Raw genomic sequence first — 69,357 nt, 5'->3', positions numbered from 1 at the left:
TTATGTTCCTTCCTCACAGTAGGTGCTCTAACCCCCACCTCCAGAAGAATTCCTCCAACTTTCTGCCTGCTCGGTATTTCCTTTCTGATATCCCAAAGGACCTCAGGCTTATCAGGGTGGAAATGCAGACTCTGCAGATTTTCCTCCCAAACCTGTTTTTCTCACACAAACTCCGTCTTGGTTAACAACACCATCTGCCAGTTGATCAAGTCCAACTATCTGGGTGTCGCACCTGCCTCATCCCTTTCTTTGTCACCTGCATTTCGTCTCTGGGAGAGACCTGCCCAGTCGGATTCTATTTCTCCATCTCCTTTGCCCCACTGAGACCCAAGCCACCTCTCAGCCACAGGCCTGCGATAATAATCGCCCGGCCCTTATAGTCCATCCCCCGCACCACAGCCAGTGGGATCTGCCTTTTGTTTTTTTCTTTCTTTAATATTATTTGGAGGGGGTGGTAATTAGGTTTATTTATTTATGTTTAGGGGAGGTACTGGGGGTTGAACCCAGGACCTTGTGCATGCTAAGCACATGCTCTACCACTGAGCTATACCCTCCCCCACTGTTTTTTTCTTAACTAGATTTTAATTTATTTATTTTAAAAGCTTTTTATTGTTACCTTCTAGCTCCTGAAAAAAGTCCTGCCCATACTTCCAGGACAGCTCAGATGGTATCCTCCGCTTGGATAACTTTATTATAAAGCATCACGTTCCATTTCCATTCATAGCATCTCTCCCTAGATCAGAGTTTCTCAAAATACAAAATCAGAGAGCCTCTATCCATATGCCCTGGGCTGCTTTGTTAAGAAAGTAGACTCCTAGACTCCATCCCGGATCTGCGAAATGCGACTCTCTGGGGCGGGCCTTGAGGGTATGTGCGTTTTTAAGTAGCTCTTTCAAGTGATTAGTCCCTGAATCAGAGTTCAGGAAACGGTAAGGAAAGAAACTGGAGAGAAGAAACTTCCAGAAGGAAACCAACTTCCTGGAGGGAAGAAATTGCATGACTCATCTTTGTAAACCAAATTCTGATTAGACTATTTTTCAGAACAGTTTTAGATTTACAGAAAAACGGGGACAGTAGACAGAATTTGGGACTGTGGTACACGCAGCCAGTTTCCCCGTTACTAACATCTGACGCTAGTTTGGTGTAACTGTTACAATGAATGCACCAGTATTGATACATTATTAACTCAAGTCCACGCTCTATTCAGGTTTCCTAAGGTTTTCCCTAATACCCTTCTTCCGCTCCAGGACTCCATCCATGTCACTGCGTGACATTTAGCCGTCATGTCTCCTCAGACTCCTCTTGGTTGTGGTGGTTTCTGGCTTTCCTTGTTTTTCGTGACCTTCTCAATATTGAGGACTGGGCAGGCATCTTGTAGAATGTTCCTTGGGATTTGTCTGACGTTCTTCTCTTGAGCAGACTGGGGTTGTGGGTTTAGGGGGCGGGGTAAGACCACAGAGACAAGGTGGTGTTGTGGTTACATTATGTCAAAGGTACAAACTATCAGTGTGACTTAGCACCGCGATGCTGACCTCGATCACCTGCTGAAGCGGTGGTTCCAGTTTGGTTCAAGTTCCTCAGGCGTCTCCACTGGGAAGTTACTCTTTCCCCTCCTTCCATACTGCGCTCTCTGGAAGGACACCTCTCTGCGTAGCCCACACCTGAGAAGCCATGGAGGTCATTAAAACTGTGAATTTAGTCCTCTGGTTCAGATCCTGCAATGACCTCTCCTGCCCTTGCGATAAAGCTGGACTTCCTCATCTGGGGTGGCCTGGCCCTGCTCCCCTCCCCCTCCCACACTCACCCCGCCAGCCACACAGGCCTCTGTCTTTCCCTCCAGCATGCCCTCTTTGTCACTCACCAACCCCCTGCCCTTCCCTCCCCTCCCCCTCCTCTCCTGGCCAGTCCCTCGTTCAGGTCTCTCTCAGCTCAAATGTCACCTCCCCTGGGGGGATCGAGGACAAATCCTGGGGGAAACCCCGAACCCCAGAAGAGTTCACTGCAGTCTTTTTCATCCCAAGGGCACTTGTGAGTCCACGCGCTCCGACTGCAGTGTGGTGGCCTCGCAGAGAGTAGCGAGGATGAACCAGCATGAAGCGTGCCACGCGGCAGCCGGATGTACGGACTCCTGAGGGTGGGTCGTGTCTTCCAAATGCCACGTTTGTGACTTCACACTGGCAGCTTGAAACCAGCCACGGCGGGAGTATTCAGACCACGGGAAGCAGCAAGTGCTACACATCAGGGCTCTTTTCTCCCTGATGGTGGACGGCTAGACATTGACCGAGGCAGCACCGGGGGACATGATCGACCGCCACCCCACGGGATGGTCTGTCTCGATGATGAGCGAGCCAGAGAAAGAAAAAGGGACAGACAGAGAAAATAATTCCTGAGAAGTCGCTGCCGCAGACGGGCCTGCCCACGGCCACACCTGCGTGCACAGGGAACGGAAGCTGGGAGCTCGATCTGAAGTGGCCTCTGCTGGTGGTGCCCGAAGGGCCTGGCAGAAGTAACACAGATCTTCAGAGGATGGCTCATTCCTTCTGGGCCTCTGAGAATCCCTGCAAATACTTTTCCCAGGGCGATGACCAACATGCAGTTGAAGAAAACTTAGCCCACAAGGAAACAGGGCACCGTGAGCAAGAACCAGCAGAAAGAGGAGGCAGCAGAAACAGACCTGCATAGACCTCAGATACTGGAATTACCCCACACGGATTCTAAAACAGCTATGCTTATCCCAAACTTGCAAATGTTATGAACCTATGAAAGGAATAATATGTCGACTGAAAAAAATGCACAACCTAAAAGTTAAGAGTTATATTTTATTCTGCAGACTTACTGAGGACTTCAAGCCAGGGAAGACAGCCTCTCAGCTCACTCTGAGGGACGGCTCCAAAGAGGAAGGGGGGTGGAGTCAGGATATATAGGAGTTTTTGCAACAAAGACTAGGTCATCGGTACCTCAAAAGATTACTATTAATTAAATAAAAAATAGACATCTCAAGTTAAGGAGTTTAGCGCTTTTCTAGGTATGGGAAGACACAAAGGTCTGGGATCATTGAAAGCATCCCTGTGATCTGCACCTTGGCTCACCAGGGCCAGTGTCCTGTGCTTTCCCATCCAGTCCCCTCAGGGGGCACCACTGGGGGGATGGGTGGCTGCAGAGGCTGAGGACTTGTCAGCCTGCTGGTCTCCAGCCTGAGTTCCCTCTGGCTCACCCTTCGGGGCAGCAGTAGTGGCTGAAGGCTGATGGCTGCAACGCCCTTTGCTGATTTGGCCGATCGTATCCTTCATGCACAAATAGAGAGCTATGAAAAGCTTTCTTGCTGGTTTGATAAAGAACACAACAGAACTGGTAGGAATGAAAATAATAATAACTCTGTTGTGTTCTACAGAAAATTGCAGAGCAGAATTAGTGAGCTATCAGGAGAAATGATCCAGAATTGCAATACAGAGAGGCAAAAAAGACAGAAAAAATACTAAAGAGAGCAAAGGAGAATGTGAGGGTGCCAGCAGAACTTTTGTCATGCTTTTCTGGAGTTTCAGACCGAGAGGCAGGAGAGGATTTAGTAGAAAAACTACTTTAAGAGAGAATGGCTGCGAATTAGCCAGCACTGAAGCATTGATAAAAAGATATCAGCTTCACAGACTTGAAGAGGCCAAATATTTGCTGAATGAGGGAACGAGTGAATGAAAGATTCCTTGATAAGTGTGTCCCCCAACCCCGGGCCCCCTCCCTCCCCGTGGCTGGAAGCCCCCCCGCGATCTCCCGGGCTCCGCTCGCAGCGGGAGCCCGGGCCCGTAACTGAAATCCCTCCAGCCTGCTGCCAGCCCTCGGTGCCAGATGTCCTTCACCCACGGTTCAGTCTTTGTTGTCTTGCCTCGCCTCGCTAGTTATCTGTCTGGTTTAAAATAGACAGGCAGGGAGAGGAATGCTGCCCGGCTACCGAGCTGTGACAAGCCCAGCGTGCAACCCCAGAGAGAGCCTCCAAAACTCTCCCCTCGGGCAGGAGGACTATCTAAACCTGTTTAGCAGTTTCTCTCTCCTGGAACACATGGGAATAGTTCGAACCCAGGAAAACCATCCAAGGGCCCTTCCAGCTGAGAGGGAAGGAGGAAATAGGGTTACAAAGGCGTGGTGTGGTTTTTATTACGTCTGCCCAGCCCCTACCAGGCGTCAGGGGAACCGCACGGCACCCAGGCCTTGTCAAGGAGGTGTGACCTGCCCCATGTGGGCTTCTCTACAGATGTGAGGCCTTGTTTTTGTCGTGAAGGAGCAGAGACAGGAATTTAACCCCATTTTCCAGATGGGAAAAGTGAGTCCCAAGATGCAAAGTTGTTTGCTCCTCCTTGAAACTGCCAGAAACCCAGGTTCTCTGGGTACCTAGTTGCCCAGACTGGGCTGCTCTTCTCACTGAACCTGCACCTCATCACCCACCATGAGGAATCGAGTCCCTGTCGTGTACAGTGTGCTCCGGAGGGGACGGTCGCCCTGCTTTCGTGATTCTGGGAATGTAGAGTTCGTTGGCAAGGACAGATCAAACCCGGGTGGAAAAGGTTTCAGATGGCTTACAAAGGAGAATGCAAACGGGTGCAGGTCGATAGAGCACAAACGGAAGGCGTGGATTGCAGGATGAAGTGCTAACAACACGCTCCGGTGTGGAGGAAACGTGAAAACATTACGCAAAGTGAAACAAAGTCAGATGCAAAAGCGCAAGCACTGTATGCTACCACTTAGATAAAGTATGTGGGATAAATTCACAGAGACAGAAAACGGAAGAGAGGTCACCAGGGGCGGCGGGAAGGGGGAAACAGGGAGTTGCTATTTAACGGGCACCGAGTTTCTGTTCGTGGTGATGAAAATGTTCTGGAGATGGATGGTGGTGCTGGCTGCCCGACAGTGTGAATGTACTTGATGTCACTGAACTGCAGGTTTAAAAGGGATTAAAATGGTAAATTTTATGTTATGTGTATTTCACTACGATATACAAATATTTTTTAAAAGTGGCAGCTGAACTAGTCCTATATGTATTAATAGAGAGGGAGCTCCAAACAGAGAAAGATGCATGTTGCATAATATGATGCCATTGGGTTTTTTTTAAGTTAAAAAATCCTATCAGCAACAATACTCAACAAATATGCTATATGATTATAGGTACATATGTCAAAGAACCAAAACGGTCTGGGAAAAGACAGCCCCAGTGGAGTTAACAGTGGTCTCTTCTGGGAGACAGGCTGGAGCACAGAGCTAGGTGGTCCCAGGAGAGCTTAGGTTTACCTATGTTTAAAGGAGGAAGGTGTGGCAGGCAGAAGAGTAACCCTCCGAGTAAACCCACACCCTAATCCTCAGCACCTGTCATGTTGTCCTCCAGCATCAGAGGGGCTTGGCAGGTGTGATTCAGTTAAGGCTCTTGCGATGGGTCACCCAGGTGAGCCCGATGTCATCACAGGGTCCTCACAAGAGGGAGGAGGAGGGTCAGAGTCAGGGAAGAAATGGGAGAGCAGCAGGGCTCCGAGTCACATGCTTTGAAAGCAGAAGGAGGTCCCCAGCCAAGGACTGCGTGCAGGCGGCCTCTAGAAGCCACAAGAAAGGCAAGGAAGCAGATTCTCCCCTCCCAGCTTCCAGAAGGGACCAGTTCCCCAACGCCTTCACCTTAGGACTTCCTGACTTCAGACCCCTGCCATGCAGGGCGGTAAGTGGCAGAAATGTGTGTGAAGCTGGTGGTGGTTTGTGAAACAGCCAGAGGAGACGAACACAGAGGGATGCACAGACAACTTGTGCAATTAAACACTACGAAAATCACATCCAAAAAAGACAAGAGGCTGGAGAAGTGGGAGCAGATTTTGGGTGGATCAGCTCAGGCAGCCCCTCTTGAAAGAAGAGAGGGAACGAGGTGGGCTTCTGGAAGCATCAAAGCCAGGAACACGAGTTGGGAGGCGGGGGAGGTGACTGAAGTGTGAGGTGACGTAAGGCGATGAGCTTGTGCAGAGCCGCCTCGGGAGCCCTGAGGTGTAAGGAATCAGCGTTCAGCTTCACACGTTTTCTGCCAAAGATGAGACATGCAAAACTTGACAGGGATTAGAATGTTCCAGATTTAGTGCCCGAGTTAACACCTTTTGCCAAGAAGAATATTTACTTAAAAAAAAAAAAAAAGCATGGAATTAAAAGAAAAAAACCCACTCAAACTATTCTCGGTGCTAACAGAGGAAATGTAAACGGAGGCAGTGCCTGCTGAGCGAGCTTCAAGGACTTCCGGAACCATCCATGGGTCAGATAATGTTATTAAAGAGTCACAGTGATTTATCTTCTTTAGCAACATGATTTCAAAATGGCAGATTCCATGTACATCGAATACAATCCCTCTTGCATTAAAAAAAAAACAGGAGTGGGTGGGAGGGTGGATCTGAACATAGTTGCTTGAATATTTCCTGAAAAAAATTCCAAGAAGGAAACACAAGAAGCTGTTAGCAATGGTTTTGGTTTGACCTCCTTCTTGACTGAATTTGATTTTTATATCATTTTATAACTTTAAAAATGAAAGTGAGGGCAGTATAACTCCTTAGGTTTGGGCTGTGCCTTGTGACCTCTTTGCAAAGAGGATGATGTAGAAAGGGGGCAAATGGAAGTAACTTCACAGGGAGACGCCTGGCAGACACCAGCTCTGTAGGTGGCTAAGGTTAGCAACAGTGATGTCACATCTGATTGTCTGTACTCTTGATACGATGTGATGACAATGGAACTTGGCTTCCGTGGCCTTCCTCCTCAAAACTTTTTCTTGAGGGTGGGGGTAGATAATAAGGTTTATTTAATTATTTTAACACAAGTACTGCAGATTGAACCCAGGACCTTGTGCATGCTAAGCATGCGCTCTACCGATGAGCTGTACCCTCCCCCAAACCTCTAACCCCAGTCTAGTCGTGAGAAAAATACTAGACAAGTTCCAATAGAGGACAACCTAAAATATATCTTTACTCCTCAAATCCATCGAGGTCACCAAAAAGCAAAGAAAGTCTGAGAAATTGCCACAGCCGAGAGGGGCCTACAGAGATGTGATGATATAATCTAACGTGGTGTCCTGGATGAGATCCTGGGACAGAAAAAGGACATTAGGTAAAAATGAAGGACATCTTGGGGGAGGGCATAGCTGAAGTGGTAGAGTGCATGCTTAGTAGGGCACGTGAAGTCCTGGGTTCAATTCCCAGTACTTCCTCTAAGAATAAATAATTAAATAAACCTAATTACCGACACCTACCAAAAAAAGATTAAAAAAAATATATATGTATATAAATAACGGGAAACTGGATGAGGGAAAATATGGGAACTTTTTGAACTATCTTTGTGGGGTTTTTTTTTCCCCTGTAAATCTGAAACTGTTCTTTAAAAAAATCTATTAAAAAATTAAAAAGTGGTTGAATCCAATTTACAGGAAATTCTCCTACATATAAAACTCCCAGAAGTATGCAAAGATATGTATACAAGAGTGTTCATTGCATCATACTATACAGACTCCTAGAAACCTAACAGCCCACACAGGCACTCTGGAATACTATACAGCCACTAAAAAGAATTCGGTATAGCTAAAAGATTGAACTGCCAGTTGCAAGCTACATAGTAAGATCCTACTTCTGCTAAATGAAATGATACATGTGTGCATGTTTATCTATATTTAGGAAAATTCTAGAAAGAAAAAACCCAACACTGTTCATTATGGTCACTGTAACGATACAAGATCAACTGGATTTCTTTTTTACCATTACACTCTACATCTTTACTGTTTGGAAGTTTTCACAGTAAGCAAATACTTTTATGGATCTGAATGTTAATTTGCAGATTTTGTTAGGAAGTATTCCAGATTTGCCAAAAGAGACAGAGAATAATAAACTCATCAAGACATTAAGTTAATACCCAGTTAAGAAATTAAATATGCAAATTTCTTTTTGTTTGGTTTCTTTTCTTTTTTTTTTTTTTTTTTTTTGAGTGGGAGGTAATTAGGTTTATTTATTTATTTTTTTAATGGAGGTACTGGGGCTTGAACCCATGCAATCTACCACTGACCTATACCCTCCCCCCTGCAAATTACTTTTATAAGTTAAAAAAAAAAAACCCCAAACATGCACCCTATGAAAGTTATTTTTAAAATACCACCTTCAGACAGTTTCAGTTTCTCCCTAGAGGGTTTGCAAGCACATTGCCTGGAAATCATATCTCTCTAGCTTCACCTACATGTAAATCAACTTAAATGTCATAACCACAGCTCATATGTTAGGTTTTTAACCTTGTCAGGACTGGAAGTGAAATTTAGAGTTAAATTAATTTCTTGGTGAAATTAATGAACTTAATATTCTTGAAGCTGTCAGGCTTATTGCAATGTATATACACAGAATGGACTGTTCTGCTCACTGCCTCTGTGGTTTATCTGCAGTGTCAAGGAAAAACAGGCCAAAAGATTGAAGGAATACTTTCTTAAGGCCATTTTGGTGAGGAAAACAAAGTTCCGGGATTTGAAAACATTTAGGGTCCTCTCCAGGGACAATCTGTGAAACTATTCTTCAGGGAAGCAAAAGTTAAGTCATCTTACAGATGCTCCTCCCAGTGACATGGGACTGGATGACCAGAAGGGGAAGGTTGAATACAAGAGTAAATAGCTTTATTATCTCTCATTTTTATTTGACATAATTGTGCAAAACAGAGTTGTTTTTGGTGAGAGATACAAAAAGCAAAGCCAACATTTTTTTTAAAAAACACTCTTCTTTTAAATAATCAGTGAGAAGAGTAATGTTTTAGCAACACTAAAGCAGAGTTTGAAGGAAATCAGGCTGTGAAAACTCATACTGCTCTGTTTCACAGCATAGGAGCCAACACATTTGTGCTTCTTATGGGGTTTGTTCAGCATGTAAATTTTGGGGCTTGAGGAATTTACTATAAATTTTGTTGGTGATTAGTTTGGTCTTTGCACTGATGTTCAATAAAATCTTTTCTGAGGTTGTCAGCAGCCACTAAAATGAATCTACAACAGTTTTCTTCCTCTAGTTTTAGTTAAAAACAAAAAAACTACAAGCAAGTTGTCATCTTAACATAACTTACATACAAGAAAAAAATTTAATCTACTGCCTGTCCACCAACAATTTTTTTTAATTTTTTAAATTTATTTTTTCAGTTTTATTAGGTAGAATTGTTTACAATTTGATTACACATATACAATATGTTGCAATGTAAATACATATACATGATATACTGCATATATTTTTTAAAACTTACATATATGTACTGTTCCACCAACAATTTTAAAAGACTCGCCAGTCTTTGTTGATACACAGACATGACTTGTTCATGTTATAATCACAGTATGTGTACACATTTATATTTTTCCTTCGTACCTTAAGATTAACTCCTATTGGTTTGTCCATGTTGTTTCATAGTTATGCTTCTTATTCGAATGACAAATATACCATCGGTCAGATTTACCACCCAGACTTATCCATTCTCTTAGTGTTGGTCATTTAAGTTATCACAATGATGGTCCCTTTTTCATTCTTCCCTCTCACGGCCCCTCTATAGGTGCTGCATTAGTTATCTGTTATAACTTAGCAGTTTAACAACAAACATTTATTATCTCATGCTGTTTCTGTGGGTCAGGGATCTGGGAGCAGCGTAGGGGGGTGGTTCTGGCTCTGGTCCTCTGGAGAGACTGTTATCAAGCTGCTGGCCAGAGCTGCAGTCAACTGAGGCTCGACTGGGGATGGCTGTTGGTAGGACTTAGCTCATCATGTGCCCTTCCTCACTGGCATCGTGAGTGTCCTCAGGGTATGACAGCTGGCTTCCCCCAGAGCTAGCCCTGTGAGAAAGGACGAGAGCAAGTTAGAAACCTACTCTTGAAAGTGATGTGTGGTCACTTCCACCATCGTGCACTGATCACACAGACCAGCCCTGGCACCAGGCAACAGAGGGCTCCTCGGGGGTGTGCGCAGCAGGGGGCTGGCTACCGCAGGTGCCTTCCTGCTCCAACAGCCCTCCGGTTCCCATTCCTTTCATTGTTTTCAAATTCTGGGTCTTAAAATGAGCCACATCCTTTACATACAGGGACACTCATTTCTCCTCCAGGACTCTCTCTACACCTTACTCCCTGGATTGTAGGGATATAGACAAGTTATCTTGATGATCACTGGTTTCTGAAACTTTTCAGACATCCTGAATGTGACCTGCACAGACTGGGAAATGAGGTGATGCACAGATTTCAAAGCTCACTTTTTTTTTGGCAGAAGGAAACCTAATTTTTAAAAAGGGGGGAAAAAACTCCAACAAAAAAGTCTGGGATGGCTGTTATACATTTTTTTTTAAAACAAAACTCCAGAAAACAAGTTTGATATGGATGCAGAGAAACTGGAAGCCTTGTGCATGGCTGGTGGGAATGTAAAATGGTGCAATCACCGTGTGGATCAGTACGGGGGTTCCTCAAAAAGTTAAAAACACCATATAATCCAGCAATTCTGCTTCTGGGTATAAACCCAAAAGGACTGGAGGCAGGGACTCAAACAGATATCGTAGACCAATGTTCATGGCAGCATTATTCACAAGAGAAAAGGTGGACACAGCCCAAATGGCCATTGACAGATGAACAAAATGTGGTCCGTACATACAATGGAGTATGACTTGGCTTTTAAAAGGAACAAAATTCTGTTGCAAGCTACAGCACGGATGAACCTTGAAGACATTATTTTAAGGGGAGTAAGTGAGTCACAGAAGGACAAATATTGTATGATTCCACTTATTTGAGGTACCTGGAATAGGCAAATTCATAGAGACAGAAAGTAGAATGATGGTTCCTGGAGGCTGGAGAAAGAGGAAACAGGCGTTATTGCTTAATGGTTCCAGAATTTCAGCCCCAGAGATGCATGGTGGTGATAGCGGCACACCAGTGTGAATGTCCTTAATGCCACCGAACTGTGCACTTAAAAATAGTTAAAATGGTAAATTTTATGTATTTTTGGTCACAATAAAACAAACCAAAAAACCCTACTGGTATAACTATTTTGGAAAGCAACGTCGCAATATCCAGGAGACGTGAATACCCTATGACCCTCAACAACAGAGGAAAGGATGTTTAAAAATGGCCTTACAAGTCTACAACACCACACTACTCAGCCGTGAAAAAACGATGTTTCAAACTATGTGAATCAGCAAGGATACATCTCAGAAACTTAATGTTGACCAAAAAAGGCAATTTGCAGAAAGATATGTAGATATATAATATTTTTATTAAGGTTATGGATATATACGTACAAGATAAAATAATTACATAGGGTAGTAGATCTGGAGATGGAAAAAGGATACCAGGGGCTTCAATTTTGCTTGTCATGTTTAGTCCTTAACCTGGTGAGTTACACTGAGTGTTTGTTTTATTTTCTCTCTCCTTCTTTTCTTTTCTTTTTCTTTTTTTCTTTTTTTGTATGATGGAAATGGTTGATTAAGTAAACCCTCACATGGAAGCAAAAAATAAAAGCAAAAAATCCAAAAAGCAAAAAAAGGGCAAACCTCAAATCAAAATAACCAAACTTTCCCCATCTTCCACCTTTATAGCACACCAAAATAACATCAACCATGAATACAATTTTTAAAACGCTGCTCTATATTTGTGTATCTTCCTTCACTCTCCCAAGTAGGGACCAACCATGTCTAAAATGATTTTTTTTCCCTCTTGGTGACTAGTGCTTAGGTCATGCTGGGCATTTAGGTATTAGCAGATGACAATGACAATGGTGGTGACATCAGGCTGAGCATCCTGAGAGGGGCCCGGCTGTTCCACCTGCCGCCTTGGGGAATAATTCTTCTCCTGCCAAAGCATATATTACAGACACATTGTCATCAGGCCAACACCTTTTCTCCCAGCTCCTCAAACTGGAAAACATTTATGAATAATTCTAATAACTTCCAACAGAGAGAAAGAACTCCAGTCTCAAGGCTCGAAGATCTTGAGTTAACTATGTGAAGGTTATTCTTTTTTTTTTTTTTTTTTTGTAGTATGCTTTCCAAACAATCCCCCATGTTGTGTAACAGGAGATTCATTTCTCAGACGGTAACAATGCTCCCATTGAGACAGAAGCCCTGGCACATACATACATCGCTCTTCATTTGCCAGAGAAAAATCTTAGTTAACCCACAAATACTACAGGCAGATGTAGGTGCTCAGATAAACCTCAACATCAGTTAACAGAGAAGGGGAAAAATGTACAAGTCCACCCACGCATTAAAATCGACACGTCTGACACAAGTGCAAGGATTTTCTGATGTTTCTTCTCTCAACCACTTTTAAGAGCGACGAGACATTTTTAGAGCAGCAGAAAACAAGAGATTTCTGTGGTTTGCCCTGTTTGACAAAGGAAGTGGTGTGTGACTCGAATGGGTCGGTGGCAGAAAGTAGTTTTGAGAAGGGTTATAAAAGCCCTGGGCAAGGCTGAGCTGTGAATCTTGTTTCAGCTGAGGGTTCCCGCGGCCACTGTGCACAGGTGGGCCAGAATCCAGCTTGTTCCTGGTGTGTCTTTGGATGAGTCATTTCACCCCTCTATATTCTGGAATGCTCTGACCCCTAACCATATTTTTACCTTCTGCGAGGGCTGTGAGAAATATCTGGACAACACCTTAAGCCTCATAGGTGAGGATTTCCTGGAAATATCGCTGCTATTTTAAACTTGGCAGGTCTGTTCTTTTCCTGGAGGAAAAAAAAAAATAACAAAAAAACTGAGCAAGTACCCTGGCTGTAAACTTGACTTTCTACATCCCCTTCCTCTTTATTGTGGCCTCTCTTCCTCAAAGCCACCTTTTTGGACCAAGTTTAACAAGCTCAAAGGAAGAAAATTATTGAGTGCCCTTTTTTGAACTCAATAAAACCTTTTATTTACACATAAAACAAAATATTTCCTTTAACTTTCCTCATTTTCTGTAAAAGTGTACTCTTAGTCACATAGCCCAGGAGGAGAGAGAGAATGGGTCGGTGGAGCCCAGCCTAACGTACGGGCAGACAACTCAGACCTTATGTTCTACAGATGGGGGAGCAGCAACGTAATCTCCATGCACAAAGCTCATCAGTCAGCCAATAAGCGTTTCCTGAATGCCTCAGCTGTGTTCAGTGCTGAGTTATGTGACGAGGTCAGTGTGGTAGGATGCCAGCATGGCGGTTGCCAGACTGGGAGCCTGCAGACCTGCCAATTACTTGATTTCGGAAAAAAACAAAAACTTCCTCTTCTTAGGGCCTCAGTTTCTTTGTGTGTAAAATTAGGAGGCTGTAGTGGTTAACCTCAGATTTTGATTTCTTTCAACTAGAGTTGTGGCAGATTCCAAAGCAGGATAATGAGTTTCCAGACTCCTGGATCTTGAGAAGCTTCGAGATGGATGGGGAGATGGAGCTGTGGCACCCTAAATTGTGTCATTTCTGAACCTGCACAGCTTGGTCCACCTAGATATCTAGGCACCGTCCTCTGAGTGGGTGCAAAGGGGCCATTCTCGTGGGTCCTTGCTCATGATGCTCCACCCATACTGGTTTTTCTGCCATTCCCTGAATGAACCAAATGACCACACGACTCAGGGACTTCGCAAATGCTGATCTTGCTGCCTTGGGTTTTCTACAGGAATGCTGGCTGGTTCCGCCATTCTCATTCTTTTTTGGGGGGCGGTAATTAGGTTCATTTATTTTTATTTTTTAATGGAGATACTGGGGATTGAACCCAGGACCCTGTGCACGCTAAGCATGCGCTCCACCACTATATCCTCCCCACCCTTTTAATTCTTCAGATCTCCTTAAATGTCATCTTCTCTGAGAGGGCCACTTTACTACTCTCTCTAAAGGTCTTCCCTGTTATTCTCTTACTTCAGCATTCACATCCTTCTTTGCACGCTCCCAGTTTGTAACAATTTTTAATTGTTTATTTGCTTCCCCTATTAGCCCGTTAGCTCCATGTAAGTCGGCGTCCTTTTTATTTTATTCAGAACTGTATACCCAATTCCTAGTCTGCATAGTAGGTCTCAACAAATAAATGTCAAATGAATGACTTGGCAGCTCCACAATTCCAAGGAACCAAAGGCATCTAAACTTGCTTCCCCGTGAAGTCACCTTCGTCAGGCTGGGCTTAGGCTGCAGGAACTTCCTTCCCACTGCCTGCTTTCTCTGGATCTCGGGATTTCTTTTTCTTGAAGAAAAAGGCTTTTATGGCATCATGACGCACTCTTCTGTGCCGCAGTGACATCATCACCGCCGCTCGCTGCGTCACAAGCCCATCCCCAAGTCCCTTTCCCTTCCCTTAGAAGCCCCCATCCTTCCAGAGACATCCCTCCACCCACAACACGCGTCCCGGCATGTGCCCAGCCGACTACGTCACGTCCGCCCGCCCGCACGGTGATGACGTCACGACCCAGGGCTGGCGTCACGTGCCCCCCCGCGGGGGGCGGGCCTTGAGGGCGGTGCTTCCGGTCGGCGGAGCCTGGCGGCCAGAGCGGCGGCGGCGGCGGCGGCGGCGGCTGCGGCCGAGACGCTGGGATGGCGGGCGCCGGGAGCGAAGCCCGGTTCGCCGGGCTGTCGCTGGTGCAGCTCAACGAGCTGCTGGAGGACGAGGGGCAGCTGACGGAGATGGTGCAGAAGATGGAGGAGGTGAGCCGAGCGGAGGCCCGAGGCGGGGGCGGCGGGGGCGGCGGGGCCTTGAGAGGGGCGCGCGGGGCTGGGGGCCCACGGCGGGCGGCAGGGGCCCGGGGACGGAGGCGGTCGCGGTGCCTCAAGTTGGTTTGAGGGGTTTGGGACGAGAAATGGGCTTGAGACGGGGTCAGGGATGAGGGGACTGAGGCTGGGGCGAAGCTGGGAAAAGCGTCCTGGGACGGGGCTTGCGGGGGTTGGTGAGGTCCTGAGGCCGAGGACCGAGGCGGCGAGTGGAGAGGGAATTGGAGAGCCTGGAGTGGGCATTGGGGGACGTAGAGGGCTGTGGCTGAGTCTGGTGGGGCGAGGAGGGAATTGAGGGGTGGAGACTGGGTTGGAGAAGTTACAGGGGTCAGTAGTTGAGGACTTCGGGTGCCTGAGACCGAACTGAGGGGGCCGAGGGCTATTTCTGGGCAGGGGTGGGGGGGGCTTGAAGGGAAGGTTAAGAGGTACAGGGGGGCTGAGGCAGTTATTGGGGTCTGAGAATAGGTTTTGAGAGGCTGAGTGGACTAGCTGGATATGAATCTTAGGAGAGGATTGGGAGTTCCAAGATGGGTTTGAGGGAGCAGAGTGACTGAGTCTGGGAGGTAGTTCTGAGGTGGGCTTTAGGGTTGGGCAGGGGTCGCCGAGGTTGGGAGACACGAGGCCAGGGACTACCTAAGTTAAGATTTGAGGGATCCGTGTATCTGAGGAATCCTGAGTGTCAGAGGGGTCCTCCAGGCTCTGACTCCATTTGAAAGTGGCCTTAACAGCGTCATCTCGGGGGCTCTTCTCCGCTGTCTTATGAGTGGGCCTAAGGCAGCAGGATCCCCTTTCTCCTAAGAGTTTCTCCCCTCCAGGGAAGAAGGAAATGTGGTAATTCTAGTACGGTGGCTTTGCCCCACGGTGTCCTCACCTGCTGAGGCCAAGCAGAATTCCCTTAGCTGTTTTTTCGGAAAAGATAAACTAGTGGTTGGGGGCTGACAGTCGACCCCCACCTCCTTGATAGTGAGGGGAAGGCATGTGTCCACAGCTGTTTCTGTATATGTCATCCATCCCTTGTGGCATGGTTTGTTCTCAGGGGTAACTGACTTCACTCTTGGCGTTTGCAGCGTGTGCTTCCTTCTCTTCTTTCTCCCAACCTGAAAGTCAGTCCTGTGAGTCTGGGTCTTCTCCAGGGAGGTGGACCCAGGCTGATCCAGCTCTCCCCAGCCCATCTAGCACTCCTACTCCTTTGTCTCTGAAGTCTGCGCCTTCTCACGCCTACAGGGCTGAGCTTCTCACCCAGAAGCCTGGGGGGGGGGGGGGCTCTTGGCTTTTTTTCAGAAGAGGGATTGTTCCACACCAAGGCAGCCCCCTTAAAAGGGGGCTTGTATGGAGGTTGCACATTCAGAATCACTGGAAAACCCTCAACAGACCATTGTCCTGAGCTACAGAGAGGCCACTGTAGTAAGATGGTATCAGTCTTTCCATTAATCCACCCCTTGTATTCACAGGCTTTGCAGCTTGGCACATAAAACGTTGCTCTGAGATGCAATTTACCCCATTTATGGTCTCCATGTGGCGCTTTCCATTTTAGAGAATAATAAGTGACAAAATCCATCTTTCTTGACTGAATGAGAGTTTCATGTCTCCAAAGAAAGGAAATCTTTGCTTAGTCTCTCTGCTTTTCAGTTGCCGGGAGACCTTTTGTTGATTGCCAGCGGGCATCTTTCTAGTTTAATAATAAAATGATAGGTATATTTCTCTAATGTGTAACACCACCTCCGAGTTATTTTACTGTATGTGACTATCCAGTTTCAATGCGAACAGAGTACTGTAGTTGTGTTAGTAGAACATTAATAGAAATTGCCTTTTAGTGGAGGGAAGATTGTGGAAAGAGTCAAGTCATTCTGCTGACTCTGGCTGTTAGGGACAGCTTCCCTTGTTTCCTCTACCTGAGAATCTGGAGATTATTTTTTAAAGGGAGAGGCAAATTAATCTGGCAGGATTTTTTTTTTTTTCTGAGTAAAGGTGACCTTCATACCAGAGCACCCTCCATAAGTACTGTGGACTGTGTCTTCTTGATTAGACCTTATGGTTAAGTTAAATTACTCAGGAAAAGTTTGTTCTTCAGGGTGTAGTGCTTTTAAAACAAGGGAACTGAACGTGGAGGCCAGAATACCTTAGCCGGGCAGCTCTCCTCACCACGGTCAGTCACCCTTAGCAAATCCTGTTGCCCGATCACGTGTGGTGCTTTTCTGAAGGGACGGGTATAACGTGAACAACCGAAATTTTGGTCATGGTAGTTTCACTCAGCTGTTCGTGTATTTTGGGGAGGCCGTGAGACACAGTGGAAGAAAATACTCCGTGAACTGTCCACTCTTGACCAAATGGCACATTTTAGGATATGGTGTTAAAGAACGCTGGGGCTCTGGAATCATATATTCCAGGCTGGGCGACTGTAGGCAAGTCATTTTACCTGTGTGAACCTGTGCTGGGGAAGGATATATGAAAATATTTATGTCATAGAGTTGATGAGGGAGTGTGTGAGAGAGTGCATGTTAAGCCCTTAACCCAGCATGTAGTTAGTGGTCAGTGAAGAGTAATTGCAACTAGTAATCATTTATAGTTCTCTTTTGTGAAAGATCACTGACAATCATGAATATTGATCATCCTGGGGAGGGTACAGCTCAACTGGTAGAGCGCATGCCTAGCATGCAGAAGGTCCTGGGTTCAATCCCCAGTACCTGCTCTAAAAATAAATAAATAAACAAACCTAATTACCTCCTCCCCCCACAAACAATAAAAAAAGCTTTAAAAAAAACCCTGCTTAAAAAAAAATACTGATCATCCTGACCAGTTAATAGGGTCTTAGTTTAAGAATTTGAAATAAATTTTAATATGCCATTAGCTTAAGAAACAGTTTTACCTTTCTGTGGTCAAAATGATAAGGTATCTCAGTAGGACTCAGATGAGACAGTAAATGGAACAGGACTTTCACAGCATAGAATCTCTGACTCTGAACCAAAGACTTTTTTTTTTAATTGGCAGAATGAAGTGTTTTAAATTGTAGAGTAAGGCTTCTTCAAGCCTGAAGGGCTATTTTGTGGCGACTGGAAAGTGTGGCTAGGTTTTGAAGGCTGAATTCACTGTTAGGTTTAAATACAGCTGTGCATTATGCTTCACTTAGGTTGTTTTAATTGTGGCATCTGAGCTTCAGTCCAGCTCAAGATATTCAACTCACGTTGGAGCTGTAGGCATTCTCATTTTCCCTGCCTGTGTGTTTCTTTTCCCATTCCTCCTGCCTGTATGCAGTTCCCTAAATGTGGTATACCCTTCGTGATCTTGCCTTTTGCTCTGGGCTGATGTTTCCTATGCACACGTTTTTATTTTTATTTAAAGTTATTTTTACATGGCAGTGGAATGCGCCCTTCTCCCTCTGTTCATATTAACCCCATTGGATTTGCAGGGCACTCCCTTAAAAGGAACTGTCGCTTAGGGGATTAGGCAGCTAAACCCGACCTCTTGGGTCATTTCTCCCAGTGTGCTTTCTGAGGACATGCTGGTTGGTTGGTGTTAACTAGTGATTCACTAAGGGTTCACATTCAGGATCTTTGTTCCCGTGGCAAGTGAAAATGCCCACGTACAAAAACTCTTGAGGGTCTGAAAATCAGGTTGCTTTGTGGAAAGTAAAGAGTCTGGTCTGGAAGAAGCTGTTTCCTTAAGGCGTGTTCTGGTGTGATTTGTGTGGGGCTGCGAAGCCACTGCATGAATCATAATGGCTCATTGAAACGTACCAACCTTGCTTCAAGTCCAGGGACTGCTTCCTCAAACAAGCTCTGAACGCTGGTGGGACTGGTTTTTAGGAGCTAAGATTTAAAACTCTTTTGAGTGTCTACTGCTGGAGTTTGTTTCTGTTCATGTTCTACAATCATTGTTGTGTATACAAAGGCTTCAGTTTTCATGTTTAAGTCTTCTCTTCCATGGACCTATTGTGTCTTGAGTAAAAAATTAATGTGTCCTGGAATATTTTCTGAAATGCAATTTTATCTGATTTTATCTTTCTTTTTAAAGAAGGCATCAAGATTTTGTGGAAGCAGCACAGCTGAGAGTTGTGTGACTTTATTTCATTATTTAAACTCTCTGTGCTTCCACTGTAACGTGAGGGTAGTAACCAGACCTGCCTTTTAGGGTTCTTGGAGGCTGAATGGAATAGCAGATGAAGATGGTACTTGGCACAGAGGAAGCTTTCGGTAGAGGCTGGGCTCCCTTTCTTTAAAGAGATTTTCAGAATTGTTAGACTGACTTAGGTGAAATCTGATTCCTTATTTTATGTAATTGCTCTCCACTTTTGTATTGATTTAAAGTGCACTGGGGGTGGTATAGTACAGAACTGGCTTTTGATACCAGCAGTGTGACCTTTGGCAAGTACTCAGTCTTTCCAGTTGCAGTTTCCTCATTGAAAACAAAGGGGATAATAACAGTAACCTACTTCATAGGGTGGTTGGGTGGATTAAATGAGGTAAGCATTTAAGATGCTTAACATGGTACGTGGCACAGAGTAAACTCAGTAAATTGTTATTGTTAGCTATTATTGCTAAAACTAAAAGGCACATCTTTGCTGCCATTTCAAGAATATTCTATTTTCAGTTCCGTGGCTCTGGAGCACTCACTGTGTGCGAGGCATTGTTAAAGGTGGAAATGTGACTAGGGCACAATCCCTCTGTTAGAGCGTGGGGAAGAAGCCAGGTCCGCAAACATCCAGACTACAAGACAGGGTAGGTAGGGAGCTTCAGTTTGGGAAGATGAAAAAAGTCATGGTGGTGATGGTGGCACCACAGTGTGAAAGTGCTTAATGCTGCTGGAAGTGTGCACTTAAAAATGGTTAGAATGGTAAATTTTATGTTGTGTATATTTTACCATTTTGCTTTTTAAAGAGAATAAGATAAAGGTCACATGTGAATTGTAGGTGACATTGAAGGTTAGGTAGAGTCTTTCAAATTAGGTTCCTACTGCAAGAGATGGACTTTGATTAGGGGGGTAGATTTAAGAAAATAAATGGTCAGATACAGTAATACCTGTAAGAGGATGTAGAATAATATAAGGAACATTTGTGTGCTTGCCAGCAGCTCCCCACCCACCAGGGAGCCACTGTCTCAAATTCGGTATTTATTTCTGTAAGGAGGATTTTGACAAAGTAGGGGCTCAGGAAGGAGTGACAGCCTGAGCACAGGCACTGAGCAGGAAAGCACGGGACAGCTTTTATGACTTTGAGTTAGTGTCTTTCGCCAGATCAGATTTGCTGGTGAGAAGGCGGGTGACGAGAAGTAAGGCTGACAGGGCGAAGCGCCAGGGTGGGAGCTCAGTGGTGGTTAACTTAGTAGCACTGAGTCTCCATGGCTTTTTGGAGCAGAGCAGCAGTGGGATGGGAGGTGCACTTTAGGAAGATTATTTTGGCAGCAGGTGTGGGCTGCATTGGCATGGGGAGGTTTAGGAAGACCAGGTCGGAGGTGGAGACAGACGTGCACAAAAGGAGAAATCAGGATTTGAGCTAGAGTTCTGGGAGAGGGGATGCAGACCAGCTGGCTTGGCCCCCTTCACACCTGCTGCCCTTGCGGCGCTGTCGCCCTAACCCTGCCCACCGAGGGACCGCATCACCTTTGCCCTCCAAATGCTGTCGCCTTCTCAGTCACGGACCCATGGTCCCTTAGCCTCCTGTATACCTCTTCTGTGGTGCTTGACACACATTTTGTGAATTACCTCTCTGTGTCCCTGACTGGCCTGGGAGCTCCATTTTATCATGTTTATCCCGTGTCCTTGGCACCTAGCACATGCCTGGTGCACAGGATGGAGCCCATTAGTGAAGTGCGTGGGTAGAGATTGCTGGGCTTCAAGTGGAAGCGAGTAGGAGAGTGGGCCAGTGAGAAGGGGGGAGGCGGTCCTTGAGGCCGTGGTGGCCTGGGTGTGGGGGACACTAGGACAGCTACATGGCATCCTCCACAGGCAGTGGGAGTGCCATTCTGGAGTTCAGGGGAATAGTCTGCTTAGAGATGCAAATTTGAGGACTAACTTCTTCGAAGCACTTGTTGAAATCAAGGGGAATATAAAAGTTTGAAAGGCCTCTAGGAGTATTGGTGGGTTGGAAAAAGGAAAGAGATGCCATCGAAGGACAGGGAGAAACGGGTCTGGAAAAAGGAAAGAGATGCCATCGAAGGACAGGGAGAAACGGGTCTGATGACTTTATGCACGGACAGGCTGACATCCTGTCACAGTGCTGGTACCGTACAGACTAGTCAAAGGAGGAACCGAGAAGCAGGCTGAACTTGCTGCACCATGCCCACCGTGTGCAGAGATGAGGTGCTCTTAAGCTCAGCCAGCTTCGTTGTAGGTTTGGCTTTTATCACAGTGTTTGTGGCGTAACGTTGCTCTGGGGATCATGCCAGGTACGCGGTGCATGGTTATCTGTAAGGACCTGCATGTCACCACGGCTCACGTATGCGATCGCCGAGGCTGGAGTTCCAGCTGGTTTGCTTCCTTCCTTACCTGTGTAGGTTTTCAGCTGCTGTCAGTATTCTGGAAAACCGTCTCACCCAGTGGTACAAAGACAGGAAAGTTCTTTGCCGAGTTTCTTCACAGGGAAGAATACAAGCAGAGCGGTAGTCGCTAGGTAACACTGCAGTGTGTCGGGAAAGCTTTTCAAAAAAGCATTTCTCATGAAATTGTGGACAGCGTTGTTCATTATTGTACCAAAGAGTGTATGTGAAAAGCAGGTGTTCGAATGGTTGTTATAGTACAAGCAGTATCATGGTTAATGTTTCTTTCAAAGCAAATTTTTTATTATCTTTAAGGTTAGTTAATGGCACCTTGACGTTATATTCAAACCCATAGCCCAGGGCCTGGGTTGGCAGAGGGACAGAGTAAGTGCTAATTAATGTTTGCCATCAGACAGTGGCTTTCATTAATATGAACACAGCCGAGGTCAAGAAGTTTATTCATTTACTCAACCTTCATGGAGCACCTTGGGGATGTGAACCTGCTAAGCCACAGAGTCTTCATCTTTCAGGGCTGCACGGGTGTGCAGAAGCCGATTTCACAAAACAGTGTGAAAGCAGGGATGAGGACACGCCCTACTGGGAGGGAGACCCAGTGAGCCTTTTGGTGGCTGGGGGAGATCAGCGGGAATGTTTCCTAGAGGAGATGACTCATGAGCTGTGATTCAGAGGGTGAGTTAACCAGGTGCTGAGGGAGAAGGGCTTCCAGGCATGGGGCTGAGCCGCTGGAACAGGCACCCAGGAAAGAAGCAGAGAGCGTGTGCATAGGAGTGTTACTGGTCTTGCTGGAGGGACCAGGGCAAGGACCAGACCAGAGGCAGGCAGAGACCAGACGGCCCCAGAGCTTCCTGAGGGAGCTCGGGCTTCACCCCACATCAGAGGGAGCCACTGGGAGATTTTAAGTCAGGACGTGGTGCGGTCACACTTGGCGATTCACAGGAATGAGTCACGCAGTGAGCAGAGGGTAGATTTGAGGGGCTAAGACCAGAAAGCAGGGAGATCATTCAGAAGGCCGAAAGAGGATTGACAGGAAAGATTTTCAGGCAGCCCAGATCTCTAACTTGGAGGGCTCACGCCAGCCTCCTTGCGCAGCCTGCCGAGCCTCGCTTTGCACACGGCTCAGGTAGCAGCACACTTGATCCTGTGCTTATCCATCAGTGGCAGGACTTTTAAGGGTGTAGGGAAGAACTAGTAGGGCCAATTACACCTTCAAGAAATAAATGAAGCTGCACAAAAAATGTAAGATCAGCTCCTAGGCACAGTGGTTAAGACAGGATTTGGGTTGCTAGGAGACTTCAGACACAAATTAACCTTCCTAAATGTCAGTTTCCTCATCTCTAAAATGGGAGTACTGAAGTACTGTCCTTATGAGTTGTTATGAGGATTAAATAAGATAGCGTTTGTAAACTGTGGAACACAGTGCGTGACAGTAATAAATGCCCAGTAAATGAAGCTGTGACAGTTGTTAATGAAGTGGTTGGGATCGTTGGATTTAGGTTAGTGTATCCCTGATTCCGTGGTTGTTAATGATGATTACGTTAAAACCTTCCACGATAAAAAAATTTGGGAAATTGGTCTTTAAGAGGGTTTTTTTGTTTTGCTTTGTTTGGTTTGGTTCTTAACTGCTCGTGTGCGTTGCAGTATTTCCCACACTTAACTCAAAGGCAGAACTCATGCGGAGGGAGCTGGGGTCCCTGGGGGGTGCTTTGGCAAATGCTTATTTAAGGGATAAATGTATCCATCTGCTTCCATAGCCCAGGGGTATTGATTCATCACACAGGGCACACAGTTACTTGATAGTGTTAATTCTGTCTCATCAGAGGCTGTCCTATTTCATGTACTCTGTTTAAGAAGGCAAGGAAGTGTATATAGTATTTTAAATTTCTGATCCCAATTGATCAGACCTTTAAAAATGACATTCTTATTTGTTTGTTATCAAAAAATGTAAAAACACAGAAAACTATAAGGAAGAAAAATATAATCACAATGTAATACCACCACTCATAAACACTGTTAATAAACATTTTATATGTTTTCTTTCTGTGTTTTCCCCGATTGGGATCATTCTACATATAGTTTTTGTCTTGTATTGTTTTTTATCTAAAGTTATACTCTGGGCATTTTCTCTTTTTTTGGAAGATTCTTACCTGACATGATTTTTAATGGCTGCGTGATACTTCATCATGTAGGTATGCCATAATTATGTGACTAGTCCCTTATTATTGGATATTTAGGTGCTTTTTTTTTTTGCTTTCATAAATTATATTGCAGTTAACATCTTTGAACATAAATCTTAAAAAATCAAAATTTAATAATTTTTTGAAAATGAGTTAAGTCTTAAGTATAGGCAGTTCTTTTAGTTATTCCCAAATCTTATTCCCTGCATCAGATATAATTACGTTTTTTTTGTTGTGAAATTTAAGTAGAATAACTTAGAGTAACTGATTCTCCTTTGACTAATCCCTTTCTCTACCCACAGACTTAAAAAAAGAAAATCTCATTATTAGAATAGCATTTTCTCATACTGAATAGAAGATGAATAATTTCAGTCATGTGAGAGTTAATTTTATCTGTTAAACTGAATTCTTGGGTCAGGTGTTGGAAAGTTCATGTCACGATGTATTTTAAATGGAAAAGCAAAATTGTCAAAAGATGTAGTCTTTTTTTTTTTTTCCCCCAAAAGATGTAATACACATCCAGGATCTACCTAGATGGACATTGTCTTATTTGCACCTGTGTAAAGACGAGCCCAGAAAATCCTCATCCATGCTTTTCTTGTAGGTCGTGGTTATGATAGAGAAGAGGGGGAAACCCCAAAACTCCTGCCAAACAAGAGAATGCTTTGGTTGGTTGTCCTGGCAAGAAACTACTGCTAAGAAAAGCAGAGTTTGGAAATTCTGTCTTCTGTAGGCTGCTTTTCTTTTGGGGAGGGAAAGAGGGGTGTGGGTTTTTAAATTACAGTAGAAGCTATTAATTGACCTCACTCCACTTAACTAAAGTGTCAGTAATTGGCGCTCTCCTTGCCCTTCATCAGATGTAACGACGGACGCCCCCGCCATGACTGGACACCCCAGCACTTCTGCTCCCACACCGCAGTTGTGTAATTACTGAGAGTCACATGTGTTTGCTCTCAGATTTTTTTTTGCTATGGCAACTGATGAACCACACGTGAAAAGAGAGTGACAGCTGTAAGCTGAGTGCTTTGAAAGAGTTAATTAAATAGTGTGATTCCTTAGAAAAAAAACTTGCTCGTGAGTTAGGTGTGGACTAGATTGGGGAAAAACTGAAGATTCTAGAAGGTTTCTGCTCTCTTCTTGCTTGTCCAGTGTCTTTAAGTACCCCACATGGGAGGATGTGATCTGGGTGAGAACTTTTGGAACTTGAGCTAGCGAATCCTTTCTTTAAGAAGATCTTTGCCTTAAATGAAAAAATGGGTAGATGTGTATTCTTAAAATTTTATGTGCTTAGTGATTTACTACTTACCAGTAGCTAACTGGTTTTGATAATGTGAAGTGTGAGGGCTTCTGTTTTCCTGGCTCACCTGCTGTGGGATTCTGATTCTGTAGGACTGGGGTGGGGCCAAGTGTGACAGGCCCCTTTTAGGAGACTGGGACAGAGGCAGATAACGTGATCAGTTTGGGTCCCATCCTGCCTTCTGCTTCTCACCCCTTTCTTACTTCACCAAGTCCCCAGGAATTACGAGGCCAGTGATACTAGAAAAGTAACATTTATTGACACCAGTATCCACACAATTCCAAGAAGTAGGGAGGTCTTGGTTTTTCCCTCCTCTGAATATTAGGTAGTAAGTCTTCTAGGAAAAACAAAAACAAAAACCAACAGAACACCTTGGTGTGTTGTGCCTGCAGAGTTAGAAAACTTACCAAATTGTGTGTCACCGAGGTCACTTGATTCTTCCTTGGGACTTGTCCATTTATTTTCAAGCCTAGCTTTTTGCATTTCTGTGGTCAGTTGCACTTAAAGTGAATAATATACTAATTTTTAAGGTGCAAGCCAGCTCCATGTGAAAGGGATTGGTTGAGTCTCATCCCGTAGCCCTCTGCTTTCTGAGAGCAGCAAGTTTCATGTCAATAAGAAGGATTTTGGCATCAGTGATCAGAAATAGCAGCCTTTATTAATCTAATATGTTCTGTTTGTTGAGTGGTTGTTTTGGTGGAACATTTGATAAGCAGCTGGCAGATTTCCTTTCCCAAGTAGGCTGTAGCCTTGGAGATGGTTTCACACAGCCCACGAGATTGTTGTATTTTAGAACAGTTTCATAATGTTCTTTCACTGTATTTTTTGTATTTTCAGATCCTTAATTTTGTTACCATGTTAAACAGAGTCCAACTCAGCAACTGTTAAGTTTTTTCATTAATAACTCAAGAAACTTTTGGGTTGAATCAAGCCACGTTGGGTTGTGTTTGCAGCTCACCCCTGGGATATTGTAGGCTTGGATTACAGGCTCCATCTGAAAGCCTGCCTTCCATTGGAGAGCTCTGGTGAAAGCAGTTCATCACTGGGAAGTTCTTTTCACTGAATAGAAGATGAATTTGAGTTTTCTGATGACCTAACCTTTAGTATTAAAGCCCAAACTCCAATTGCATGTGACTTTGGTATAATCTACCCTGAAATTTATTGGTGAGCTCTAGATCAAGTGTAGCACAAAAAAAACCTTAAAGGAGATGAAGTTCACCTGGCTGAATCCGTGCCAACCTTTTAATCACCTAATCCGTAAGCCTGCTGTATTTAAAGTCTTAATGCAACCTGAACTTTTCTCGTAGACAGTACAGGGCTAAGATTTCTTTCATTCTTTACCTTTGTATTATATATAACTTTCTAATTTTATCTGGAGAGGAAAATATCAAAATCAAAATAAATTCCCCACCAAAAGTAACCAGTATTTCTTTGAGAAAGCAGGTCTAGGCTGGGGGCAGCAGATGTGGAGATGGGTCTGGGACATCTTGTTTAACCAGAGAGCAGGGACGCCGGCAGACCCCTGGGGCGGGCGTATCAGCCTAAGAGCCAACTCAAAGTGTCTCCTACTGGCCGTGGACAGTTTGAGGATTAGAAAGATTAATGACCACAGCTGATTGAAACACATTAAAAAATAAAAATCTGTTACATAGTAATGATACCCCTCAAAAGTTTATTGGTTGTTTTTGGAGGTTGCTTGATCATTAACTCAGTCTTCTAAAAGTTAGTTTTAAAAGTTGGGGGGTGGTGCTGGGGCAGAATCAAACATTCATTCTGCTTTTCCTGTGTGAATTATTTCAGATACTCAAACAGATGAGGCAAATGCTCATAGAGGTATTCAAGCCAATACATACATTAGATGAAATTAAGGAATTTTTAGTAAGTGTAGTTATGGCATTGTAGTTATAAAGTTCTTACCCATTAGAAAGTGGGGACTGTAGATGAAACAAGATTGGCAAATGTCACTAATTGTTGAACCCGGGAGAAGGGCACACAGGGATTCATTATATTCATGTAAGCTTTTGAATTGTGTTTGAAATACTGTTAATAAAAAGATAGATAAAAGACAGAAACGAAATGCAGGTGATTATTGGAACTTGAAAATAGGGAACTGCTAGTCGACTGGATTCTGTACAGTAGATTCTGTGGCATAATTCATGGCATAAACACATAGAAAACACACCCTTCACGTCACAGCTCTGGAGTTACTTCCTGGCCCTTGTGACTTTGGTGGCCTGCTAGACCTCCCTGGGTTGTGTTTCATTTCTCCTGAGTAAAATGGGGACACGTTTGCTTCCCCCTAGCTGCGAGGGTGACGTGGAGACACTGCAGGAAGGGAAGGCGGCCCCAAGCCGAACCTGCAGCGAGCGCTCAGTGCTCGCAGATGTGGTAGAATGAGTAAGGTGCTGATGAGAGCGGGGCTTACACATCACTGCTGGCAACTTGTCTAATCAGATCTTTAAATTCACATCTATTTTGATTTTTTTTCTTCTTTTTCTCTCTTGAGCCTTTCATTTGAAGGGCAAATGAGGCTGCAGTCCAGAGTGAATGGTGACCCCGGAAGCTGGGCGATGGTCAGCTCCCAGGGCCTGTCTCCAGGGATGGTCTCGACACGGAGACTCACGTCCCCGAGGACAGATGTGTTCTGAGTACTCTCTGCAGAGCCTGGCACACGCTGGTGCTTGATCAGTAGTTCTTGAAGGAATGAATAAATGAATGAATGAACGAACAAACCGCCTTGTTGGAGCATGTTGTGGCTGTTACGAGCTATAGTCTAGGTACTAGAGTTTGTGAGTGGTTTTTAAGCAACAGATGTATAAAGTATAGGGGCTTCCAGGCTGTCTCGACCATAACTGTACTCTCACATTCGGATGTGCTTTCCAAGAGGGCTGAATCTCCGCTGAAGAGAAGGGCGGTGTGTGCTGCTGACCCACATCTAAAGTGTCTCCACCTCCATTTTGCATGTCTGATGTTTCTCTGCAGTAATGGATAGTTTTGCTTTAGAGCACTGTCAGAATCTTAATTTTTTCCCTTCCATTTTGCTCCCAGCCTTTATCACTCCTGTGAAGTAGGGATGAAATTTTCCCAATCAATACCTGGTTGTTTGTAATAACAAGCATTAGTCTGTGATGTTACCGTTTAGACACTTATTGCAAACGTTCAGAGAAGCTAGTCTTCGAACAGCTTAGCAAGATTTTAACGATTGACAGCGGCCCGAGGCCCCTGCCACTGAGAGTCCTCCAGGTCAGGGTGAGCAAGTATTTAGCGACAGGCTGGTGGTGGTTTTCCTGGGTGTGGTGCCAGGCCCTGGGCATCAGGAGTGAAGAAGGCACAGTTCTCCTCTTAAGGGGCCTGATGTTCGCATCAGAAGGGTGAGAGTGAGCTCAGACATCATCGTATTGCATGGGAAAGCCATTCCTGTTGTATCAGTCAGGCCTCTGGCAGGACGCGGGGCGAGGGGCACTCAGCTTGGGGAAGGTGGGTGTAGACCCCCGGGCTGGTGCAGGACTGGCCACAGGTGTGCACTTCTCACAGGCCTGAGGGGTTGCTGGGTGTGGCACGAACAAGAGAAGGGGGGAGAGGGCTGCTGGGGATGGCAGTGGGGATCTGGTCACCTACAGCAAACCCACAGGGAGGGGACCCAGGGAACCCCCTCCTCATTTCATTCTCCTCCCACCCTAAGTCCCCATCACTGAATCCAACTAGAACAAGAAGGCCTGTGGCCTGTTGAAGCGGTGGATGAGGGTCGGCCATTTGTACCCGGGGGCACAGAGCAGGATGGAGAGTGGGTCTCGAGGAGAGAGGGAAGATTCCAGCCCTCCGTTGGTTTCCTGTTGATACCGTAACAGATTACACAGCTTGATGGCAGAAAACAAGAGAAAGTTATTCTCACAATTCTGGAGATTAGATGTCCCAAATCAGGGGTGTCCATACTCCCTCTGGAGGCTCTAGGGGAGAATCCATCCTTTGCCTCTTCCGGATTCTGGAGGTTGCTGGCCTCGGCTTGTGGCCGCATCACCAGTCTCTGGCTCAGTCTCCGTAGCCTTCTCTCTGTGTCTTCCTCTCTGTGTGTCTCTTTTAAAAGACACTTGCCGTCGGATTTAGGGTTACCCACATAATTCAGGGTGATCTCGTCTCCAGATCTTTAACTTAATTACATCTGCAAAGAGCCTTTTCCCAAATAGGGCCACATTCCCAGGTTCCAGGGATTAGAATGTGGGCACATCTTTTTGGGAACCTTCACGCAGCCCACTACAAGCACCTGTCTCTCCCAGGAGAGTTAAAACTCCATTGTGACACAGTGGTAACTGTTGGTGTGACTCTCTTTAATTTGTCTGCAGTCAGCAGGTGCTCTGTGAGGGTAGGGTCCTTGCCTACCTCGTTCACTCCTGTCCCCATCACCTGCCCTGCCCAGAGTCAGCACATAATGGTGCCTCAGAAAGTCCTTTCCTGGACGAGTGTATAAACAAAGGAACAAACAAGCACTGTGAACTACAATACAGGGTAAAACCAGAGGTGTGCTCTGTGAGGTCACAGAAAAGCTCAAACGTCATTGTATTTCATGGGGAAAGCCAATTCAGCTATATCAGTCGGGCCTCTGGCAAGACGGGGGCACCCAGCTTGGGGGAGGCATTTCATTAATAAAGGCGTGCTTAACAAGGAGGCGGTGTGAATCAAGTGGGTGTGAGCTATGCCTCAGGGAGTGCCCGGTAGTCCGGGAGAGAGTGTAGCTTTGTGCGGGGCTGTTGGGGCCATTGCCAGGACAGAGATTTGAGGAAGGAGGGCATTCCAGGCCAGGGAGCAGTGTGAGCAGAGTCGCTGGCAAAGTGTGTTTTATCTACTGGACAAAATGTTTACTTGTTAAGTGAAATGGGATTGTTGGCTTTGTGTAAATACTCGGCCTTCCAAGCGTGGTGGGAGGTGAGAGGGTATTTTTATCTGAGTCCCCAGCCCAGATTTTGAGTCCTTACTAGATTTTGAGCATTTAAAGGACTTCCAGTAACGATTAAGAGTTTCCGTTTGTTTGTTGGAATTTGCCAGCATAATTCAATAATGTCATTTGCTTTGTTATGATAAGGATTATATTGTTGTGTAAAGGGGGGAGTAGGGGACCACTTTGAGTATTTTTTCATAAAAAGATGTAGCTTGGAAATGGGCAGACCTGCCCACTTAGTGTTTAGGAAATGTTCGGGAAGGCACAACCAGAATTATAGTTGAAAAAGCAGGCCGGCCAGCTTGAATCAGACCTTCACACTGTAGAAGCACCTGGTTTGGAAAACATCCCTTACAGGCCCAAACCTTGACCCGGCGCTGGCCAGCGGGGTGCAGTCTCCCGCCCCCTCCCCGAGTGCCTCTCACTGGTACCCGCTGCATGTGTCATCCAGAGGGGAGGTGATGTCTGCTTTCCCTCTTCCCAGCTTTATTTTCTACGACACTCCCTTGGCCCAAGTAAATAAATAGCGACCTGTGCGTTGGCGGTAGAACATGCAAGAATGTCGTAGAAGCCTCCCAGGAGATAAAGGGGTCTCCACTCTGCCTGGACAAGTATATATAAATACCTTTTTTAAAAGAAAGGCAGCTAATTTCCCTAGAGCCTCTGCCCCCCTGGTTCTAATACCTAATAGATTTTTTAAAAATTAAAACATAAAGCAAATTTACACATGCTTATTATAAAGAATCGAACGCTACACACAAGTAGAGAGAGGAAAGTGAAAAAGGTCACACCATTGAGAAGTCGAACTTTGGGTGTTTGTCCTTTCAGACCGCTCTGCTCACGGCAGGCAGAGGGGCAGAGATCCCTATGCAGGTGGCCCTGTTGTCACTGCTGCTGCCACGTGTCTCATTTTTCTTTTGAGTGTGAGCAGGAAAGGAAACTAAGTACAACTGAGTACGTTTATGAAAATATTTCCTTACCACAGATTATTTCCTGAAAAGATTTCTCTATGGTTAAGAAAAAGGATCTTGAGAAACCATCAAGAGGTTGGGACCCCATTTTCAATTTCAGGTCCTGCGGCTCTGTCCGGGCCCCCTGGAGTAGGGTGGGCCTCGCCGGGCGGCCTCGGGTCGGCAGGACAGACTTGGTCGCAGACTCGAGGCTGGGCCGGTCGGACAGCAGGTGGAGCGTCTGGCCACGTGAGCTGTGCTGTGTCGTGTGCCCCATACCCCAGCAACCTGGCCCTGCCAGCCTGCCTTTGCTTTGCGAATGACAGAGCCAGGCTGGTTCTTTCCTCCCTGGTTTCCTCGACTGGGACGGTGGGAGGCAGCATCAGGGAGGAAGGTCTTTCTCCACTTAACTCAGCGTCGAAGGTGTGTCTGGGGCCAGAGGTTGTGTTGGGAGAGTTTTATCAGAGGCCTACGAGGCTTCTCCCCGCCTCAGCACACAGGCCCTGGCCATCGTCCCCACCACCACTGTTCCCCCCAGCCCTGTCCACCTGGAGAGTGCTCTGGGTGGCCACTTAGAATTTCCTGATATTTATTTATGTAAAAACATCCAAATGCTCAGAGGATAAGAAGATTACAGCCAGCATAATGGTTGTCTTCGTCGGTATTTGGTCTCTTGCTTTTGTGCATCCTGTGCATAACACCCTAGAGAGGGAGTTTGACCTGACTTAGACCCTATGCAAATGAGATGCATCTGTAGGTGTACTTTAATGGTGAAAACTGTGAAGCAGTGATGCTTAGCTGTACATTGAGATCACCTGTGGGGCTTTGAAGACAGTCTCCAGGTGTGGGTCCCCTCCTGGAGAACTGGGCTGATTCAGGCTTGATCTGAGCCTTGGGAATTTGTTGGCACCCCCTCCCGTTCAGGTGGGTGCAGGTAGACCTGGCACGGAGAACCCCAGCTGTAGGTAACACTAGACGTTGCCCCGCTTCACTGGACGCCAGGGCCTTTCCGGCGGTCACCTCGGGAGACCTGTGCTTACAGTGCTGCCTGTGCTTGAGACGGGAACATCCCACATTCAGATTGTCCTTAGATCCGGGGTGAGAGAGACCCTCCACAGATGCAGTCCCAAGGGGCTTCATTAAAGGATTTGGGGCATTTGTTGCTTGACAAGCACGGCTCCTCTGTTTTTTTTTTTTTTTTTCTTTTCAAAAAACTCCGCATTTTGTTACCCAGCTTGTTTGTCAGACCTGGCCTCAAGTGACTGGCTTTTTGGGGAATAGGGTGGGTCTCTGATTCATTCATCACATCCTTGCTGAGTGACTGGTATGTGCTCAGGTGCTTGGCGCGCCCCGGACCACAGGATGGCGCCTGTTGTTAATGCTGCAGTGGGGAGGCCGTGAGCGGGACACAACCCCAGTGCTCACTGGGTGCCCTTTGTGGCGGGAAAGAAGTGGGTGCTGTGACAGAAGGTGGCTGCTGGCTTAGGACGGTCAGGGAGGCCTCTGCAGACAAGGCGATAAGCTGGGCCCTGACCGTGAGGAGGAGCCTGGGCTGTGGGGGAGAGCTTGTTGTGTTCTCAGAACTGCCAGGTGGGGTGCGTGAGGACCAGGTCGCCCCAGGGCTCAGAGATCAGGGCATGACTGGTTCATAACATTTTCACTGATTCTCAGTTTGATAGGAACACGCCTGTTCCTTTCAATTCTCTGGGCTTGATTCAGGGCCTGGCAAATAATCGTTGCTCGGTAAGTGTTTATTGAACACAGAATTGATTGAGTCAGAATGATAGAGTGCTTGGGGCAGTGGGGCCTCACCGTGGCCTTGAACACCTGCCCCCCCTTCCATCAGATGAGACTAGTGGGAGCAAAAGATCTCATCAGCAGTTTGTTTAAAATTAAGCTTTAAATTTTAAGATAACTGTAGATTCACATGCAGTTGTAAGAAATAACAGAGGGAGCCTGTGTACCTTTCGCCCAGATTCTCCCAGTAACGACACCTTGTACTCCCGAGCCAGGGGCCTGACACCGATACAGCCAGAACAGGGAACCGTCGCCACAGGGACCTGCATGTGGCCCTTTACTGCCACTTCCCTCCCCTCAACCACAAATCTGTCTCCGCTTCTGCAGTGTGTCGTTTCAGGAATGTTGTATACGGGGAATTCACAGAGTCTGTGACCCTTTGAGTTGGTTTTTCTCGCTCAGCCTGCTTCCCTGGACCTTCATCCAAGTTGCCACATGTCTCAGCAGCTTGTTCTTGGTCTGCACTGTGCCCCGTGCTGTGGGTGTAGCTCACCTCGCTTAGCTGTTGACCTGCTGAAGGACACCTGGGTTGCTTTAAGTTTCTGGCTGTTACAGATAAAGCTGTTCTCAACATCCACAGGCAGGTTTTTGTGTGAATGTAAGTTTTCCTTTCTCTGGAATAAATGCCCGAGTGTACAATTTTTGGGTGATGTGATAGTTGCATGTTTAGTATTAAAAAGAAATTGCCGAGCTGTTTTCCAGGGTGGTTGTACAGTAGTTTATTTTTATTTGCTTGTTTTTTTAATGGCTTAACAAGGAAAGACTCTTCTGCAGGACCACAGGATACAGGGGCCCTCAGAGCTGCTGCGGGTCGGGGACCTGGGGGCCAGGGGAGCCCCCAGGACCATTCCAAAACCCTGTAGGACCAGGAACCTTGTTTAAACTAGGCCTTTCCAGCCGCCATTGTCCTTGCTGGCTAACAGCAGCAAGAGAGGAGAGTGTTTCTACTGCTCTGATTTTATTAGTGCTGGGCTAGAGGCTTAATTTTCTATTTTAATTTAAATTCCTCTTTAAACCAAGCCTAATCTTGAGGGCCCTGCCCTGTCATCATGTAGGAGATACAGATTATGCATCTGCTGAGGAGGGTGGTCAGGGCCTTCTGCTGGAGGCTTGCAGCCAAGGGCTCTTTCTTTGTTCTCTCACACGTGCGCGCGCTGGGAGCTGTGCACGCGCACAGAAAGGTATGGCTGGAGGGGGAGGGGTGCAGAGAGGAGGCAGTGGGGCCAGGAGCCTGCAGTCCGACCAGCAAGAGGAAGGAAGTAGCAGGAGCGAAAATAGCCTGGGTGGGGTGGGGGCAGAAAACACTCGGGGGGGGGGTGGGCGGACATGAGGTGACGGGTGTGGAGAGCTTCTGAGAGAAACGGGGCCAGGCTGCCGCGGCCTCAGACCCAGCGGCCTCAGACCCAGCAAGCGCATGGCCGCGGCGCCCATCGCGGGCTTGTGGGGGTCGGGGGGAGGGAACCAGATGACGCCACGTTGGTATTTTTGCTTTTTTACTCAAATCTGCTTTTGGTCACGATTCATAAGGAGATCCTCGCTGTTTCTCCCCTCTCACCCCTGGGGTCCCAGTGGGCTTCTCCACCTCCCACATGACCTGTCACCTCCCGGAAGCACAGAACAGAACCCCTGAAGGGGAACTCACTCCCCCTCCCCCAGCTTGGGTCGCCGCGCTGAACGTGGCCAGGAGCTGGGGGGATCCCGGCTTCCTCCCAGAGCTGGCGGTGAGCGTGGGGACAGAGAACAGGGTCACTGAGCAGATCCCATCCCAGGGTCTCAGGCTTTGGTATTTAAGCTGATGACTAAGTTTGAATTGACCCCCTACCAACTGGCCCTCTTCTAATGCAAAGTGATTCTTTAACGTCTCTGGAATAGCAGCAACTTGTTTTGAAAAGATGTAGCCTGAATCTTCACAGCTGTTCACTCCTGTGAGCGCAGTGGCCGCGGTGAGGAATCCCTGTCACAGCGCGGCTGCTGAGGCCAGAGCCTCGGGTCCCCGGACAGAGCCTGGCCTGCGGGCCCGTTGGGGAGGAAGCGGCCCCGCTCTTTAAGAACGGGGAGCAGTGTCCAAACTAGACGTCGGGGCTGGAGTCGGGGTGGGGGCGGCTGCCTCAGCCAAGTGCAAGCCGGCTCGGTGGCCCCGGGGGTGGGGCTTGAGGACCAGAACTGCTCCTCATCACCCTGTATGGTCCTTGCAGACGCAGAACGTTCAGCTTAACAAAGAAATGACGCTGGCCAGCAACCGGAGCCTGGCAGAGGGAAACCTTCTGTACCAGCCCCAGCTGGACTCTCTGAAAGCACGTTTGACCCAAAAATACCAGGAACTCCAGGTGCTCTTTGAAGCCTATCAGATAAAGAAGACCAAATTAGGTAACCTTTTTGGGGTGATCTTTCAAGAATAAAGAGTTGAGAGAAGGGCACATTTTCAAGCTGTTGACCTACTAGGAAGAAATATTATGGAACAGTTTCAGGTTAAGACAATGATTACTGTGAAAAAAAATAGTTCATGCAGAGGATTGTGTCACCAGTTTGGAAAAAGAGACTTGACTACTTTTTAAGCAAAACTCCCCCTTTTCCAAACAGCATAGAGAAAAGGCAGCTTTCTGAGTTCTGGTATACAGCTCATGTCTTATCCTCTGAAGGTTAGGCTCTCACAGTTAATGCTGAGAAATATTTGTCACTGGAACATTTCAATGTCACACATTAATTTGCAGCCATTATGAAGTGATGCAGGAATTGTTTATTGTTGAGGCCTGAGTGCTCTGGGATAGCTTCAGGGAAACTCTGAGATGGACGTTAAAAATCATCCCCTTCAGTGAGATTTACAGTGGTGTCTGGTACTGTAATCCCTGCATCTCTATAACTGCAGTAAAAATTTACTATATAACGTGCCCAACCAGAATAAAGACTGGCAACACCTGTGCTGGCGGGGGTGGGGCTCTTCCATCGCTGGACTGAGAACTGGAGAAGCTGTGTGGCAGAACCTGCTACCGCGAAAAACACGCAGACCCTGTGGTTCAGTAGTGTGGCTCCTGGTGGCTCCTTGGCGTATCCCCAACAGAAATGGACGTCCACGTCTGTCAAAAGACACACACAAGAATGTTCATTAAGCTTTATTTGCAATAGCTAAATTTGGAAACAGTCTAGACGTCCATCTACAGAGTGTCGGGCAAGCTGTGATGCTCACACAATGGCCTGCCACACGGCCAGCTTGTGCAGCAGCACGGATGGTCTCAGAGGCGTGGTGTTGAGTGAAAGAGGCCAGCGCGGAGCGCACACAGTGCGATTCCGCTTCTGTGAAGTTCAGAACCCGGCAGAAGTCTCGGGTGGTGGGAGTCAGCGCCTCTGGGAGTGGGCCTCGGAGTCTTCGCAGACATTCCGAGTCCCCATCTGGGTGTGGTGGTTGGGTTTATATATGTGTACAAACTCAGGTCATACACTTAAGATATGTATGCTTGATGTATTTATGTAAGTTATCAGAGAGCCAAAGGAAATACATAATGGGGTGATTGCACGTTACGTCATTGTTCAGTCGTGGCCTGTGCCATAGGGCAGACGTGACCCTGGCTGCTGTAACGCCCCCACCCCCCCTTGGTCACGTGCACTCCCTTCTCTCCTGGATGTTGAAGCCTTTCCTTTCAGCTTCCTGAAAAGTCAGCTCAGTAGGTGTGACTCTTCTGTCGCCTTTCCAGCTAAAGTGCGCTCTTTCTTTGAAAGGGAAGCGGGAAGGAGACTAGGGAGCATGCTGTTGTGAGGGGCTGGGGGTCATGGTGATTTCTGAGGTGTGCGGATGCCCCCTCACCCCATCCTGTCTCCTTCTAGATAAACAATCCAGCAGCGCTTCCTTGGAGACCCTGTTAGCGCTTCTCCAGGCAGAAGGGGCCAAGATCGAGGAAGACACGGAGGTAAAGCCAGCCTGCCGGGCAGAGTGCCGCAGGGCACAGTTCCCCGGCCCGGGCCACTTTGGGCAGTCAGTCCGTGCTTTGGTCCTCTAGTTCTCCATGGCCAGGAAGTGGTGCCTCCCAGGCGTGCAGGCTGCACGGGAGTGGGCTGGGAAGATGCCAGGCCAAGGTCCTGGGGGAGCAGCAGGGTGGGCTGGTCCTCAAGTGAGGGGTGCATGCCACATGGGGTGCCAGTCCCTGAGTTACCATCTGTCTGAGTCAGCTGGTGGGGCAGGACCCGTGGGCACGCCCAGCTGAGCACCTGAGTAAGCGATAAGGAAATGAGTCGGTCAAAAGTTGTACAGTTGTAGCAAGTTAGGCCGTGTGCTCTGATTAACTGTTGGGCAGCGGGTGGGGCCCTAACGGGCAAGTTTCTGTCCTGCTGACCCCTCGTGGGGCGAGTCTGTCGGGACGCGGCCAGTGGAGGGAAGGAGATGTCGGGAACCCAGCTGCTGAATGATTCCCTCTCCGACGGGCGACCCAGCAGCTTGGGGCTGCCGTGCGGCCCCCCTGCCACCGGTCCAGTCTGTGGCTCTGGAGGGCAGGGCAGACAGGTCCAGCCCCCCTCTTCCCGCTCACTGCCTGGGTGGGGGCCCCCGCTGAGGTCAGCCGGGGTCCGCGGCGGATGGCGGTGGGGATGGGTGTTGGGAGGAAGCTGGCCGTGCCTGTCCTGGTGCCCTGGTGGTGAAGGGAGCTTCCTTCCCTGCCGCTGACTTGCTTGTGACCGGGTGTCTCCTGCTGCTTTCAGAACATGGCAGAGAAGTTTCTGGACGGAGAGCTTTCTCTGGACTCCTTCATTGACGTCTATCAGAGCAAGCGGAAGCTGGCCCACATGCGAAGAGTTAAAATCGAGAAGCTCCAGGAGATGGTGCTGAAGGGGCAGAGACTTCCACAGGCTCCGGCTGCTCTGCCGCCCAGGGCGCCCGAGCCGGTGCCCGCCGCCCCACCCTACGCCACCCCGGAGGCCAGCGGGCCCCCCTCCGTTGTGCCTCGGCGCATCCCGCCCCCGCCACCCCCGGTGCCTGCAGGACGCCTGGCCACGCCGTTTACTGCCGCCTTGGGCTCGGGACAGGCCCTCCCATACCCAGTGTCACAGTGCCCTCCCCTCCCCCCCCGAGTGGGCCTCCCTCCCCAGCAAGGCTTCTCCTCGCCGTTCGTGTCACCATACCCGCCGGCTCTGCCCCAGAGACCCCCGCCCCGACTGTCTCCGCACCAGCCAGGCTTCATCCTCCAGTGAGCGTCCCTCCGTCTTCCTGGGAGACGCCTGCGCCTGCCGGCCGGGGCTCCGCGCACGCGGAAGCTGTGAGCACCGGCTGCTTGACTGGGGGCTCCAGTGCCCGGATCCGCGCACCTGTTGGTTTTAGAGCTGTAGGTCCGTGGTAAGTAGACGTAGAACCCTGGTTTCGGACACCTGGGCGGTTGTGTGCTGGGCCTCTGCCTGGCACCCCCGTGGCCACGCCGGCCTGTGTTCTCGGTATAACTTCTCTCAGTCTTTAGTGTTGATGAACTTACGCGTTTTGGGGAACAAAGCCTCCCCCCATTCCCACTTTGGGTCGTGGTCCTCCCGTCGCAGCTTTATTTAATAAGCATGGTTCATCATTTCTGCTTTATTTTCAAAACGGTTCTGTGTGTCCCAGCCCACCACCCACTGCAGCCCCTGGTGGGGGTCAGTCGGGTGGGCCAGCCTGGAAGGTGCTGACTAAATCTGTGTGGGGAGTCGTCACCCCCCCACACCACTCCCCCTAAACCCTGAGGCTTCACAGCTACCTGCAGAGTTTGCACTTGGCCCACTGCCATGCCCAGAGGCCAGGCGAGTTGTGGCCAGGTGAGGAGACGGGTGTGAGCTGGACTCTGTCCAGCTCCTCTTCCTCCTGCACCTCGAGCCAGCCCCCGAGGCTTTCTATGAAGAAAAACTCCCCCCCATATTTTTACTGTGTGTGTAATTTTCCTGTTTTATATTGGGAAAGAAAACTTTTTTGACACATAAGATCATTCAGGGAAACTTTATAAAAAATGCACATATTGTTCTGAGCAGATTGAGATGCAGATGAAGTGAATGCAATTTCCTTTCTTGCAAGCGGTGCACGGGTCGCACTGCAGGTGCCTGTGCTGTGCCTTAGCTTCACCTGGTGCCAGGGAGGGGCCGGCCAGGCTGCGGGGCACCGACACCAGCTGCTGCCCAGCGCCCGGGAGGGGCTTGTCTGTGTTTGCTGTTGAAGGAGGGAGAAAAGCCCGCCTGCCTCTAGCGGGACCTCGGGGCACAGGTGGGGCGGGGGTGGGCCTGAGGGACACCAGCAGCGTCTCAGCTTGTCTGGAGAAAGCCCCCCACCGGCCGATGCTCTGGCCGTGCCCCAGGCTCTTCCTGCCCTTCCGGGTTCTGTCCACATGTGCCATTGTGTGAATTCCCAGGGCCCACCTGCCTGTTGGCAAAAAAAAAAAAAGCCTGGGTGCTGAGTTGTGGCACTCCTGGCCCCGGCCTCGACTGCCCAGGTGATGGAACACAGGCAGAGCTCAAACGGGTCTGTCCCAGCAGACCCCGGGCGAGGCCACCAACCTTGTCCTCAATTACCAGACATTTCTACTCCTGGACTGGAACTCTACTGTATCAGAACTGTTTCTAAAGAAAATAGCAGTAAAGGACAATTTACTGCCCTGCCAATCAGGTGGGCCTGCCACGCCTGCATCTCGAGAGCCGTGCCACCCACCCCGTACCTCTGCCGTCCATCCCGCTGTCGGGAGTGCCCACAGCCCACACGGGGCTCAGCCAAACACGTGTGAGCTCGGCCTTGATGTGGGGACGGGGCTGCCAGCCTGGCCTCACCATCTCCAGGGCCGTGACTGAGCTGTGGTTGTAAAGCTGTTAAGACCCTTTTTAATAAATAGAGAATTGTTAATAACAGAATTGTTAGTAACAGCCCTGTCGTTTATTTGCCGGGGGATGTTTGTGATGTGTTTGGTTTTAGAATATCAGTAATCAGCATTCCAACAGGGAAGATGCCTGGTGTGATTACTGAAGTTAAACTAAAGGCCACCTTATGTGTCTGCCTGGCCCAGGTTCCCAGCCCTAAGGGCAGTGTTTTAATCAGGAATTCTCATAAATGTCAGTAAAGGGCAGAAAGACTCACGTTCCTCCTGTGTCAGAATGTGTCTTCCAGGGGCATAGCTGCCCTGCCAGGGCCTCTGAGCAGGGGACTCAGTGTGCCCTCGGGGCTCAGTTCCCTCCCTCCTTCTGTCTGTCCACAGGACCAGCTGCACAGCTGACGAACTCTGTAGTTAGGAGAGACTGCTTGTTTGAAATCATTGATACAGTTCCGTGGCTGGCATGTTGCTCTGGGGACTTGCCCACGGGTGTTTAACGGGGCCTGTGGCTGAGTCCTACGCTGCTAGAGGCTGGAACTCACCTCTGGTTCTCTGCGCCCCGGGACCCTCACTGCCTGCTGCCCCTGGGTTGAGCTGTCAGAGCCCTGATGCCCCTGGGAAGGACTTTCCTTGGTGTTGGTGGGAACACGCAGAGCACGGAGACAAGCGTCCCGAGACGTCTCCTCTAGCCATTCCCTTCCTGTCACTGCTGAGAGGGCGTCTGGGAGACACTGCAATGGTTTTCCTGTAAGAGGGAACCATTTCCTGAGAAGTCAGTTTGCTTTTGTTTAAGAGAATGTGTCAGTTTTCTCCTTTCCCAGTGGCTGCCAGGAAGCTTCCAGCCAAATCTGTAGTCCACCCCCAGTGGGGGCGCTTGGCTCCTTCTCAAGCCATGTCTGATCTCTCCCTTCTCTGGGACCCTTTGCTCGTGAGACGGTCCAGGGAGGACTGGGGGCTGGCCTGAGCCAGAGTGGGTGGTGGGCACGCCAAGGCCAGATTCCGACGCTGCTCATTGTGGGGCTCCAGTTAAACGTTTGCTCACTGAGGACTTAAGTGCAGTCAGCTCACACTACTGTTCTGGTTTGTATTTGGAGAGAATCATGTACTTTAAAGTCTGTAAGAAAAACAGCTTCAGAAAACCAGGACCAGACACGGGCACCCTCTCAGTACCTCCCTGTTCGTGGAGATGAGTTTTCAAAGCACTTTGACACCTGTCCCCACCTGTCTCCTCACAACCACTCTGGAGGGAGGCAGGGCCCCAATTCATCCCCCAGGAAGCTGAGGCACGGGGAGTGGGATGTTTGCCCGAGGCCACATGGCAGGAGCCACCCAAGGCGACCTTTCCCCCCACTGACCTGCACTGTCCTTTGGTTCCACAAATGCTGGTGACCTGGGGGAGGGGTGCAGTTACTGAGGGCAGCCCGCCAAGGCAGAGCACCGGCGTCCACCCCCGGGGTCTCCTGGGGAAGGTGGGTGCGGGCACAGCCAGCCATGCTCCCAGAAGCCTGGACACCTGTTATCTCATATAAAAAGCTGTATGTGGCCATGACGGTCAAGTCCAGCCAGGAGTCAGTCACCACCAAGCTCAGGTTTGTGCGTGAGGAAGCAGTCTCAGCCATCACCCCTCCCTTCCTGAAAGAGGTGTGGCTTCCAACAGGGCTGGGGAGGGGGCTCCGGCTAGGAATGGAGGCCGTGGAGAAAAGCCCCACGTCCCCACAGAAGTGACTCACCACACACGTGTCCCAGAGTCACAACCCTCCCAGGGAAGCAACCAGAAGCGGCCCTGAGGTTTCCTGAGGCCCCAGCGCGGCCCCACTACCTGCAAAAGCTAAGACGCTGCCTGCCCAGCGTCCTGGCCTCTTAGAAGTGAACAGCCCCGGCGCAGCCCCTCACCGTGGGGTGACGGTGACAACAGTCTAAGTGTGTTTTATTGCCCATCTGACAGTTCAACACAAACACTCAACAGAAAGCAAACAGAGCTGGCTCCTTGTGCTCATCTCCAGACCCGGGGCCTCTCCTCCAGCCGGGTCCCCCTCCCCGGGAGGCGCGGGCTCCGGGAGAACAGTGCCTCCCACTCCTCCGTCTGGGGCGGGGCCAGGCCGAGCCCTCCCCAACGGCAGCCCCCTCCTGTGCAGCATGAGGTACCTGGGTTCCACGGAGCGGGCCGCCACTCCTAGCTCCTGGCCTTTTCCTGGGTGAGCCTTCAGGGGAGCTGGGAATCACCCAGGGAGTGGGCAGGCAGAGGGGGGAGAAGGTGGGCATGGGAGGTGGCCAGAATGGGGCTTCCAGGGCAGGGGCACCCAGATCAGGGGGATGAAAAACAGGAAGCGGGTGAGTCACTGCAGTCAGTCCAGCGGGAACACAGACCACAAGGTGGCAGCACCTGTGCCCAGCGGGTGTGGGCGCTCAGCCGCGGGGTCCGCCCTGCCAGGCAGCCTCACGTGGCCTGCCTCTGCCTGGCCGAGGGTTGCGTCCCCCCAGCACTCACATCATTGATGTCCTAGAGCAAGGCCTGGGGAGAGAGGGGCGCTACCCCCAGTCCACCCAGAGCATCCCACTTTGCTTGTGGCCCCACCAGGTCCCGTCTCCATGGAATCAGTGCCCCAAGAAGGCCATAAACAGGTGATGTACCCATCTCCCCAGCAGTCAGCACGGACTGTGTTCTTCCTAGTCATCTCTAACCTCAGACCCGAGTCCGAAGAGGTGGGGGGCTTTTCCAGACAGCCCCTCCAGTGGCCCTGCTTCCCAGTGTGTTGAATACGAACTCACAACAGATCTAACTCAGAATATTAAGAATGTTCCGTGTATTTCCTGAAGAGCTGTGGCTCAGGCCTGCTGGGTTCTGGCTGCTTCCATCCAGGAGAACTGGTCCTGTTGGCCCTGGTCAGTCCTGAGCCCTCAGGCTCAGCGAGGGCTGGAGGCCTTGGGGACACTGATGCGGGCTGTGGGGCTGGGGACCGGGCCTCTCAGAGCTTCCTCAGCCACGTGGGCCCGGGCCTGCCCATCAGCCTCCCCGCTGGACCCCTCGGGGGTGCCTAGTAGTTCACGAGTTGAGCCGAGCAGATGCCATCCTTTTTGTCGAGCTGCAGGAGTCAAAGGTGCGGGGCTCAGTGGCCACAGCCGGGGGTGCGTGACATATCCAGGCCAGGCCCCCATGAACCCCACCTTTCCTTGTCCTCTGCCTCCTCCCTCTTCAGCAAGCCCCTGGCATGTGCTGTGCTCCCCGTCGCCGGGGCAGCATGTGTTTCTGACCTCCAAGGCCTTATGCCCTTCACACTGGCAAGCAGAGGCCAGGACAGCACCCCCAGGGCCCCTGCCCTGCCACCCGCCCCTGCACCCCCCCCAGCACTGATGCCTGGCACCTGGTGGTCCTGCCTGGGAGCCACACTGGGCTTCTGGGCCAGGGGCGGCTTCTTGGAGGTCCCGCTGCGGGGGGCAGGGCTAGGCCGGCCGGGGTCCTCCTCACCGGGCGCCCCCACGGCCCCGGCCAGCATGTAGTGCTGCTTCCGCAGCTCCCCCAGCCGCACACGCTCCACCTCCAGGGTCTTCTCCAGCTCCAGGACCCGCACCTGCAGCCCCGCAATGCCGTTCAATGGACCCCACAGCCGTGGCCCAGGGAGCCTTCTTGGAGCTCAGCCACAGGAGAGGGACAGGAGGAGGGGACAGGGAAGGATGCAGGAGGGACAGGGGAGGATGGAGGAGGGACAGGGGAGGATGGAGGAGGGACAGGGGAGCACGGGGGAGGGACGGGGGAGGGACAGGGGAGGCCGGTATGGAGGAAGCTGGGCTGCTGGGTGTGGGTGCCTACCTGGGTCTCCATTTCCTGCTTCTTCAGCTTGATGAGGGAGAGGCCGGAGAAGTCCATGGTGTCTGTGACCAGAGGGAAGGGTAAGTGTCTGGGTGCCAGCCTCCACCCCGGCTGCTACACCAGGACCCCGGCACTCGCCTCTGTCCTCGATCTGCTCCTGGCCCGACTTGGTAGAGGCCACCACGTTGGCGGCCATCTCGTTGACGGCGCGCGAACACTCCTGCAGGCGACTCAGGTGGGGGCTGTGCTTATTGGCCTTCACCTGGGGAGAGTGCGGGTGGGTCAGGGGCCTGCTGGGCTCACCCCCTTCCCCTCGTCTCCCTGCCCAGAGCGGAGAAACCCGAGGTGAGAGGCTGAGCACGGAGCCTCACCTTGGAGGCCGCCACCAGCTGGGCTGTGCTGGCCGCGATCTCGTGGGAGCAGACGATGAGTTCTTCATACTTGCCCGTGTGAAGCACCACCTTGTCAGCTGACTCCCTGGGGGCAGAGCCAGGCAGGGCCTGGGTCTCCAGCCTCATGGACAACCGGGCCACCCCCACGCTCCCTCCCCAGACCCTGAGCACCACACACCCTGCTGTGCCCCACCCCAACCTGGGGCGACATACACCAGCTGTGTGGCTCCCCAGCCCACGGCCTTGGAGGCAGAGATGAGGCCTTCCGTCCACCTGGAGTTCTTGGCATAAAATTCCTGCTGCGTGGCTGCCCCCTAGTGGCGACAGGAGAGCAGGGCGGACCAATGAAGGACATCACAAGTGGCAACAGATCTCCCACTGAGCCCTTCTCCCCTCACCCCAAGCACAAGGGCGCACGCCCGGGCCATGTCAGGGGCGAAGCTATGATTCCCAGGCACGCTGCATGCGTGGGAAAGGTCTGCCATCACTGCACACTTCAGGTGTCTCGTGCCAGAAAGAGCCCCATGGCCAGGCTTAAGCCACAGGGTGATCTGGGGTCCTGCCCCTTTCAGGAATCTGTGGCCCCAGCGGTGTGGGCTGCCCACCAGGGACGGGCCCACTTGGCCTAGCGAGGGAGGTGCTGTCAGACCAGCGGGCAGCCTAGCTCACCCTGCCGCTCTCCACAATTTCCTTCTGCAGGCTGGTGGACGTTGTCACCAACAGCCGGATGGCCTGCCGAGACCAAGACACATGTCACTCTCAGGCGGCCCTGCCAGGTACAGAGCCCGCCCTGGGGTCCCAGCCAGCCACTCACCTTCATCAGGTCTGTGCAGGAGTTGAGGATCCTGGGGAGAGGAGGGAGGGGTGGGGAAAAGAGAAGGATCTGCAGTGTGGCCCCAGAAACCCCTGAGGAGCGTAGGGAGTCTGGTCCTGCCTCTCATGGGAAAACCACTGGGCACTCCGCAGGTGGGCCCACAGGGTGGGTGTGCTCTGCTGGTTCCCAACCCTTCTTTCTACAGCTGAACAGTCAGGACAGAACCCCCCTTCCAGATCTGGGAAGGCTGCTGGGAACCTGCCCCACCCTGGGGGGCAGAAGTGGGGCTCACCTCTCGTTCACCTCCAGCTTCACCCCAGAGCTGGCATGGCGGGCCTGGTTCATCATGTCCTACACCCAACAACAGAGCTCTGAGCAGGCTGGGAGGAGGGCAGCGTGGGAGGCAATGGCCCAAGGAGGGAAAGCCAGCCCCCGCCCCCGCCGGCACCCCAGGTCTGACCTACAGGGGCCGTCTGTCCCTCACACGGAGGCCGAGTGCAGAGGTGGGTGCAGCCAGCACTCGGCCCAGCCCAGCCCCCAGGGCTCCTGCACGAAGTGGAGGCACCCCTGCACCGGGTCCTCACCTCGATCCTCCGCACGGCATCTTCGATGGCCGCAGACGTGGCCGCCATCTCCTTGTCCACCATAGCCCCAAGCTCCTCCTGACGCACATCCAGGCTCTTGGGCTTCAGCTCCTGGGGGACGAAGGTATCCAGGGGTTAGACAGGGTGGATTTGACCCCTCGCCACCCCACAGAGCCTGGGAGAGAGGCTGGGGCAGCCATGTTCTGTGTCCTGCAGCCGCAGGCTCTGCACATGGCACCTGTACAGCCCAAACTGGAAGGAGGTGAAGAAAAGTTGGAGGTGAAGAAAAGTTGGGGATGTAAGCCCCACCCAGGTGCCCTGGCCTGTGCTCGCAGTCACGGCTGCACACCTCACCTGCCCCAGCTGAAGGATGCCCTGCAGGGGACCCCGCACCAGGCCAGGCCGGGCCTGCAGCAGAGCCTGCTGATCCTGCAGCTGCCCCACGAGCTCCAGCGCCCTGCCCCCACACTCCCTGCAGGTGTCGATCAGGCCTGCGGGGAGAGGGCGGGGAGAGAGCCGTGAAGGGAGCCGGCTCCAGGAACCCTGGAAGACCCCACACGCAGGCCCCAACCCCGTCTGACACCAGGACCTGTCCACAGCCCCCTCTTGCCGGGGTCGCCCAGGAGGACCACTGAGATACAAGGTCAGGGCTCACTTACGGTCAGCAGGGTCAGTGGGGGCCAGGTGGGAGGTGGCGCTGCCGTGGACAATGGTGTCCGCAGCCAGGTGGGCAAACTGGGTCAGCGCTGCCACCAGGGCAGAGGCGTCTACGCAAGGAGAGTGGTGAACCTTAGCACTGCCGCTGCATAGCTCATCCAGCTCCCAGCCCAGCAAGCCAGAGACAGGCACCAATCCCCCAGCTTAGGGGGGTGGAGGGGGAGGGAATCATGCAGCCAGAAAGCAGAATGGGAACCACACTCAGGTCTGTGACCCCAGGCCCACAGGGCTGGGTTCCTTGGTGGAGCTGGGCTCCGAGGTAGGGGTGGGGGAGGGGAGTACCTGCTCAGCTTCCTGATTATGGGAAACCTCCCCAGAGGCAGAAGGCAGCGAAGGCCTGGTGGACCCAGCACCTCAGCTGGCGGCCTCTGCCCTGCCCACTCCTGTCCCCGCTGTACTTACCTGCCCTGGAGGTCAGGTACTGGGCGTGGCCCTTCTCCAGGGCACTCACTGCATCCAAGGCCGACTGGGCCCTGCTCACCAGGTAGTCTGCAAGCACAGGGAGAAGCAGTGAGGGGCGGAGCCCGGCCTGAGGCCCCATCATCCTTCTGCCCGCCTCTCCGGGTGGGAGGGAAGAGGACCACGGCGCGAGCGCCTGCACCTGCACTGGGGGCGGCCCTACCCGGGGAGCTAGTGCAGCGCAGGTGCAGGGGGTCGTCCAGCTTGCCCACCGCATCCCGCAGAATGCCCTCGGCCTCAGCGGCTGTGCTCCGGAGCACGGCGAACTGCTCATCCAGGAGCCTTTGCTGCAGCCGCTGCTCCTGAGACTCCTGCCGGAAGAGGGGAGAGGAGGCTTAGACCCCACTGCCCCCCAGGGTCAGCCCCACGGGCTGGCAACCAGCCAGGTCCCGAGCGCGGAGACCCTTGCTGTGGGGGAGGAGGTTCTGAAAAGAGGCCCTGCTCCACCCCCAGTGCTTAGGCTCAGGAGTAAGGCGGACAGCTCAGTAATGAAAAGGAATTCTGTCCCGATTCAGCTGTTAACACGGGGTGGGGGGGGTATGGGGATGGGGTATGGGGGAGAAGGAGGATTAGGGGGTGGGAGGGGGAATGGAAAGGGGGGAGGGGGAATGGAAAGGGGGAGGGGGAATGGAAAGGGCGGAGGGGGAATGGAAAGGGCGGAGGGGAAGGGGAAGGGCGGAGGAGAGGGGGAAATATAAGAGCGAGAGCGCGAAGCGAGGGGAGGGGTGGGGCGGGGCAGGGCGGGGCGGGGCAGCTACCTTGTCCGCCAGCCGCCCCTGCAGCTCGCCCCTCTCCCGGGAGCTACGCTGCTGCTCCTGGCTCAGCGCCTCCTCCTTCTCCCGAACCAGGCTCTGGGCCGCCAGCAGGTCCTCCTCCCGCTGCCGCACAGCACTGCTCAGCTCGTCCTTCTCTGCACTCAGCGCATCCAGCCTCAAGCTCAGCTCTGACCCGCTCTGTGAAAACCTGGTGTGTGAGCGAGGCTTCCAGAGGCCGCGCCTGCCCCCCTCCCCACCTAATCAACAGACAGTTCCTGCGGCCCCATTAGACCGAGGGCCAAGGACCAAGTCCCGTTTCTCACGCATCCTCTCAGGTACGGGGTCAGAGCCCCACCACAAGAGCACCGAGGGCCCCTCTGAGCCAACCCAACTCCTGTCCCACCCGATCCCAGGAGGCCACCCTACCCAGCGGCCACCACACCTGCTCCGTGCGGCTCAGGGCCTCCTGCGCGCGCACCAGCTCTCCAGCCTTGGCCTCCAGCTCCCTCTTGAGTTTCTCCAGCTGGTCACTCTGCTCCTCCAGCTGAGACGGGACAGGACAGCGCATCACAGGGACTGTGGAGCTGGAGGGGATGCTGCGGGGTTGGGGGAGGAACCCACCAGGCAGGGCCTGTGCTCACTGGACGCACCTTCATCTCCGACTCCCGCTTCACCTGCTCCACCTGGAAGGCCAGCTGCTCCTTCACCCGCGCCACCTCCTCCTGGCTCTGCTGCGTCACTGTCAGCTGCTTGGCCGTGTCTGCGTTCTGCACAGGCGGGGGCCAGGCTCGGAGTTGGGCTCTGCAGGCGCCGGGGGCTCCCCTCCTCCCGCAGGCTCCGCCCCCGCCCGGCCCACCTTCCGGAGCAGCTCGGCGTGCGTGTTGATAAGCTCGCTGTGCTTCTCCTTCAGCTTGCTGTAGCGCGCCTCCGTGGCGCTGGCCCTCTCTGTGCAGGAGGGGAAGGCCGTGAAGCCCACCCCGCGGCCCCCAGCCCACCCCGTAGCCTGGACCCCACCTGCCCCGCTCGGCCCCGCACGCACTCTCGGCCTCCTCGCGCAGGCCCTGGTTGCGCTCGCCCTCCAGCTGGGCGGCCCGCAGCTGGGACAGCTCGTGGCGGAGCTGCTCGTTGTCCACTAGGGCCTTCTGCTTCTGCTTCCGCTGCTCCTCCAGCTCAGCCTCCAGCGTGTTCACCTGGCCCTTCAGCTGCGAGATGTACCGCTGGGCCTGCGGAGGCAGGAGGGGCGTGGGTCCCGCGGGCGGGGCAGCCGCAGGGTCCAGCCCCCCTCGGCCGCGCCCCTCACCTCCAGCTTGATCTTGTCCAGTTCTGCGCGAAGCAAGTCCACCTCCCTCTTCAAGGTCTCAATCTGAAGGTCCCTGGGGACAGAGGTCGGGCAGAGTTTTCCCAGGCCCACAGAGTCCTGGCGTTCAAGTTCTGTCAACCAGGACAGTCAGGAGACCCAGGCACAGCAACTGGTCTCATCGGTGGCCCCTTGGGATTTGGGCACCGCTAGTTCTTGTGAAGGCTATTTCAGTCCCCCGGGCCCTCTCACCTGTCGTCCTTCATGGAGCCATTGGGGGGTCCAAACGTCTGCTCGAAGAGGTCAGCCACCACCTGTCACAGCAAAGCACGGTGACCTCTGCCCCAACTGCCCCAGGTCCTCCTGGCCAGGAGAGAGAGGGAGACAGCCCAGGGACCGTGACCCCCCAACACCCCTCCTCAGCAAGGGGGCAGCTCACCGCTGGCTCCCCAGCTGGGGGACCCGTGCTAATCTCAATGAGGTTCTCAGGCTCCTCGTCCTCAGGGGCCTCCTCTGGGATCACCACCACCGGCTTGATGTGCTCCGCCAGCGCCGAGGCCCGCAGGAAGTTGGGAGGTCCCTGCGGGGGCAGTGGGTGGAAGGTGCTCAGCAGCCCCACCCTGCCAGGAAGCCCTCCCTCTGCCAACCCCACAGCCCACGTGGGGCACCGCCAGCTGCCCAGGGTCCTCCAAGCGCACACAGCCCAGGGCAGGCACCAGGGCTGCAGCGAAGCAGCGGCCTCTGGAGGGCGCCAGTACCTCGGGCAGCCGGGGGATCTGAATGAGTCGCTTGAAGTAGAGCATGTCAGAGGCTCTGCGGAAGAAGTTTCTGAGACTGCCGGGAAGGTGGGAGGGGAGGGACGCGGGTCAGAGGAGCCAGGCCCCAGCGGGCGTCCCCAGCGCATGTGGCTGAGAGTCACAGCGCCTCTTTCCTGCTATCCTCAGCCCCACCAAGGCTGGTACCTGTGGAACTGCTCATGGAACCGGTCCCTGTGACCTTGCAGAGTGTCCGCAGGGAGACCTGGGGGCAGTAAGGTTTAACTGTAAGGTCTCACTGCTCTGTGGCTAAGACTTCAGATCCACTGCCTCTCTTTCCCTTCCCCGTTCCTCCAGGTTCCAGAAATTATAATATTATATAAAATTATTATAATATAATATAATATAATCATAGATTAGAGAGGTCACTAGCCACCTGGCCAGGTCCCGCCCACCATCGGGAGGGCCAGAGGAGACCCCTGTGAGGGGTCAGCTCTCTGCTGAGCGAGGGAAGGAACCGTGACCACAGCTCGCACAGTTCACTCATGACCGGCTCTGCCGCACCTTCAAGGCGCACCCACACTCATGTGCCCGGGGCTGACACTGGAACAGCTCACACACCCCGGGCCAGTGGGTCTCGAAGCAAGGTCTGGGATGAGCCCTTTCCGAGGGTCTGCTGGGCCCAGACCCTTCCTGAACACGAAGGAGACGCCACGTGCCCGTGCCTGTCCGAACACTGCCTCCTCCCAGGCCAGACGTTTAAGAGAACAGCAAACACGTGAAACTATGCGACTTACTGTATCTCTGTTTTGGAAAACAGTGATTTTTCATAACAAGAATGTTTTTATGTTAATGGATAATGGAGTTTATTACTGCTATATTTAATTAGTAAATAAAGATACCTTGGTTTCATTCCTGTGTGTCTATCAACACAGCCCTCTGGGGCTTCGGCTGACCCTCAGGGCCCGAGGCAGGGGGGGTGGGGGGTACTCACAGGAGTGCAGCTTGAACATGAGCTTGACCGTGTAGTGGTAGAGGTGGCTGCAGTCCTGGATGACCTGGATGAGGGGAGCCAGGCGGCACTGGCCCGAGGACATCTGGGACACCGCGATGGCTGTGTTGAGCTGCCGGAAAACTGCAATAAAGAGGGGCAGGAGGAGCAGCCTGAGCTGGGGAGCCAGGGAGGTGCAGGTGCAGAGCCCACCCTGGCCAGAACTGTAATGATGGCCGTGGTGAGGACAGTGGCATCTCACAGCACTGTCACAACAACCCTGGGATGTGAAGACGGGGCGATGGCCTGGGGAACGGACATTACAGCTCCTGGCCAGGCAGCAGGGCTCTACCCCAGGCCTGCGGACACCGACGTGCTCTCCTAGGCCAGGACAGACTCTGTGCACTGAAGCTGCCTAGAACTCAGGCCCAGCGCTCCCACCAACTAGGGTGACAGCAAGGGGGCAGCAAATAGAATCTAGCTCAGCTCTGGGGGGGTGTCCTGAGAGCCTCCGGGGGGAAGGCCAGGACTAGGAGCTGGAGGGACAGGGTGACTTCGTGGGGCCTGTACCCACGGGCCTCCAGCTCACTCTGAAACTTTGGGAGGTAAGGAGGCCTGAGGCCATGCAGCCCCAAGGCCTCATCCTGCAGACGTGGAAACAGGCTCACAGCTCAGGACACGGCTCTGCAAACCCCAGGGGTCAGTCTCCCCTGCCCCTGAGAATCAGCCTTTCATCCAATGGACCAAGCAGGAGGGAAAGGGACAGACATACTGCTGCCCCAGCCGGCCTCCTCTCTGGGGCAGGGAGAGAAATGACCGTGAGGAGGCCCCCAGGGCGGCCCACCCAGGACATGTTCTGGATGGGCAGGCGCCAAGCCAGGGCCCTGCTCTTGATCTGCCCGGGGTGGGACCATCCGCCCACCTCCAGTGACACGAGACGCCGGGAGGGAAGGGACGAGGAGGAAGGCACTACATGCTGCCCCTCACCTGCTTAAAACTAAATTCCTAATGACATGTCATGTCAAGTACACTTTTCTTGCAGAAACTTAAAACACACATAAAACACTATTTGGGGTTTAAACACAACGTAGCCATTTCTCCACTGAGGGGTGTTCAGGACATTTCCCAGTTTTGGCTGTTGGGGGAACGCCCTCCGGCCCCTGTGCCGTTTCTTAGGGAGGAGCCAGCATGCGGGGTGGGGGCGCCCACCTTGGGCTTCCTCCCCTCCCCACTGGGAGAGGCACAGATCTGCAGGGCAGCTGCCCTCCACTCCCCGGGTCAGGTCCTCGGCTGGCCCTCCTGGGCATGAAAGGTTCAGATGCCCCCAGACTGGCCTGGCCTCAGGAGTCTAGACACCGGAATGCCAGGAGGTGCCCAGACCCACCTCTTTCTAACTCCTGGTTTCCCCTTAAAAAGGCATTTGCTTCTCACTCTCCTGCGGGGAGCACTGAGTCACCCACAAGTTGTTATGAAGCTGCCACTTAGAACAATCACCTCTGCAGCCTGGGGAGGGTGAGCTCCCTGAGATTTCCTGTCCAGCGGCTGCTGGGTTCCTGGGCTGGGAAATCCGACGTGACTCAGAGTCCTTTTTACAGCAGACAATGGGCCAGACGGCCCAAACCAACTGTCACGGGGCAGGATCTGCAGACGCCAAGGTCGGTGGGAACTTGGGTTGCGAACCTGGAAAGGAGGCTTCTGGTGCCCCCTTCCCCATCCTCCCTGCCTTGAGGCCAAGGGAGTGGGTTTGTTCAATGTAAGAAATGGCCAAGACCGTGCCCTGGGCATACCCAGCTGGGGCCTGGCGTCCTGCAGGGGCAGTAAAGGCCTCTCTTCCCCAGCTTTGAGGGCACCTGGAGGCCTCGAGACCTGCTCTTGGCAGGGCCGTGGACCTCAGGGGGCAGGTGCATTTAAGAGTGGTAAGTCAGGCTGGCCACTAGGGGTGGCAGGTCTATGTCCCTCTTGTCCCAACCCTGGGCCCTAAGGACTCACAATCAGACCCCAGATCATATCCTCAGCTACTCACCTGATTCAGAGAGCTTCAGCTCGCAGTCCATGTAATCAAACATCTCCACGGTGAGCTGGAAGCTACGGAGAGGGGTGGGCAGAGGAGGGCTAAGCCACAGGGGTGTGGGGCGTGCCCCCACAAGACGCCCCAGGTCACAGAAGGAGCAAGTTCATCAACATGTCTTTGCAGATACAACAGTCCATCAGCCAAAAATGCCCAGTTCCAGGTACACCCCATCCCCTTAGCTTTGGCCTCATCTCCTGAACATGACCTTCAGCCCCAGACCGAGCACAGCCCCCAGGGAAGCTGGGTGAGGGTCACTGTAGGAAGAGACAGGGGAACCCAGGGAAGGACTCACATGTTGTTGACGTCAGTCCCAGCGGCCTTCTCCAACACCTCGTCTGTCACCTCCAGGCCCGCAGGAAACTGGGGGTGCTGCAGAGAGGACACCCCCACTCAACCATGGCCCCTCTCGGCCCTGGCCCAGAACCAGTTCTAGCTTTTGAGGGAGGGAAAGGGGCCGGAGGAGCCCCCTCGCCTGTGGAGCCGCCATCTGCCCCGGGTGCCAGCTGAGAAGGGGCTGCAGCAACTGCAGAGACCAGGGGAGAGGGGACAGGAAGTCCAGCCAGAGCCAGAGGCCGCCCCAAGCCAAGGGCAGGGCTGAGACCACCTCCAAGCCCGCAGGAACGTGCCAGGGCCTTGACTTTCCTGCCGTCCTGTCCTGAGTCTCCTCTGGGGTCAGGTCGGGGCAGGACAGAGCCCACCTTCCCTCTACGTCCTAGGACATCACGGAGGGAAGAGCCCCGGTCCCTGCAGCCCCACGACTCTCCGAGGAAACTACCTTAAGGTGGAAGGAGATCTTGGTCAGCAACAGTTTGGTGTAAACATTCACCAGCTGTCCATATCGGTCATGCAAATGCCCCTGCGGAGACAGGGCCCCAGGTAAGGACTCAGTGCCCGGGAGCACGCGCAGGGTAAGCAAGGAAGCTGAGCCAGAGACGCGAGGTGGGTATCATTCCCTCACCCACCCACACTGTCACTTATTCACTCGACAAACACTGCATGACCAGCCAGAGGCGGCCAACCCCCTCTCTGCCTATCACTCTCTCTTCTTATCATTTTTGCCAAAGAAACTCTTGTGACAAGAGAGCTCTTTGTCCGGGGCAAGAGGCCAGCTCTGAGTTGGGATACTTTATTAAAGTGGTGGCCGGGGAGGCACGTTCCAACGGGCGCGTGTACACATCCTCCCAGCTGCCTCCTCTGTCACTTCCAAACACCACATCCCCTGCGGCCACGCCAGCTGGCCCTGTGTCTGCAAATGGCACCAAGGATGCCGTTTTCCATCCTTCAAGGGGCTTCCTCTCCACAGGCTGGTCAGTTCCCAGAGGCCACCTGACCCCGCCTGGCTGACAGGCCCCAGCAATGCTCCCAGGGGACAAAAAAGGCCAGAGGCCCTCCCCTCCACCCAAGAGGAAGCCTAATTCCTGAGGGTCTCGGAGTGGATCTAGCACACAAGCCCCGCGGCTCTGTGAATGAGACTCCTGGGGACCTTGCAGAAAACACAGGTTTCCAACCCTGAGACTCAAAGGCAGCCGGTCCGGGGGGGCTGGGAGTCTGCACCCCTCCCTCAGCCGGACAGAGTGGAGTACTGCCACACTCCCCAACTCACAGGAGCTAAAGGGCGAGTCATTTCTGGAGCCAGAGGGCCCACTAGTGACATGTTTGAAACTTCTGGTGCCAGGCGCTAAAAGCCAGGCTGTAATTTCTTTTACTGATGCTCACCTCCCCGAGCCGTGGCCCCACATAACATCTCTAACTTGCTGAGAGAAAGGCAGAGGACACCCATCCCAGGTGCTCTACTCCCTCAGACCATGTGCTGGGGGCCCAAACTCCAAGCAGGACTTTCTGGGCAGTGCCACCTGCGAGGCGCTCGGGCCACGTGCCCGCTCCCCGCACCTACCCACAGGTCTCCAATCTCCCGGATGTTGCTCCGATACCGCTGGCAGTCATGCAGCACCTGCACGGAGGGGGAGACGGCGGGCAAGGATGAAGGCTCCCGGCCCCGACACGCCTGTGCCTGCACTAGCTGCGACGCCGAGGGCGCAGGCCTGGGGTGGAGGGCAGCAGGGGGGGTGGGCCTGTCCGGAGCTGAGGGAGGCAGACGTGGGGACAGTCTCTCATTTCAAAGGTCACCACTCTGCCTCCCTGGGGGCTGGCCTGCTCAGGGGGTGGCAGACGGAGGGCCTGGGCCCAGGAGGCATGGAGTCATTGCAACAGGAGACCTGCCCCTTTGGAGAGCAGTGGGCAGCGGCTACTCACATTGGGGTGCCCATCTCGGAGGACCTTGTGGAGGACGTGGCAGAACTTCCAGCTGAGGATGGAGCTGCTGGGAAGCGGCAGACCGATGGCATAGGACCAGAAGGTGAAGGCCCCCTTCTCATGGTGGGTGCCCAGAATGATGCCTACCAGGTCAAGGCCAAGTGCAGGCAGCAGAGACTCTAGTCGGGGGAGGGTCGGGCTGCTCAGCAGGTACAGCTGGACAAGTGACTGACTGCAGAGGCGGACGGGGAAGGAGGGCCCCAGTTCGCCAAGAGCCATGGTTCTCGGCCAAGTAAGAGAAAGGCCAAGGTTACTGCCACGGATTTAGGTGGCCCGAGGGCCTAAGACAATAGGTGGCCTTCCTAAGATGGGACTTGGAGTCTGGAAGGTGAGCAAGGCTGGCCTAAGGCCACAGGAGACACGCCCCATCAGGCCACCTGCGGCGCCCACTGCTCCCCACATTCATTTTCCCCACATCCTCCACCCACTCCCCCCGCTCCTGGGGCCCAGACGGACAGGGGCAGGAGGATACGCCGGGCATGCTTCTCCTTCACGGGGGCCTCCTGGGTGTTGATGGCTTTGCTGATGCTGATGGCCTGGGAGGGACAGAGGAGGCAGAGGTCAGAAACCCGGCAGCCTTCCTGGGAGAGACCCCACCAAAGGGGGAAAGGCTGACACACAGACAGGGCTGGCTCTTCCTACAGGTTAACGGCAGGTGCAAAGGGGCTGCCGTGACCCGAGCCCTCACAGGCTGTGGACTCCCCCAAGAGACACACGTCACCCCCACTTTGCCGTGGGGCACAGCCCAGAGAGACAAGGCCCTCACAGCCACTACGTGCAAAACCAGCTGGTGGCAGGGCCTGTAACCCTCTGTCCACCCACCCCGCCCCACCCTGAGCTAAGGGCCTGGGTGCTTGTGGACTGAGAAGAGCTGCTGGTGCCGTTAGCGGAAGGGACAGGACAGGGTCCCCGACCAATGCAGACTCCCCCCAGGCCGGCCGGTGCTCCCAAGTCTCCCCCAGCTCCGGCACCAGGGCCCACACTGCCCTTCGCCCAGGCCGTCCAGGGAGCTGGCTGTGCAGGGCAAGGGTTCAGGGTACTGTACGCTCACCCTGCAGCCCGGCCCCGCGCAGGCTTGTCAACAGCCCACCCAGCAGCAGTGGGGGCAGGAGGGGACAGGGCGGAGAGGGAGCCCCGTGGGCCAGCGGGGGCTTTTTCTTTTTATCCCAGAGGCCACTGTGCTCTCCACCTCTGGCTCGGGGACAACAGTAACTATCCCTGCCGGGCACGGAGGCGACTTCACTCATCTACAGTCTATTGTGAACTGACTGTGGGCCTGCTCTGCAAGGCTGAACATTTCCTCCATAAGAAAAGCAACCCCCTGGGAGCCGGCGGGGCTTCCTGCTCCGCCCCGCAGACCTAGGAGCCATGGGGCTGGGGGCTGGGCCAGGCCCCTCGGCCCCTCCCTCCCACCCCAGCTCGGGGCTGACCTCCTTTCACACACAGCACCCATTGTGGCCATTCCTGGCGCGGGGCTGCAGGGTGCACACCAGGCCCCGGGTGCCACTGTCCTGGCATCAAGGCCGCTCTCCCAGCCTGGCCTCGCTGTACCAGGGACCTGAGAAATGCAGACAGGCTCTGGCTTCTCTTATTCTCGAAGCCTCAGCGAGCCAGATGCAGAAGGCTCTCCATGCCCATCTGTTCTGTGTTTGCCGACCCTCTGCCAGCACGGCCTCCCTGAGGCCACACGCCCGTCTTCATTCAACAAGCATCACTGAGAGAAGCTGCGCCCCCGCCCCACCCGGCAGAACTCTGCCCAGGGTAGTGGCGATGAGGATGATGATCAACAACCAGCAACTCCTGGGTGCTTCCCTGTGCCTGGCACAGGCAGCAGGCTCCCAGTAACAACCTTGGCAAGTCATCACGAGCCCACATTCCTGATGAGGAAACTGAGGCTCAGGGAGTTCAGGTATCTTGTCTGTACAGCTAATAAAGGCAAAAGGTCTGGCTGACTCCACGCTCCGTGTCCCTAACGACCCTGCTATACAACCCTCAGGCACCTCCCTCCAGTACAGCGGACGCCGCAGTGCAGGCGACAGGGGGTGAGGGCCGTGGCTCCCAGCAGCAAGCAGCAGCAGCTCGTAAGCAGGGAGCGCCTGTCTCCGGGGGTGTGTAACCCCATCCGCCAGCCGCCCTGACACCCGAGCTGGCTCTTCTGACAACTGCCACCTGGTCCAGGAGGTCCCAGGCAAGAATAGAGCAGAGCCGAAGCCACACATGCAAAGCAGGCTGCCCAGGAGGCTGTGAAAGCAAAGATGCAAACTGCAGTCCCAGGGCAGATGCCAGGAAGGGTGTGCTCGCGTCTCCCTCCTGGAGAGCAGCCCTCCCTGCCCTCCCCCAGGGCCTGCACACAGCTGGGAACGGGAGCAGGGACACACCCTGAAGGGAGGGAGGGAAGGGCTGGGGCCCAGGGTTAAGCATTCCTGCCCCCCAGTCTTCCCCGCAGGCCCCTAGGCACACAAGCTTTCACTTCATCCTTGGTCCAAATGTAAACCGAGCGCCCTCTTCCGGCTACGCACCAGACCTCCAGAGAGAGCACCTGTCCCTCCCCTCTGGGGTCTCTGCTAGCCTGTCACCCTCCCGGCCACCCTATTTAAACCTCCCTGACTGATGCTTCTCCTTGTGCTCAGCACCCCCGACGACGACAACGGTGTCTTCCTGTCTGTCACCACCCCCCAGCCCCAGCCCACGTCAATGCCAGGAGGGAAGAGGCTCTGCCCCTGTGCTACGGGGCCGGGCACATGGGAGGTTCTCAAAAGCAGTGAGGGAGGCTCGGGGGACCCAGTGAGACGTGGTAACTCAGGCACACGGCACCGCTGCCTGGGCGCCAGGCCTCCCCCCGTCCCTCCCCCCACTGACTGCAAGAACAGGGTCCCTCCCGGCGGGAACACGGCCCCGTTGTGTGCAGGCGGCAGATGTGTGGGCCGGGAAGCCTCACAAGGAGGCACAGTGCTCACACAGAGGGGGTCTGTGGACGCCGCACAGGCCCGCTTTCCCTCCCAGGCGCCACAGCCAAGCCTCGTCCCAGGAGGGGACGGCAGGCCCAAGGGACGCCTGTCGCCTCCCCTGACCGTCCTGAGTGGGCCACAGAGGTGGGGAGAGCACTAGGGTTCTTCTCTGCAGCCCTGGCATCTGCCCTGGGCGATTCTGACACAGCTTAGCTTCTGGGTTTACAGGAGAGGCAGCTCTGACTGCCAGCAACACTTGGTTCTGTCTACACAGCGTGGCAACACTTGGTTCTGTCTACACAGCATGGCATCCTCACGCCGGCCCAATGGGTGACTGTGGGAAAACTGAAGGATAAGGGGGAGTCAGAGGGGCATCATGGGGGCTCTCTCCGGCCTGCCAGACTGAAAAAGGCCCCCACCTGCCCTGGTACAGCCACGGGGCAGCTCTGACAACAGCAAGCACAATCCGTCCCAACGGGCGGGATCGAGGGCGGGGGAGGGGGTCTTCTGGGAGAGGCAAGCTTCCAGCGGACTGGACTGACTAGGGCCCCGGGGTCGAGATGGAAAAGCCAGAGACGGAGAGAGGGCCCTGGGCGACCGTCTGGGGCTTTGTTTACCGGGACGCTGTCTGACTCTGAGAGGTCGGCGCCGGGAGCAGCTCTCCCCACTTCCGACCTGGGGCAGCGAAGCGCAGCAAGGGCAGTAACGGTGGGTCTGTGAGACCCCCAGATATGCCCAGAGAGACTCTGGGGGAGGGAGCTGGAGGGTCGGCAAGGACAGCAGAGGGCGGATGGATCGTGAGGGAGGTGATTAAACAGCTTCCGACAGCTGCTGCTCCTTCTGGGCTAGAAAAATCCGAGCTCAGGCCCCGGGGAGGTGCCTCGCTGGGAACCCTCCAAGAGTCTGCACCTTGTTCCACCCAGCGCCCGGACTCCCGGTGTGGGGCCTGACCCTCCGCAGGGCAGGGTGGGGACCACGCCGCGGGCTGGGAAGGCTCCAGCAGGCTCCGGACACACAGCCAGACTCGCCAGCACTGAGAAGCCCGCAGGAGGCGTATTTCATGCCGCAAGGCCAGCAGACTGTCTCAGTAACTGAACAATAAAACAGTTTTTGTTGACTTCAGCTGTGTGCCAGGCATGGTGCTGAGCACCTCATTTAATCTCCTAAGTAACGCTGGTGGCAGGAAAATCCAAGCAAGGAGGTAAATCACTTGCTCAAAGGTCAATGATTAAATGCTACCGGGCACTGACACCCTGCCACGCACTGTTCTAAGCACTGTCCCCACACAGACGGCCCATACCCAAGCCTCCATGAACCTGGCAGAGAAGCTCCCAAGGTGGCTGGGCAGGACTCAGACGGGGTGCTTCAGGCACCACTGGGTCCCAGGCCACCTGTCTCACTGGGGTAGGGGTTGGGCCGAGGGGGCCATGTGCCAACACAGACGTCCTTCCCTGTCCCACCACAGGGACCTGCTCCAGAGGGCCTGCTACCACTCAGGGAGGACCTAGGCCCACTCCAAGTCAGCATGCAGATCTCGGATCTGGGAGTTGTTCAAACCATGGATGGTAACAGCAACCAGGCGGCACCAGGCAGTTCACGGGGCTCCTCCAGGCCTCCCCTACTCCTGCCGGTGAGGACGGGCTTCTGACTTCAAGCCCCGGCCTTTCGCTCAGTGGCTTCTGTCCTGCAACCAGGGTGGGAATGTCCGGAAACGCCTCTTACGAGGGCCCCACCGGATCCATGGGAGCCGGAGCCTCAGGACACACCTGTCCCTGCTTCCAGGAATAAACTCATTCTTGTTCGTCTAATAAAAATCCAGTCTGGTGCCAGCAGAAGCGCCGGAAGTCAAGCCTGAAGAGACAATCCCAGGACCTAGCCAGACAGAGCCACCAGTGGCATTATTTGTCCCTGCACCGGTGACTGCATGGATACACAGGAAAGCATCTTGGCGCTGTTCAGCAGGGAGCACCCATGAGGCAGCCAGGCTGGGGCAGGAGCCCCAGCAGGTGACATTCCTGAGAGGCTTGTCACCTGGTATGGACTTGAGACAGAAACCTTGGGGTACAGACACCATCAGTGAAGCCAGGCAACCAGGCCGGGACGCTCGGGTCAGTGGCAGCAGCAACGCTGTTCCTGCCCCATCGCTTGTGGGGCTTCACGCCAGGCAAAGGGGCCGCACAAATTTCAGGAAGAGCCAAGCAGTCGGAGGACAATGTCGGGGGACAGTCACTGAGGATGGAGGAGGAGCATGAGCCACTCATGGGGCCATAGCCCCTCAGCCCAACGCGTACCAACACTGGAACGCCGTTCTGGAAACCCACAGCCCTCGGCAAGGGGTCAGAGCTGAGTGACCGTGGAGGCTGCAGCCCTGGCCGTTCCCTGTGAGCTCCAACCCCTCCAGGCTGTGGGGAGCTCTGCACAGCAAAGGGATACGGACTCGGGGAGACCCCTTCCCCAGGAGCCCACGCACCTGGCAGCCCACACGAATAGAAGCAAATACAGGTCTTCTCGGCCAGTTTCAGCCCATGGACTCTGCACCTGTCCACCCAGACTTACCAGGGAGACTTCGCTTTAGAAACTTCCCCTTTCCCGCCTGGGAAGCAGGAATAAAAAACCCTCAAACAAAACCTTGCTTTGTTCGAGCCACATGTGTCTTCCTTCTGTCCCTCAAACAGGGCAAGCCAGGTCCCACCTCCAGGCCTGGCTGTGCTTCTGGGGTCACCTTGCTCGGAGATGAAACGCCCCTCCTGAGGGGTCTCCCCTAAACACCTTAACTAAAGCAGCCCCTCCCTCCACACGGACAGCACCCTCCTGCTCACGTTCACCCAGGACATTTGTTATCTGAAACCAACCCATCTGCTGACCTTTTATAGTTTCTACCTCCGAGCCCTGAACAGATGCACTTGGCGTGAGAAATGCTGTTGGTCTTGCTCCCTGCCGCACCTCCAGTGCCGAAACCCGTGCCTGGTGGCCAGTAAGTCTTTACTGGATGAGAGAAAGAGCGAGCACTTGAATGAGCAAAAGCTCTTTCAAATGTAAGCACTGGTTAAATTCAAGGCAGTGAGTGTCTCTTTCTCCAGCTAATAATTTAATCACTGGAATTAAAGAGTAAAGGCAACCATAAGACAGTTTCTATTTTTAAAATCAACCCTGAAATGAATCAGACTTAATCCTCCTTGTACTGTTATCATGACGCTTAACAGTGGCACTTGGCAGGGACAAAAACATCCTTCAAAGAGCAGGGGCACAGGGACAGGCAGAGAGGTGGGGCAGCCTGCTTCAGTGTTTTCAGAGTTGTCTGAAGGACAGAGAGATCCCATTCAAATGCTTTTGCCACCTCAAAGGCCATTGATGAAAGCAAACACAGGATTTCTGCAGCTGAGGCGGTGGCTGGATGTGGTCACGTGCAAAGCAGCGGGGAGCTCAGGGCCGGAGGTCTGCAGCTCAGTCACTTCAGCTCACGGGAGGTCAGTGGAGCAAGGCTGTTCCTGCCAATTCGACTGTCCTTCCCCTTCATTCATGTCCCCTGTCCCTGCTCTCTCAAGCCAGGCCTCTCAATCATTTCACCATTTACGAAACTGGAGGGAGGGCGGTGCTTGGAGGAGGGCGTGAGCCACAGGCAGGAGCCTCCCACTCACCAGGATGAAGTTCACAGGGGCCACTGCCACCTCTCCCCAGGGCTCTGCAGGTGACAAGTGAGGAGGAAGAGGAGGAGTAGAGGACGTGGCCCCGAGTCCCATCTCCAGGATGGACAGGCAGCTTCCTTCCCTGGGCCCTGGTGACATGTCTCCACAGACCTGTCTGTCCCATAAGCCAGGGGGGTGAGTCATTCCCTGGCAGGAGAACCTACGGCAGTTTGAAGACTGTTTATTTTAGCAAGATGGAAAACAGCCCCGCCACTACTAAACTTTTCTCCAAGGGCCCGGTCTCTCCCTGCAGTGGGTGCCACGGTCTTTTAGGCCTCACCGAGCAGCGGCATCAAAGGAAGACCACCAGCCTCCCCCGGCTGGCTCAGCACACACACCGAGGGCGGCCCCTAGGCCGGGCACTCCTGGGTGCTCGGACGAAAGAGGGGCCAACACTGCCCCTGTCTGAGGATCTTGGGGTACAGGGGAAAGTGCTTAGGGGCTCAGAGCAGGAGGCAATGCAACCTCTCCTCCGTGACCCTGGATCTAAACACACGGCCACCCGCACGTCCACCCACTCCCGCAGGGTCAGCGCAGCGTCTGGGGAGATGGACACAGGGTAACATCGCGAGAACTAGGGAAGCCCAGTAAGGCGCGGGCAGGAGGCGGGCAGCTGATGGCTTTGCAAACAAGGTGATATTTGAGTCCACCGTGGAATCAGGTGGAGCAGGGGGAGGGTATGGCTTACAGTGCAGCCCGGCTGGCACAGGCCCTTTAGGCCGGAGTCTCAGGTTAGCCGGCTGGGTTTCCCTGTCTCCCAGCCAAGCAGGCCTAGACTCGACTCCAGAGTTTCCGCTTTAAGCTGCTGGACTGCAGCGCCCAGGCGGGTTTCATTCACAAACGGGCAGGCCTGCCGGCCTGGGGGCCAGATCAGGAGCGCAGGCGTTTCTGCCAAGGCAGCTACTTTGGGCTTCCCCTGGGAGTACCTTCCAGAGGACAGTGTCACCTGGAATCAGGGGCCTGCTGTCCAGAAAAGGGGCGGGGGGGGCGGGGTCTGGAACATGAGCACCGCAGGATCTCTCTTCCAGGAACAGCTGTGCCCCACCTTCCCACCTCGGCCCAACCCTGGCAGGGATCTGCTTCTCTTCCCAACAACCCAGTCCCGCCCTCCTCATTTACAGAGGCTGAACGAGGGACACAGGAACAGAACCCAAGAGGGCATCATTTCTCCTTTCAGTCCAGCCTGCTTTTCCGTGCACAGCTACTCAGTGCAGCATTTACTCTGCATCGGGCACGGTGTCGTCCTGCAAACCTCACAGCCGCTCCGTGTCTCGAGCACTGCTATTATCTCCATTTCACAGATGGGGAGACTGAGGCACAGTCTTCCCCTTAACTGCCCTGCCACAGCGCACCTGTCCGTCTCCCACCTCTCTGACTCCTTTGCTGAAACGAAACCTCTTGTCCAGGAGAATGATCTTTATTATCTTTGCATAGCACGCCCCAGAGCACCGGAAGCAAGCCAACACACACACAGTAAATGTCCTCATGAACGTGTCGTGGGACAAACATGCATCAAAGATGGGGAGGGGGAGGGGAAGGAGGAGCAGCCCCAACCCCGCCCTGGACCAAGAGGTCAAAAGACACCTGGGGAGCCCAGGGGGATTCTGGCAGGACTCCCCAGGAGCCAGGAAGTCAGCTGCCCTGCGCATCACCAGTCAGCAGAACCAGGTGGATGGTGTCTCAGGGGCATGAAACAGCAGTGCAATGAGAGGCGAGGGCACAGCTCACCACCCGTGACCCACCCCAGCTGGCCCTGCTCTGGGGGCGGGAGAGGAAGCAGCAGGTGCTGATGTGCGGCGCGCGCGTCCTAGGTGGGTTGTCGCCTGCTGGTTTCTCTTCTCCTTTTCAGAAAGCCTTGGCTGGCCCCTGTTCTCCAGCCCCTCAGCCAGCCTGCACGTGCCCGGGCAGCCGGGTGGGCGGAGCTGGGGGTATTCTGCCTTCCACTACAGAGTTTAATTTCCTCCCAAACTCGGGGGTGAGGGGACTTTTTAAAAAAAAACATTTAAATGAGGCCCCAAAGGGTTAGTGACTTGAGTGTGGTAACACCACAGTGTCTACAAGGAATAACGAAGACAGACAGGGAGTCCGCCTGCCTGCCCAGCAGAGGTAGGGTGACAGCACGGGTGGGAAGGAGAGTCAGGGCAGAGGAACAGCGTGTGCCAAGGATGGGAGTCTGAAAGACCACTGCCTATTTGGGAACAGCCTTCAAACCAGAAGCTCGAGTTAAGTTCCCAAACCTGTCTGGGCCCTGTGGCTTTAATAATGAGATTCTAAAGAGTTCCTGGCTGGGAAACTCCAAAAAAAAAAAAAGATCCACATGTCCAGGGCTTCAATTCAGGCCAATTCACACCAAGTCACCAGCATTTAGACGCTGGCAAGTTTATAAGCTCCCCAGGTGATTCTCAACCCGTGCCAGTCAATCCAGTAGCTGCTGGCCATGTGTGGCTACTGAGCACCCCAAACATGAGCCCAGCTGTGAGTGTCAAACACAAAATAGATTTACTGACGGGGAGGGTATAGCTCAGTCAGTGGTAGAGCAGGTTTAGCACGCACAAGGTCCTGGGTTCCATCCCCAGCACCTCCTTTAAAATAAATAAACCTAATTACCTCCTCCACCTCCCCCAAAAAGCAAAACAAAAAAAAATGTTTTAATGGATTTATGAAGACTTGATAGGAGCAAAAGAATGTAAAATATCCCATTCATAATTTTTATAGTGATTACGAGTTGGAATGGTTGTAGTTTGGATACACAGGGCTAAATAAAATATATGATTAAAATGAATTTCACCTGCCTGTTTATGTCAGCGTGGCTCAGTAATCTAAAAATTATACACACGTGGCTCCCATTCAGTTTCTACTTGATAGCACTGTTCTAATGCGAGCCAGACTGAGAAGCCCTGAGTGTCAATAAATGTTAATCTTTACAAGATTTCGATCCTACAAAGGCTGCTGAGGGGACATGTCACACTCTGACCTGGAAAATTGGACCTATGAACTGTTTTCCACCTGCTGCTCCCCCTCCCCAGCTCCTTTCCCACCAGAAAACCCCTAACACCTGGGTAGCTTTACCCCAACGCCTATCACACCCCACCACCACCCCCGGGCCTGGCTCACTGAGCAGTGCGGCCCCTCTCGTCCTGACCCTCAAGGAAGCTTTCCTTCTCCTGCAGGGGAAACTGAGGCCCAGAGCAGCAAAGGGGCTCACAGATAAGGAAAAAGCAAGCTTGGAGTTTAGCATTTCCAGGACTCCTATCTGCTGAGTCTTCACTCACAATAAGCCTCAGAGATTGATTTCCTCTCCAGTAGAAGGTTGGAAATCGTTCTCAAATTTTAAAGCTGTTTTTTGAGGGGGTGGAGAAGGGAGAAAGGTGGCCAGCTGACCATGTGCACAGCACTAGACTACACGTTTCTGCATTCTGGATGCCTTCATTGCTTATTGCTGCTATAACAAATCGCCACAAACTCAGTGGTCGAAAACAACACAAATTTAGCACCTGACAGGACTGGAGGTCAGCAGTCAACATGGGTCTCATGGGGCTAAAGTCAAGGTGCCGGCAGGCCTGTGCTCCTTTCTAGAGGCTCTACTTGCCTTTTTCAGCTTCTAGAAGGACACCCGAGTTCCTCCCTCTCCAAAGCCTGCGATGGCTGGGGGAGTCCTCACCTCGCCTCTCATCACTCCGACCTCCTCTCCTGCCTCCCTCTTCTACTTTTAAATGCCCTGTGACTACACTGGGCCCACCTGGACAACCCAGGCTAAGCACCTACGTTAAGGTCAGCTGATGAGCATTTTCCTATCAGGGACTGTAAAATACTCACAGGTTCCCGGAATTAGGACACGGACATCTTTGAGGGGCCATACTTGAGCCCTACCTCTCTGTATCTACATCTTAAGACAGCCCTAAGGAGTACATGGAATTACCTCTATTTTCACAAGACGAGGAAACAGATTCAGGAGTTAAGTAACTTGCCCCGGGACACAGGCTAGCAGTCAGGTACACCTGCCTACAAGTGCCTTCCACGATACCACACCACCTTCTTAACAAGACAGGCAATTGTCAGGTTCAGAATACGGGTATACCGTGTTCCATAGTATTCTGCATTCAGAATAGCACCACAACAAAAAGCCAATACAATGTTGTCACTTCCATTTTGAAAAGGGGTTTTACCACCAAAGGGACTGTAGTCATAGGAAAGAACAGACCAGCTTTCTGGACGCCACCCCTGGGATTTTAACACCCACACACACACTCAAATCATGCAACAATCACAAGTACCACCACTCGAAGGAAGTACGACTGCCCTCCCTTCACACTCCTGACCAGGGCGCGGAAGGGACCTTTCTGCAAAACAGGGTGTGACCTGCCAAGAAAGCTAATATGGAGGCATTTTTCCTCCTCCTGACCCAGGAGTCCAGGAGGAAAAGTGAGGCTGGCAGGATGGCGGGGACTTAAATTCTAAGGAAGCCCAAGTGCCCCTTTGCTACCCAGGGCACTGTGGTCAAAGTGAAGACACGGGTTGCATCCCAAAGGGAAGGTGCGTCCATGGGTGGATGTGTTACTTTCTGTCCAGAAGGAGGCCCGAAAGCAGCAATCTCAGCTGTCTGCATCCTTTCCACCAATGGGGACTGGCTGACAGCTCACTAGATATTTCTGGGAGTGATCTAATTAAATATTAATCATGCACAAAACCTTATTCCTACATCTCTCAATAAGTCACTCTGAAGACAAGCAAACCCAGACAATGAACTCAAACTCCATTTCTTCAGAAAAAAGAGCCCCAGAATGGGTAAATCCTCTGAGATTCACCTATTACAAATTATTCATTATAAGTCACCCTCTTGGGCCGCGAGAAAAACCCAACCAGGAAGAACAAAATACGCTCTTGTTTATCAAACCAACCACCAAATGTGTGGTCCGGTAACAGGAAGAGATTCTTTCCCTTTGAGCTTTAGGAAGGTTGCCCTTGATTTATAACAATTTAAGGATAAGATCAATAAACTTTAAATTCCATCTCCTCTATGTAGCAATCAGCCCTCTTTATACCTCCTCAAAAGTACGGAAAAAAACTAAAAATCAGTGAATGAATCAAGCTCTGACAACACCCAGGTTCTCTCTGCCAATTAAAATTTTCTCCCCATCCTTCCACAAGTTCCTGGCACAATTAATTGCATATTAATGACTTTAAATGCCACATTTGTTTTTCTGATGGGCTTTCCGGGCTGAAAATATACCGTGGGCCAGATGGCGATCGCAAGGATAAATTAATAATTTGCAGCGAGGTTAGCTCAGCACTAGGATTTCAGAGCCAAGGTTTCCTGATCATTTTCCTTGTTAGTCTCAAGCACAAAGGTTAGATGTTTCCCCTGCATTTTTTTTTCCTTACTTCAAAATGAAAGTTGTAAGCTGCATGTGCTAACTTGATCTAAAAGAAACCGCAGAAAAAAGTCACTGCTCCCCGCAGGGAGACGTAGGAAGGAACCTCTTGCTAGTGGCAGACACAAACGTCACCATCCCGCTTCACACAGGGGTGAGAGGGGTCCTTCGGGCTTCCTTTATTTCTGAAGCAAAAATTTTCTGCTGTTTCAGTCTTGGCTGACTTATTTTTGGCAAATAAACACGTATGCTCTCCCCCTCCCCCAGGCGTAAGAACACCTCAGTGTTTGTAAAATAAAAAGGAACAGAAAACCAGAAACAGAGCAACACCCTCAGCAGGAGCACATGGACAGATAAACACTCCCGTCATTGTTTCATTTTTAAAATAACCTTCCCAGGATAGGCCACCCCCTGGAAGAGATGCAGGCGCGTGGGACGTGCGGGAAGGGAGCCCCAGGAAGTTTCTGTCTGTCAGGCGCCGGCATTTAATAAGGGGGTGTGAACCTGTTTATATGTGGGCCAGCGCTCGGGCAAACAAGTCTGGCTACATACGTGAAACTTTTAGCCCAACAGATAATAAGATACCGTGCGGCCCTGAAAACAGCTCAGGAGAAAAGGAAACAAGGAGTTTCCTTTAAGGAAATGCATTGCTTCCCCGAGGAGGGGGCTTTTTTTTTTTTTTTAAAGGCATGGAAGAAGGTGGCAGGGTTCCGGGAGGGGCGGCACTCCCCGGGCAGAGAAATCCAGTCGGGCTGGGCCGGACGGACGCACCTTGACCCACCTGGCCCACCGCCGTGTCTCGGCCCCCTCAGCTCCCGGCCACCTCGGTCCCCGTCCGCAACTTAGACCTTGGACACCTCGGTCGCCGGCAGCATCTCAGTCCCCGGCCACCTGGGTCCCCCGCCACCCCGGCCCCGGCGCGCGCTTCCGGTTCACCTGCGCGCGGGGCGGCTCGGGCGGCGGAGGCCGGGGAGCCAGGTGGCCGTGACCGAGATGCGGCCGGCGGAGCGAGGTGGCCGGGGAGCGGCCCGAGCCGCGGGCGCTCCGGAGGCGGGCGCAGGCCGGGCCCCGAGGGACGCGTGCGAGGGGAAGGGGAAAGGGCGCCGCCCGCCCTCCCGCCCGCGGCCCCGCCGCTCGCCTGGGTCTTGTCGAACTGCTCGCGCTCGGCCTCCAGGCTGTGGCCCGGCCTGCGGCTCAGCACCCGCGCCGGCACGTTCTTGATGCTGTTCATCCTGCCGCCGCTGCCGCCTCTGCCGCCTCTGCCGCCTCCTGCGCTCCCGGGCCCGGCTCCGCGCGACTGAGCGCGTAAGACCGCCCGCCCGAGCCTAGGCACCGCCAGGCCGTCCGCAGCTCCGCGCCTCGCCGCCCTCCGCCCCCCCGGGGGAGGAGCCGCCGGCCGCCCCGCCCCCGAGCCCCGCCCCTGCCGCGGGGGGCGCCCGCCACCCCCGACCCCGCCACCCCCGACCCCGCCCCCGGCCAGGCGGGGCCCAGGCCCCCAGCCCCTCCACGCCCCTGGCGTGGGAGCGAAAAACCCGTCCCTCCTCCGTCCTCGCGAGCTGGGGCGCAGACCAGCCCCTTCCCCACCACATCCTCCACCCGAACTCACTAAGTCCTGTCCACCCCAGGCCAGGATCCGGGTAATTGGAGAAAACTCGGGCCTCAATGAATCTGGCCAATGGAAGCACAACTAGACATTTTTTCTTTCCTTTTTAAAAGTCCTATGTTAGTTTATGTGTCAAATGCATACAGTTGAGCTGTCCACCCTTTGTGCGTCTAACGTGACTGCAGCTGTTAGCTGGGCTGTGGGGTGAGTTTTCAGAGACCGCAGGCTCCGCACGCGGACACCTTGCCAAAGCTGAGGAACAGTATTAGGAAGAGGAGAGTGAGGGCTGGGACGGCGGGCAGACGGATCTGAACAAAACACAGAGCTGGGCCATCAAAGTGCATGGCAGAGATGCCACAGGAGGTGGTGTGAGACTTTAAAAAACATTATTATTGGTTTGCCTTTTAAATTATCCATCACAAGACTGAAGTTAAAAAATCACAGTTCTCCCAAATGTATGCTCTTAAATGGTTATTTTCTTTCTGCTGTCATCAGCTTTCCTTTCAGAATACAGGTGTGAAATCACCCAATACAGGTGCTCAGGACTCCCCTTGAAGAGGGAGGATGATGCCTGCATAACCCTGAACGTTGTCCCCACAACTCTTTCTGTAACCTCGCTGGTTCCTCACTGCCTAGACCCAGAATTGACACTGGGAACTTGAAAGACGTCTTTGACAAGGCTCTCCTCTCACTCATCTAAGAGAGGAATTAACTTCGCTTTATCTAATTCCAATCACTGAAAGCCTTTTTTTTTTTTTTACCAGAACTACAATAGAATAACAATAGCTAATACTTACTGAATGCTGATTATATACTAGGCCTGGGGCCAGACCCTGTACATGTATTATTTCATTTTTAACCCTCAGCGCCCTAGTCAACAGCTGTGGTGGAATAAAGACCGCAATAAAGGGCCTGTAGGTTCCAGACCAGCTGTTTCTCAGACTCCTTTTTCCGCAGCCAACAAAAACACTTACCCTGTGAACTTCACACTTAATTGTGCCTTCTTGTAAACCAGGCAACCCCCCTGGGTCTAGAGTGTCTGCCACAGGGACTTAATATCAGCAACCAACTACCACTCCTTTCTTTTTTAAAAAATAAAATTACATCTTATTTTAATGGAGGCACTAAGGATTGAACCCAGGACCTCGTGCGTGCTAAGCATGCGCCCTACCACTGAGCTACACCCACTCCCCTACTGCTCTTCGTAATAATGGTTTATCACTATGCCAGGTACTGTGCTCAGCCTTGTCGGGATCCAGGGCCCTTTGCTAAAGCATCTCAAACGATTTGTCATCTATCTGTCTCTAGGTAAGTTTTGAACTGCTAGAGGGCAAGGACCACCCTGCCTTACTCAGTTTTATACTCTCAGAGCCTAGCGAGGTGTCTGGTGCATTAGTAATGAAGGTGTTGAAAAAGTGAGTGAACACCCCCCCCCCATAATTTGGCACACTTCAACATGCGGCTTAGAATGATGGAAGAGCATCCTGGGGACATAAGGATACAAGTTTCCTCAACCTTCATTGTCAGATTCATCTCTTAAACATCTTCAGGCAGGGGATCTGGTTCTAGGACTGGTTCTGTCACTGATTGGCTGAGATCCTTCTTGTCATCAGAATCAGGGTGCCATTTTGGTGTATCTCCAGGGCTGTTTAATG

The 69,357-nt window shown here is 52.6% G+C and overlaps 2 protein-coding genes across 2 annotated transcripts; one reads left to right on the top strand and one right to left on the bottom strand.

Moving 5' to 3' along the window:
• Nucleotides 1-14,469: 14,469 nt before the first annotated feature.
• On the top strand, nucleotides 14,470-39,407 carry VPS37B (VPS37B subunit of ESCRT-I). The gene is made up of 4 exons (XM_031442583.2): nucleotides 14,470-14,635; nucleotides 34,536-34,707; nucleotides 36,160-36,242; nucleotides 37,027-39,407. The coding sequence occupies exons 1-4, from the start codon at nucleotides 14,525-14,527 to the stop codon at nucleotides 37,513-37,515; spliced, it is 855 nt and encodes a 284-aa protein (XP_031298443.2). The 5' UTR covers nucleotides 14,470-14,524; the 3' UTR covers nucleotides 37,516-39,407.
• A 1,640-nt stretch (nucleotides 39,408-41,047) lies between these two features.
• On the bottom strand, nucleotides 41,048-67,448 carry HIP1R (huntingtin interacting protein 1 related). Its single transcript, XM_031442582.2, has 32 exons — nucleotides 67,238-67,448; nucleotides 54,566-54,629; nucleotides 54,034-54,176; nucleotides 53,675-53,731; nucleotides 52,556-52,636; nucleotides 52,073-52,149; nucleotides 51,733-51,794; nucleotides 49,713-49,853; nucleotides 48,926-48,983; nucleotides 48,722-48,797; nucleotides 48,403-48,543; nucleotides 48,216-48,277; nucleotides 47,967-48,039; nucleotides 47,706-47,889; nucleotides 47,523-47,611; nucleotides 47,317-47,433; nucleotides 47,109-47,210; nucleotides 46,670-46,864; nucleotides 46,075-46,222; nucleotides 45,855-45,941; nucleotides 45,395-45,502; nucleotides 45,090-45,226; nucleotides 44,736-44,846; nucleotides 44,444-44,502; nucleotides 44,152-44,182; nucleotides 44,007-44,069; nucleotides 43,551-43,651; nucleotides 43,317-43,422; nucleotides 43,084-43,207; nucleotides 42,946-43,007; nucleotides 42,500-42,706; nucleotides 41,048-42,220 (listed from the first exon to the last, which is right to left on the bottom strand). The coding sequence occupies exons 1-32, from the start codon at nucleotides 67,328-67,330 to the stop codon at nucleotides 42,173-42,175; spliced, it is 3,207 nt and encodes a 1,068-aa protein (XP_031298442.2). The 5' UTR covers nucleotides 67,331-67,448; the 3' UTR covers nucleotides 41,048-42,172.
• Between the last annotated feature and the right edge of the window lie 1,909 nt (nucleotides 67,449-69,357).

The sequence above is a fragment of the Camelus dromedarius genome, chromosome 31 (assembly GCF_036321535.1).
Source record: "Camelus dromedarius isolate mCamDro1 chromosome 31, mCamDro1.pat, whole genome shotgun sequence".
Taxonomy (NCBI): domain Eukaryota; kingdom Metazoa; phylum Chordata; class Mammalia; order Artiodactyla; family Camelidae; genus Camelus; species Camelus dromedarius.
The sequence above is the reverse complement of the archived record's forward strand: the minus strand, read 5'-3'. Positions and strand labels throughout refer to the sequence as shown.

Bases quoted from the DNA above. Each gene is read 5' to 3' on its own strand.
- VPS37B (XM_031442583.2), top strand. From the start codon at position 14,525: ATGGCGGGCGCCGGGAGCGAAGCCCGGTTCGCCGGGCTGTCGCTGGTG. The intron at 14,636-34,535 runs GTGAGCCGAGCG...TGGTCCTTGCAG, and splicing joins TGGTGCAGAAGATGGAGGAG to ACGCAGAACGTTCAGCTTAA. The intron at 34,708-36,159 runs GTAACCTTTTTG...GTCTCCTTCTAG, and splicing joins GATAAAGAAGACCAAATTAG to ATAAACAATCCAGCAGCGCT.
- HIP1R (XM_031442582.2), bottom strand. From the start codon at position 67,330: ATGAACAGCATCAAGAACGTGCCGGCGCGGGTGCTGAGCCGCAGGCCG. The intron at 44,070-44,151 runs GTGAGTGGCTGG...TGGTCTCGGCAG, and splicing joins CCTGCACAGACCTGATGAAG to GCCATCCGGCTGTTGGTGAC. The intron at 42,707-42,945 runs GTAGGCACCCAC...GCGGGGCTGCAG, and splicing joins AGCAGGAAATGGAGACCCAG to GTGCGGGTCCTGGAGCTGGA.